This window comes from Cucurbita moschata, unplaced genomic scaffold (genome assembly GCF_002738365.1).
Source record: "Cucurbita moschata cultivar Rifu unplaced genomic scaffold, Cmos_1.0 Cmo_Scf00038, whole genome shotgun sequence".
Lineage (NCBI taxonomy): Eukaryota > Viridiplantae > Streptophyta > Magnoliopsida > Cucurbitales > Cucurbitaceae > Cucurbita > Cucurbita moschata.
The window spans coordinates 48,869-117,817 of NW_019268554.1; the positions used below are offsets into that span (position 1 = coordinate 48,869).

The following is a 68,949-nucleotide window of genomic DNA, read 5'->3' on the forward strand; positions in this document are numbered from 1 at the left end:
GGCGAGCGGAGTAAGAGGAGACGAAGAAGAGGAGAAATTAGATTCCGTACAGCGCGAACAAGATGAACAAGAAATCAAAGTCACCGATGCGTTGCTAGAAGCAATTGGAGAAGGAAGAGAAGGTCTGGAATCTGTGGCGGATTGAAACAGCAAATTCTTTGTAACGTTAAAATTCTCTCTCTCTCTTTCTCTCTCTGTTTCTGTCTGTGATATGAATTGTTATTGTTCGTTCGCCAATGGCGGCTCTGAAAATCACGACGGGTTTAGGGGATGATCTGGTTGCATATTAGGGCAAACTAATTGGAAATATCAAATTCAAATCAAAATCAAGAACGAGTGAATGAATTGTTGTAAAATCATGGAGTATGGATTCAATGTTCTGGTGAAGTGTTCTGGTTTCTTCTTGATTGAATTGCTAAATCGATCATGTTTAAGAGAGTCTGCACGTATGAATGAATTTGAAGAAAGCGTTTCTGGTTGGGAAAGAGTCAGCAACCACTACTTTTGACAGCACACGTGCATTGTTTTTGTTTAATTTCAGTGTCTTTTCTCTAAACACTTTTACTTTATGTATTTGCCAATCAATTGATTCTGGTCCTTTTTGTTCTTCTCTCTATTTCGGATTGTATCCCTTTTTTCTTTTGATCACTAAAATTTTGAAGGTTTGTGGAGAACTATGCTACAAATAAATGGTTTTAAATTCAACTATTTATTTAGGATTTAATAATCATTTATATAAATCTTTTGATGCTTGATAATCATTTAATTTTTTTTTTTTTATAAATTTTTACTATTTTCACAATGATTTTCATCTTATTAATTAAATATTTGATTTGATCTTTAAAATCATAGGTTGTTAGATAATAAAACAAAACAAAAAAAATTTATAGATGAAAATAGTATTTATAAACTAAATTTTCAAAAATTAAAGTCCTAAGTAACTGTTGCCATAACATTAGTAGAATTACTTGCAAGTTGCTTTAAATGCTTATAAATATATTGTTAGGATTCGATTTCCAAAGTTAATGACGAAATAGATGAAGAAAGAAAATAAAATAAAAGTATCAAATACGGAAAGATTTTGTACTATGTACAATTTAAAAGCAACTGCTCCACATTTAAAAACATATTGAAATCCAATACAAGTCGGTGTTGATCGCGTTAATTTTACAAACGAGGAATTGGTTCATGATACAAATTCCAACAAAATATAAAAATACCCGAAATACACAGATAGGACTAATGCCTCGAGACAACCTTCTTTGTTGACCACACACCTCTTAAACGTCCCCCGCCTCGACCAACAATTACAAAGACTTGAAAAAGAAATGTAGAATGGGGTGAGTATAAATATACTCAATAAGTAATCTACATGTATGTTTTCATAGTATCTAATTCTAGTAGGTTACCACGAGTTTTTCTATAGGCGCTAGGAATCTCGGACCTAATTATACATTTATCTGAGCTTTTGGGATGGCCTCAAAGTTTCGAGGGGTTCTCTCAATCCATCACAATCCCTCTGGGTCTAGAGGAGGTTCACCAATTTCTAGCACCACAGATCTACTAGAAGGCATATCTTGACTTGGGGTGAAGTATATTTACTACTCTTTTGACTTAATCAGCTTGCTACGACACTATAGTGAATGACCGACCTTCTACGTTGAGGTACTACCTCTTAAATATATTAGGATAGTATGACATCTATGACTCTAAACATCATTAGAGCATAAGGGACAAACTCTTCCACAGGGCCTTTGAGTCATTCCAAGTCTGAGGGAGTGATCTCGTAAACTTGCTAGCTACTAGGTTACCTGCAGGATCCCACACTATTCAGAAGACCTATTCAGGAGACCTTGGGCCATTTTCCACTTAAAGGCATTTAGTCATATCAACATGCTACATTATCTGACCTAGGCTGCTACTAGCACTAATAACGTATCAAAGGAGATAGGAGGCAAAGGCTCTAGTGAGGCCGTTCACACTACTATTAGGTAGGTTATGCCCATAATTTTCTAAACCTAATTAGGGACGCACCCGTGCATACATAACTCATTACGCGGAAGCTCATCATAAATAACCTTAGAAAACCTTCACTAACTGCATTCAAAAGTTACGAGTCTCGAAGGTGTAATCATAGTGATACGGGTATCGAACAAAGAAGTTGTGACCTGGTTTAAAGGGAGGCTCAATGGTATACTCAATTCGATGGCTCTAGGGAAGGAGTCGTCAAGATCATAAGTTTATAAAAAACCTTACCAGGACTTGACATGCCACAAATTATCTCGAAGGAGAAGGGTGCCTTCAAAATAGTTCCGACCCACACAAAAGGCATAGACGGTTTTATGTGTTTGTTTATATATACATACAAACAAAAGGGTTGAGAGAAAAAACAATGAATGTGAAAGAAAAAAGTTAAGCATTTGCTATGTTGGTTCTTCTTTTTCTTTTTCTCTTTGCATTTTATGGAGAAGAAGATGATAAGATAATACACAAAACAGTGGGAAAATATGCAAGTTTCTGAAGGCCTGCCACCTCTGTGGGCTTTGACCTGAAACTGCATCTGCCTGCAACAACTTTCTTAATCAGACATCATATTTACACACTTTCATTCAACACCCAATGCCTCTTTTCCTTTGCTTTCCTTTCCTCACACTTCTAAGCATCTCTCGACCTCATCGACACGTGCTCATCACAAAACCGCTAGTCTTCTTTCTTAATGTTACATGTAGAATGCGACAATTAGAGACAGTGTGAATCCCCACCGAGTAATCATACACCAATGATGTGCGCTAGCTGCAAAGTCAGTCGAATCAGTCGAAAAAGTTTAGCAATGGAAAATATGGGATTCTTCGATGAAGTGTATGAATCGGTTGGTTACTCACATGGAGATGGAGATGGAGATGGAGATGGAGATGGTACAATGGATGGACTCGTCGTGGATTTTTCGGGGTGGTTGGAGTCACTTTTCGATGGTGGTTGAACATGAGCGTAAATGACACTCGGCAATGGAGTCGATGCCTGAGTTGGAGAGACGTGATGTTGTTGTGATGGCGATGCAGCAGAATGAACAGGAGATATGCTGGGCGACGCAAGCGGGGATAAATGAGGTTGCTTTCCCTCTTTCCTACCAGATTTCCTCTTATATTGACAACCAGGAGGCTTTGCCTCGTAACTTCGCTTAGGCGATGCTGCACTTTTAGGGGCAGACAACCCATATTCCGGTGCACCGGTCTCAGGCGCAGGGGCAGGTGAAATTACAGGAGTTAGAGGAGCATGATGGTGGTGATGGTGGTGAGATGGTGGATGATGGAAGTTATGGGGCTGTGGTGTAGGAGCTGGAGAAGGTGACCTTATGGGGCCTTTCCCATCCATACCATTGAGCGAGTGTTTAAGAATCGAGGAAAGGCGAACTTGCTTCACTTTTCCAAACTCGGTATTATTCAGGCCGAGGTTGCTAGAATTAGAAACAGAGATGGTCTGAGCTAGCTGCTTCAACCGTTGCATCGATGGCGTATTTCCAACTTCTAGAAGAACAGATGACTGGACAATCGTCGGGGCAGTCACAGTCGACCCTTCCGCATTCCACAGTTTAATATACAAAATCTGCATTTAGAACAACACAACTAGATCAAACTCGAGCAGCAAGACATTTGCTAACTTTTACAATAAAAGTAAAAGATAATTCAACACGAAACCTCGTAGGGAGCTAGTCGTAATCCCGCATCCAATTGGCTTGTCAGTTCACTGAAATGTACTTGAATCTGATGAATAGAGAAGTTCAATGTAAAGTTGAAAAGAATTTGCACTTTCTGCAAAAGAAATGCACTCTGAGGCGGGATTATCGTTATTCCTCCGGGGAATTTCAGTACTTCAAACGAAAACGCCTCCCCAAACATGGATTTCGTAATGCGGAGGAACGACTGATTTGTTACTACACTTGCACAGGTCGACCTGATTAAACTCAGATAAGTTGACGGGATTTCGGGATCATCAGTATCTGGATCAATGCCGAATACAACTTTTGTACGGTTTGATCCTGATAACGAGTTTAAAGATAGTATATCCACCTGATTTAGAAGAGCATAGGATCAAAACACATTAAGATATAGAGGCACAATCAGTGAGAATGAAAAGGAGTAGATACTTTGATAGAAGGTATAGGGAACTCTTCAAAAATGTCGGTCCGGAGTCGCTCGATATTGTCTTGCAGCAAAGAAACTGGTCTCTCAACAACGAACGTTGCTACTATATCATGACCTGGAAACAAAAATTAACATGAGAGATACTGTAAAGAGCCATATATGTCGCACTTTCTTCATCGACGATATAAATTTTAGCTGCAACCCATAATATGTCGAGTTTTCGAGATAGAACGATAGAGTTAAGGAACTACTATTTTTCAATTACAGCAGCTCTAAAGAAGTTCACACACTACTTTTGCAACTATTATAGTCAAAACAACAATACGCCAACAAAAACAAGATCGACGAAAAAACACGATCACCTCCCGTTCTAGTTAAGAAACTGTTGCATCGGCGGTTTCCACTGACCTCAAAGTACTCCGTTTGCAACAGTCTAGAACTGTGGAGTCAAAACCTTACTTCGACACATGAATACTGGGTAATATCCAACGCTACGGAGATGGAAATCAAATCACTCCATTTATACGAACCTGCTGAAATAAACTAAAACACTAGTTTACGAACTTAGTCACATAACTCGTACTCAATTTTAAATTGACATGTACAAGTTAACAAGTGGTAGAGATCATTCGAAAAAACCAAAAACACTTGTGAATCGTTATGTACGAAATGATTACAACAAGGCTCTTGAATAACGGCTCTTGAATAACGGAAGTGTTTGGACAAGGAGCTGCAACGAAAAGCTAAGAACTAAATCAAATACAGAACTTCCTTGAACTCAAAACACTCCCAAAATTATCACTATCGAACATCCTTTAAACCCTATCGCTCGACCAACCTAACCATCTATACACAGAGAAGTGAAAAGTCACAAGCAACTCGAAACTTCGGTTCGTAAAATGGATGATCCACTTCAAATTACAAACATTGAGCTTTAAAACTAAACATCTGAGCATTATCCATGAGTAGAGGTGGATAAAAGTACTTGCATCCAATTAGTGAGACATGGGATCGAAATTAAATCGATTTTTTGACCAAATGATGCGATAAAGGTCAATCGATTCGAGTTTTGAACGTTCGATCTTTTCTATCCTAGCAATGAGTTGTCATGAACAACTCAACTAGCAAAATTTAGTTGAAGCAAGCAATCCAGGCCTCTATATTCTTTTGTAAGTAAAATTTATTGCTAATGATGAAGACATGTAATGAACTGAATCAAGAACAACCCTACAGCAACCTTCAATGAGCTACCCAGTGTTTAATAAGGAAAGGTGAAAATCAAAGACTGAAAATCAGGGCTCAATCGCTACTCAAAGCTACAATTAATTTCCCCTCTACCAAAACAAACCAAACGATTCAAATGGCAATACTCTAGCAGCGCACCGAGAGGAGCGCCGTAAAAAACTCATCAAATTCCAGATCAAAATTAGCCCAAATCCATCAAACAAACCAATCTCATTCGCTTAAACAGCCTCATTTTCCTCAATCATCACAGAACGACAAACAATAAGCAAGAAACAAGCCACAAAATTAGAAAAATCAAAGCCAGATTCTCAGAGCAATTCCCAGATCTAGTTACCCATCGACGAACAATCAAAACCCTAAAAGATTTCAGAATCGACGGAGAACCCCACCTCGATACGAGGGATTAAGACCCAGATCCTTCTGATCTGAATAATGGAGAAAAGGGGGCAGCCAAAAAACAGCAGAAACGAACAAGGCAACGGACAAAAGCAGAATGAAGATGCATCTGAAGCCAATGAGCCTTCGAATTGAAACACACCCAGAACAGCATCGGCCTTGGGACGGAGCGGAACCGACGGCGGAGGGCGGTGGGTGTTCTCCGTCGTTTTTCCCCATCGGGAAGAATGGTGGGGAAGTGGGTCAAGGGCCATTCCGGCTCTGCTCCGCTGGGGATGAGTTGGGTGCGCCCATTATTGGGTGTGAGTGAGAACAAGAAGTGGGGAAGTGAAATTTGAATGTGGGTGTGTGTAATAATAAGATTGCGATGAATATGAAAGGTGTTAATGTCAAAAAAAAGGAGAGGAATCGCCACAGAATTGCTTGGGGATTGAAATTTCTACTTTACTTGGGGGTTTCTAACTGGTTTCCTCATGTGGGTCATTGAAATTCAAGTTGAAGATTTAAAAATATATTAGTTTTATGGATGTTTTGTGGGTTAGGGTTTGGATTGAAAATGAGTAACTTGAACAGTAAGAGAACTGCAAATGACAACTCTACGCTTTTTGGGGCCTTTCCGATGGTGGACTGCTCACTTACCACCCATCTCTTTTTAATTCTTTTCAAATTCATTTGTTTTTTCAAATTGAAAGTTGAGAACTTTATGGCTTAGTTTCTTAGTTAGTTGTAACAATATTTTCTAATTTGATTTCTTAACAAAAATGTTACCAACTATACTATTGGTTCGAAAAAGAATCAATACCTATGCATCTCGAAAAGATCAGCATTGGTTTATGATGATAGTTTTCATGGATAACGTGACCATATCTCAGGAAATGTCGGGCCATATGATGATAGTTTCCATGGACAACGTGATCATGTCGCAGGGAACGTCAAGCCATATCAACCCATCTTGAAAAGACTCGCATTGGTTTGTGGTGATAGTTTTCACAGGATAACATAACAACCATGTCACAGGGAATGTCGAACCATATCAACCCATCTTGAAAGGACCTGCATTGGTTTGTGGTGATAGTTTTCACAAGATAACATAACCATGCCACAGGAATGTCGAACCATGTCAACCCATCTTGAAAGGACCTGCATTAGTTTGTGGTGATAGTTTTCACAGGATAATATAACCATGTCACAGGAAATGATTTTTTGTGATAGTTTTCATGGGTAACATAATCATGTCACAAAGAATGTTGAGTCATACCAACACATCTTGAAAGGACCGGCGTTGATTTGTGGTGTCATACCAACTCATCTTGGGGTGATAGTTTGTTATGTTATAGTCTCCTTGACCTAATCTAGAAAATCTTATGAGTTTAGCATAAATTAGAGATCTTAATCAGTGATGTAAATATTTGCCAAAAAGGAATTTCACTGTTATAGAGATCACGGTAAAATTACCCAAATGCTTTCGATTCGTCTGAGCTCAATTTTGATTTTATTGAGCGACTCCAGATGTAACCGGTGTTGGGATCTTAATACATGTATTTTTTTGGTGTGACTGCTTGTGTTAGATGTCACGGTTGTTGTTTCATATTACTTACTAGCTTATAACATTGTTTTTTAACGTTAATTTCAAAACGTTTTCCAAAACTTTAACCAATCTCTTTCTAAAGCTATTTTTCAAAAAACGAGGTGGAGGGTAAATCATAGGCCATTTATGCCACCAACCATCCAAATTTTAGGTGGTTGACTTACTCAAGTGCGAGAGTGAAAGGATATGCCTTTTGAAGCTTCGAGTCACGGATCCACACGTGGACTCACTTATTAGGATTTCCTCGGGGCTCTAGGTGTAACTAACCTTTGATTTCTACTCTCCATGGCCCATCTAAGTCATTGCATTACTTGCATTTAAGTCGGGGTGCCCTTATCTATTATGGGCTCTAGGGTGAATCGAACATGTATGGAAGATTCATCACTCTCTATAGGTATCTCTTAGTCTCCTTAATAAACTTCATTCGTATTTACATCTAAATGTTAGTCGAAAGCTTCATAAGTGATACCTCACAAGCTCTCATCTCCATTCAAGGCTCTTAATAGTGTGAATGTCTAAGTGGGGGTAACACCTAAGTTCCGACAAAAATTCATTTTTCAATTTTTCATTTTAAGTTCAAACTTCTAAAATTTTATTGAGAGTTTTAGAGGCCAAATTTCAAGGAGGGTTTAGGTTTCAAGGGAGAGAAAACATTATTTTGGATCGGAAATAAAAATAAGTTCTAAACAGCCGTTTGAAGTTAGAATTTGACCGGAATTTTTCAATAAGAAATGTTCATATCAAATTTGGGTGTTTGATAGGTTGAAATCCGTCAAGACATGCCATGTCTCACCCATCCAGCACGACTTCTCCTCTCTTGGGCTCATGGTACCACCCATGGGTAGCCTTACAGGCATGTGCGAGTGCATGATGCACGCGTGTAAGTGTGACACCTGAGTAAACGAGAGATGTATAAATGAAATGAGACCACATCAAAATGAAAGAGATCATGAGGATAAGATGACTAAGAAATTAAAAGAATTAAAAGTTACTGCTTATAACAATAAGGTGCAACTTCCTCATGTTGAAAGGATTTCTATTGGTTTGTGTGGATGGTCTTCACTCTTAGAAGTAAGGAGTACGTAATGTGACTACTCTTACAAGTGAGGAGTAAGTAACGTGACCATGTCGGAGGAGATGCAACTTCCATTGTCCCAATTTTGGAACTAACCCTAATTTTACTTTAGGACCTACCACACAAATTTAAAAAATTTTGGAGCTCCTAACATGCAGAAAAACTAGCTCAAGAAGATACGCGTCATCCATGAGAGTAGCCATATGGACTTTAGCCAAGTAATACTTGTAAGGATCGTTAAGACATGCTAGCATGCTAGCATATCTTACCTTAAGTGGTTAGAATATGCACGATTAGGACTTAAATAGGCAAATATGGACAAGAATACAATGTATGTTATGGAAAAAAATATGAAAATGTCCCTATAATGGAATTCATGCATGTTGATTTTTATGCTTTCTGCCGAGCTAGCAAAGAAATATACTTGCTAGAACTCAAACGGGACAATTTGGATGAGTTATGCATGTTATGAATAATTACCAAAAAGTCTATAGATCGATATTTTGAGACTTATGTTGTTCTATATACTTTCCGTTAGAGCCAGAGTAACTTACATGTTAACTTAGGTTAGAAAATTTCCAGTAGATCGAGCACACTAGGATCTTGAGCGATCGATCAGAAGTCTAGACCTAGGTACACCCAGAGAATCAGTAGACTGAACTAGAATGTGAGACGTGACCTCAACCGCTTAGACTGAACTAGAACACTAGGATCTTGAGCGATGATCAGAGTCAAAACACTTACAAGTAATGGTCACTCTATCGTCGTCTAGAGAAAGAAAAGAACAAACACCATGATTATAGGAACCTATCCTCCAATAGATTACCTAGATGACTAAGAGTTGAACTCTAGTTCCACACGCGTTAGGCTAGTAGGAGACTTACCTAGGTAAACATCAGGCGACTCATGAAGGGATTATGTACTCCCAAATAGGCTATATATAACTCAGATGAGTAAAAATGTTCGAAGTGAACCACGTGACAAGGTGTCATGCTATGAAGAAAGGGCCACATGAAAAGGAACTACAAGGCTATCATTAGGGAGACGTAAGAACCACCACAAGGGTCATGGCACGAAAAAGAATAGCATGGTTCGAGTGTGGGGCAAATTGGGTAGACATAGTCCCTTCGTAACTTCAATCATTGAAAATTTGAAAGAACTAGAGGCAAGATCGAGTCGAATGACTTGGCCTCGTGTAGTTGCAAGTCAGTTGGGTCATAAAAGATTGAACGTGCATGTACAGACGAAGTATTTGGTTGAAGAAGATAAACCCGAGCTAAGGTTCAACAAAGCCACAAACGCTTAAAATTTGTTGTGAGCGTGTTAAGATAACGACGTTTCATGGTTGAAAATGCATGACCGTCAGTGAATTTTGTGAGATTTGTGAGAAAAGAGAATGATGAAACTCAATCAACCAAAAACAGATGATTGTTTGAAGCTTTTGTAGGTATGTTGGTCTAAGAATGTCTCTACCTTTTGCATTTATAGTATGAACATTTTGGTTTACATTGGGAACTAATTCAAACAAGATTGTTATGGCAGCTTCACCTTTCAGCAGAGCTAGATCTCTAGCTTGTAGAACAATCGCCATTCTTCAATGCTCTCCATTTGATGCGGATCAAGCGCAGGAAGCGTCGTCTTCTCAACCAGTTTCAAAATGTTCCCCGTTTTCCCAAGAATGTAAGCTGCTTTTCTCACACTCTTCTCTCGTTTTTCAATCGCACTGTTCGAACACTTCGTGGATATCACTTTCTCCAAATTTGTCAGACACGCTCCCATAATGGCACCGATAATGGCTTCGATTTCTGTGAACAATTGCTCACTTGAGTGCCCGTATTTCTTTTCATATTTTAGTAGCATCGATTCACTTATTCTGTACATACAGTTCGCAGCCAGTACCTTGATCGGCCATTTTGAAGGACTTAGCTTCAAGCATAGATGTTGATTTGTCTTCTTCTCTGCCGAGTAGATTTTCTTTGCACAATTTGAAAGCTGTTCGAGAACTTCCTTTGGACTTTCTTTATGATGTGAAATTTTGTGGATGTCTATGTCCAGCCATTTATGGTGTAGATCGATCCCTAGCCAAACGATTTCGGCTGCTTTCTTTAGGTTTATGAAATCCCCTTTGGTGTCGAGGTGATCTTCGATGAGTCGTATGTATTTGAGACCTTCGTTTACTGCGCGTAACAAGTGTTTGATTAATCTACGATTCATGTTTGGAAGAGAAGTTGCTATGACTGTTAATGTCACCACAGGGAGCATCCAGCAATTTTGGGGCTGCTGGGAATCTAGACATGGAACTTGAAGATTGTCAAACTCTGCCACTCCCTTGAAACCTCGTGACATGATAGTTCCTTCCAGCAGGTGAATGAGAATCTTAGGTTTTTTCTTCTGCCCTTTCTGAATCCAGTGATGTGTGGCATGATAATTGTTTGCGATCATGAGATGAACTAGATCATCTTCACCTTCAAGATACAGAACAAAACGACTGAGATCCATCTTTGAATCAGTATCTACCTCTGACCCAGAACTGTTCATAGAAATTGTGTCTTTAAAACTTAACTTGTTTTTCAAACTTTTGAAACAATCACAGAATGAGAAGATTCCTCCGACAAGGAAAATGGATATGAGTCGAATTACTTTGCTTGTGAACACTATGGTTGTTTGTAGGATAATACATCCGTCCAGAAATTTGTTTTTTGCACTATGAACAAGCTTTCTACATCTTCTGTTTTTAACTTTGATGTTTAATGGACACTGCTTCATCTCTACCAGATATTGGATCCAATAGTTTTCTAATGTGAATTCCTTCTTGTAGCCCTCTTTTCCCAGCTTTGGACACCTGAATTTTATGGCTGCAAACCATCTGATTGCTGGGGCAATAGTCCCTACTACCACTGCAACACACTGTATCACGAGGATAAAACTGATTGACCATTTATAATCCGACGGACCATTGCAGAACTTAAAGGATTTCTTCGTTAAGTAAGATGTAAGAATGGCCTCTGCTAAAATTCCAGCACTAAGAAGACAGATTGCCCCAGAAGCAGTACATGTAGCGGACCGACCCATCACAAACTGTGGGCTGCAGGTTTGAGCCATCATCCAATATTTTATCATACCCTCTTTGAGTCTTTCAACTGCTATTTTGCCTTCTTTTTCATTTGCTTTGCACTCTTTTGATGCTAATTCATGTCTTAGGCTATACTTCATTTCCAGGTAGCTTTTTGTTGATGGAACAACTAAAGCAGAAAAGCTCAAGATGCCAAGCAAAACAAGCATCAAGATTAGAATGGAAACCTGTTCTTTCATATAAACATAGATCACTCCAGTTCCCATCTCCATACAGACGTTTATGATGAGGGTAATAACAAGAATCGCCAGAGCCATAATGTTCATAAAGATTTCTTGATTCTCCATAGATCCAAGAGAAGGCATACAATTAGCCATGATAGTGCACATCAACACGGCACTACTTAGCTTTGCAAGCTGATCCTCTCTGCCAGGCATGGAGGTGTTGAGATCCACAGAGAGTTTGATGGCCACAGCTATCAGGGTTAGAGAAGTAGAGTTAAGAGTGAAGAACTTACAAGGGAACCAGAATTTTCTGTGGCGGAAGCCGTGGACAAGATCGGCAGCCATTGCTAAGAGGCAGACCAAAGAGGCTGTGGCTATGTAGATGCCAATCCATGGCATGGGCTCGCTGAACTTGGCATCATTCAGGTATCCATCGTTGCTGCAACCAACCACTCCCATGTTTCTCTCTTTTTGAGCTTCCTTTTCCGCTTGTGTATCTGATCTGATCAATTTTATCCAATTTCTGCTCTTATTGAAGAGGTGGTTTCTGTGTCAATCCTTTATGTCTTTCCATTGTCTGGTTCAGTGCCGGTTATGATGAACATTTTCCCCTTTTATGGATAGTCAACGTGGGCCAATTACAATACTGGCCACTTCATAGCTTTAATAATTGAAGGGAAGTTCGAAGGAGTCTTCTATTTCTTACCCTTTAGTAGCCTGACTTTTAAAAACATTTTGACATTTTAACCATTAAATTCAACATCTTGAGGTAGCTGTTTTGGACTTGTGAAGATTAAAGAATCTGGACATTGGATTCTACAAGCTATTTATCTTATTGATCAAGGCTTATTGGAAGAAGTCAAAGTCCTAGAAAAATCAACATCCCACCTCGGTTGGAGAAGAGAACAAATCATTCCTTATAAGAGTGTGGAAAACCCTCCCTAGTAGACGCGTCTTAAAACTGTGAGGTTGGCGGCGATACGTATTTGCTAGTAGTGAGTTTAGACTATTACAAATGGTATCAGAGTTTGACATCGAGTGATGTGCCAGTAAGTCCCCATCGGTTGGAAAGGGGAACAAAGCATTCCTTATAAGGGTGTAGAAACCTCTCCCTAATAAATACATTTTAAAACCGTGAGGCTGACGGCGATACATAAAGGGTCAAAACAGACAATATATGTGCTAGTGGTGAGTTTGAGTTGTTACAATATTTCTGTTTGGCTGGTTAGTTTCGGGAGTCCAACATACGGATAGGCTTCAGCTAAACTGCCTTGAATTCTTTTGTTTGCTTTTTCCTTTTGGTAGGACAAGATCTTTTTCTTTTTCTGTTCTTTTGAGTGGTAAAAGTTGGGAAAAACCGGTGAAATTTTTTGAATTAGTTTCAGGCGTTGACAGAAGTCTGAAGGAGAACATGCCATTGGAAGAGACCAAACAACTCCTAAAGATAAAATATTGTAAGTGATTCTGAAAGATTTGGGTCGGCTAAAGCTTACGCTTCAGCTTTTTTGTTATTTTGCATACTCTTCTTTTTATAAGTAGAATTGCTTTGACATTTACCTACTTTTCCTAATTATTCCTTTTGAGTTTTATTCATTGCAGGTGGAGCCTTTCTCGTGTAAACTGTAAAAGTTTTCTTGTTGGGTATGGCCTAGCTTTTTCTCGTTTGTGGGAGATTTCAACCTTTTTAGTTCGTTTAGTTTCATATGGCTTGATTTTTTCATGATATACCCATTATAATGGAGGGCCCCTTCTGTACATGATTGATATAGTCACTACATAGTGGGGGTCGGCAAATTGATGTGAAAGAGATAGAGTGCAGTTCAATCTTGTTGTGGCATCTTTCTCATGGATCGGTTCGCCTCCACTCGAGGGAAAGGTCTCCATTTCTACCGCACTTTTGCTATCACGAACTTTGACATGTGTTCTCTTTACGGCCATGAGTAAGGTGTTTGATTTTTTTAAGAATCAATGAAAAATAGTAACGAAATTGGACTTTTTAAAGTTATGGCGGATGGAAATAAAATGATAGAAAAGCTATTTTGTGATGGTGAAAGAATTAAATTATACAGCATTGGTAGATGTGATTGAAAGATTTAGATTTGGGATTGGAGAAAAGAAGCGTAAAACATTTTTCTTGGCTTTGGAATTTTCAACACCCATAATGCTTCCAAATTTGATGATTCAAACAATTTGGCTTCATTCTCAATTTAAATGCTTTTTTTTTAAGGAGAAAACTAAAATAACATCATATCATTTGTTTATTTATTATTTATTATTGTCCTACGATTTGGATCAAGATTTTGAATTTTAATCGATCACATAATAGTTTCTGTAAATCCTTGCATTCCTTGCAACATGGTCAGATTATTCGTTCTTTGTTTCTTAAGAATGAAGACTATGCCCACTGATCAATCTAAGTCATTCCGCGTGTTTTATTCTCACTGAAATGTTCCAACCCACCTCGCTTAACCTTCGAGTTCATATGAATGAGCCACAAAAAGAAAGGTGCATTTTGTTGGTATTGGTAGTAGTTTTCATTTCTTTTTAAGTATTTTTTGGTCATTCTATCCTTAGGATTGCCTTCACTTGAATGTAATCTCGTTTCATTCAAGTACTCCTCATTTTACTTGGTTCATCCCTAAACCACATTTTTTTTAGAGGGATATCACTCTAATACTAACGCCTTTACTTGAGATTTGGATTTTGACCCGAAATGAAATGAGGCGTTTCTAGTTCAAATTTCAAAAAATCTACATCTACAAATAAAGAGATGCATCTAAGGGTTGATTATTGACCGACTATTAGATGGGCTCGGGTTATCAAAGCTCGGACGTCACGAAAAAGACAAAATATGGGATAACTTGAACGGCAAAAAAGTTTTATGAATCTTTTTTTTTTTAACTAACCATTTTTTATTTTTATTATTATTATTATTGATATGATTTTAAATAAAAAATTCCATAGACTATGTTTTTTAACCCAATTTTTATTTTTTTTTTAATATAAACTAATGCTTTTCAACTACTACATCAATTAATAACTTTCTAGGGAACATCATTGTGCATCTTGAAATCTCTAAATAAAGATATGAAATATAATATAATTTTAAATTATAAAAACTATTATGACTAAGAATGATCAAAAGCATATACAATAATTTAATATTTTTATATAATATAAAGTAATTTAATGTTTTAGAAACTATACATTATAAAATGGTATAGTTATATTACGATTATTAATAATAATATTATTATTATTTGTCTTATATGGGTAGAAAATAAATTATTGAAGAGTGTATCTTCCTTGTGTTGTGGGGTCTATGGTTGAATTCCATGGCAGAACTTAATGAAATGCAATTACTTAGACGTATGGTTCAATAATAAATTTTGGTTCATTCAAGACTTATTCATAAGTTTGAAACCAATTAGAAATTTATACTATGCCTTCGAATTAATGTCACCTATTTAATATTGATTTATTATATGACTTAAGGTGGTCCAATCAAATTATGTCACGTGGGGATTAGATTTGAAACTAAATTAGTTAGATATCACTAAAAGTAGACTGAGTCGCCTGCCTAATAGTTAGACCTAAAGTTAATCATATTCCTGTCAAAAGTCGTACAAGGTTCTTCAATGAGATCATTTATGACGACTCTAGATGTGAAAGATCATTTAAAATAATTTACTTCAAACGTTGTCATGTACTTAAATCTTTGCTAATCGAATATCGTTTGTGTAGAATCCAAGCTTGCTCGACCACACACGCTGCCTGTGCGTGCATGTTCAATCGTCTGCGACATAACTGACTTGTCTCTACACTAGGTCAAGTCACTCAGCTTGACCTTACCTTTGCTCGGGGCCAAGGTCTCTCAATGCAATGTCGCATCTCATCTTGTCATCTCAATCCCCATCGACATGGTCCATATGTCTTGACGTCATCTCGAGTCTCGGGATGTCGTCGGCTATCACAATTCGCTCAGTCATGCCATCGAGAACGAGCCCGCGTGTCGCTCATCTCATTGGGAGTTCTTGAACATCCATCCATTTGGGTTCTATCAAGGCATTGGCCCTCCCGTGCCCATGCCGTGTTATTTACGAATACCGTGCCGGATAATGGGTGTATGTAGCAACCTCCAACACGCGGGTTAGGGCGCAATACCAACACACCTGTGTCGCCCAGTACCGTCCTTGAAAAACCCATTTCAAAGGAAGTCGCTCGAGACACTCGTCTCGACACGCTCGCCCACACTGTGACACATGTATGTGCCATAGGGTAGTTCACATAGGTCACAGGGTAGCTCACATAGGCCACAAGGCCTAGAGGTGGTGTTCGTAGATTTATTTCAAATTTAATAGTAGTATCATAAAAATAACATAATTTAAAATCGGGAAAAACAGAAATACAATTGCCTAACCGTAACCTAAGGGCTACCACTGGAGTGCACAAATTTAACTATCCTGACTTAATTTTTATGGTCTCCTTAAGTGATAATATTATCCGTACATGTAAGTTTTACCTTTATCTAGAAAAATAGTAAATGTGGTTTGAGTATTTAAAAATACTTAGCAAGTAGTCCCACAATTGAAGTTCGAAAATGCAATCACATACTGTTATGGTTCATGGTCACACCTATTCGTGACTATTTCTTGGCTCTACTTCTAGGGTTAGATGTGTAGTACTTTTCTACACATGGTTCATGCACAGGCGTATGGATTCACTAGGGGTGCTCATAGGTATATCATGAACATGGTATCATAGCATACATAGTTTGACATACTGAAAATACATGCATCACATAAAGATAATAAACATCACATGATATAAGTAACAACATGCATATCAGCTAAAAAGTATGGGTTTAGGGTTATGTAATATGTTATAGTGTAACATGTTTGACGATGCAAAATATGTTGTGATGTGTTTTATGATATGATACGTGCATGATATGATATGATATGATATGATATGTTAAAGGATATGTTATGTGCATGATACGCCATAAGACCATGTATGTTATGAATTATATGAAATTCAACCCGGATACATGCCTTAAAGACTATGTTGAAAAATGATATGATATGAAGAAAAATGGAAGGGGGTTGTTTTACATGATAATGAACGAAAATGTTGGGACCTCATGCATCATTGTGTATTCATGCATCGGGGAATGTCTCCTTATTATGATGGTACAGACGCATAAGTTACGAGGTAAGAAAACGATCATTATGCTTATCATAATGCTGTAACAATTGCTATACCTAACAAGTATCTGACATTAACAGCTCTGAGAATGCTGGTCTGACCATAAAAAGGGGCTCAGGAGGTGTGCGAACCGACGGGTGGGTCCGTACTCGTACATGTGGACTGTATGTAGAACAGTAAATACACATTCAATTAACCGGTTCAGGATAGTCGCCTAAGAAAATATAAACTGGTATGATAGGTCCCACTCATGATTGTATATGCTTGCATCTAATGTGAACAGTGGAGTTACTGAGTATTTCTTGAAATACTCTCAAGTCATGTGCTATTTCTGGTAAAGTCAAGGCACCCACGAGTGACGACGGCATCCAAGTCGAGACCATGATACATGCATAGGATAGTTGTATTTTTTTTCTTAAACTTAGGTTAGAATAAGGTGGGTTGACGACGACATCCAAGTCGAGACCATGATACATGCATATGATAGTTGTATTTTTTTTCTTAAACTTAGGTTAGAATAGAGTGTTTTTATCTTTAATGTTTATTTATTTTATTTAAAAATTTGTTATGTCATTTTAAAGACGTTGTAAACACATAAGTCCATGATAGTATTTTATGTTGAAGTTTCAAATGATTATTTCTGCACAAATGAGTACGTTATATATACAGTAACGACTTTAGACTATAAGAAATCTAGGGTCGTTAAATTTGTCATAATGGTTATATGTAGGAATAGCTCGACTCCACACATTGTGTGCTAATTCACATCGGTTGGAGTAAAGCCACCAAGTCTCCCATATATGTACCTCGGAGAATTTGACACATTCAATATTTGTCATGATATATGTTGGGGTGGCACCACTCCACCAACTTTGGTATCAATTTTCATTATTATAGTACCTCATGTTCGGGATTTATGTCGAGTGCTTCAACATTTCTTGCAACATGGGCACGTTACTTACTCATCGCTTCTAAGAATGAAAATTATTAGCATAAACCAACACGAGTTCTTCCAGCATGTTTTGTCTTCACTCACATCATCGTATGAAAATTTCTAGGAGTCACCCAACATAGAATTTCTCCTAGCAAAGCAAGTTTAACCTTAGAGTTCTTATAATTGAGCCACAAAAAAAGAACGTATGTGCAGTTTTCTAATATAGGTAGTAACTTTCAATTCTTTTAAGTCCCTTTTAGTCGATCTTCAGTTCATTCATGTACCACTTCTTTACTTGGGTGTTACATACCCACCAACTTTTGTGTTGTTTCATCCTCGAACCTCATCTTAGTGGGAGAGGTACCGTTCCGCTCTGATACTATTTGTAATGACCTATGGTTAGGATTTGAAATTTGAATTTGGTACCTGTGTGTCCAGACATTTCTATGAAGTCTATGACGTGATTAAGAAACCAATTGGTTTCATCATGTTTCATCGTGTTTATGAATTAAACATGTAATTTAATATTTAGTTTATTAGTTAATACCAAAATCCTTATCCGAACTGGGATCCGAACCCGGGACCGAATAAGATCATATAATAAGCCGGAGCTAATTGGGCTTTTAGGGTTTCTTCTGTCGTTAGAAGCTCTCCGTGGTTTTCGCTTCGTCTCGCTGATCTTTTACTCATCTCCAAAGCCATGACTGCTCAGACTCAGGAAGAGCTTCTCGCCGCTCATCTGGAGGAGCAAAAAATTAATGTAATCTCTCTCTCTCTCTCTGTGTCATGTCTTCTCTTTGCTTGAACTGAAAGATTTGCCAGAAGGATCTCGGTTTGGAACTGTTTCTTTTACTCCTCTAGTGTTGGTAGTGATTTGTAGTGGTTTGAATTTTCTTGTTTTAAACTTGTTTTATGACTTGAGCCATTTCCGTAATCGATTCCGATGTTATATATATACCAAATTCCAGTACATAAGAGTAATTTGCATGGTTTGAATTCATTTTCGGTTTTAGTCTTGGAGGAGATTTGGCGTTGGTAACTGAATCTGACCTTGTTTCTGTTTTTTGAAAGCATTTGGAGTGTATTGAATTGGAATGTCAGCATTCTAGAATCATATGGTTGTATTTAATGGTGTAAGTAGTACCATCAATCAAGAAACAAAACCTGGGGTTGAGGATTTGACATTACGTATTCTGCAACTGTTAGTTCTATTATAAGTAAAAGAGTTTGCTCAAATTTTTATTTTTACCTTACAGATCTAATTGGAATCAGAATTAATTTGTATATGGATCCGTAAAATTATATTTTCATGATTTTATTGCAGTCTGATGAACCTGTGATTGAGGTTGAGGATGACGACGATGATGATGAAGAAGATGATGACAAAGACGAGGATGATGCAGAAGGTACGCTAATATTTGAACTATTAACTTTGTATATGAATTTCCTTATTATCTCTTTAAGTTCTCCAATTTTTGCTGCATTGTGCATATAGTAGTAGTGCATTATTGTTCAGAATTTTCCAAATCCTATCTATTCATTTGGTTAACTTTGCTATAATATGTGGAAACTCGGTTATTTTAAACGATTGAGATACATTCATTCAACACCTTTAATACAAGGTGAATGCGACAAGGAGCTTGGAGTTGAGTTATTGTTTCCATTAGCATTTTCTTCACACGGATGCTTTCTAAAGCAATAAATGAGTGTACTTTTGGGATTCTTAATGTAATTTGCTCATTCATTCTGCATGTGGAGCTGCGTAGGGCATGCATATATGTTTGTGTGTGATCATAATATAACTTCTATAAACGAGTTTAATTTTTATTGACAGAAGTGTGATTAGTAAATTTTAGGCTAAATTAGAAATATTATTGAACTTTGCTCTTTGTTTCAAAAGGTTTCTTATTCTTTCAATAGTTGCAATATTTTTGTTGATATTTCATAAATGTTTCAAAACTAGTATTGAAATAAAAATCTATTAGAATGTTAGATGAAAAATGGACATGACAGTAACTTGGAATGGTGTGGTGGTGAGTAGGACATGCTTGGATTAAATTTGAATAAATGACATTGAGACACATTGACTTTTTGTCCAATATTTAAGTGATTTTTTCTACTCCAAAGGTAGTTCTGAAACTTTTATGTAAGGTCTAGAGTAATGTTGGATCTCTTGTAATAAGAAAGGTATTTGTCAAACAAATGACAAAATTTAGAGGTATTTTTGTAATATAGCCTAAATTTTATCAAGCTAAAGCAAATAATTTATGTCCATGTCTGTGAGATCCCACATTAGTTGGGGAGGAGAACGATACATTTTTCATCCAGGTGTGAAAACCTCTCTCTAGCAGATGCGTTTTAAAAACCTTGAGAAGAATTCCGAAAGTGATAGTCCAAAGAGGGTAATATGTGCTAGCAGTGAGTTTGGACATTTACAAATGGTATTAGTGTCAAATATCGGGCGATGTGCCAGCGAGGAGGCTAAGCTCCAAAGAGGGTGGACACGAAGTGGTGTGCCAGTGAGGATGTTGGGTCCAATGGGGGTGGATTGTGAGATCCCACATTGGGGGGAAGAGAACGAAGCATTCTTCATAAGGGTGTGGAAACCTCTCCCTAGCAGGTGCGTTTTAAAAACCTTGAGGGGAAGTCCGAAAGGGAAAGCTCAAAAAGGACAATATTTGCTAGCGGTGGGCTTATGCTGGTACAATTTTCATATAGTTTGAATCTTGCCTTGATCTTTTTCAGTCTCTTAGTCTCTCGTGTTTGTGTGTTGCTGGTGGGTTACTAGATTGGTAATTTGGTATATGTGGTATGGAATTTCTTGTGGCAGGGCATGGAGAGGCCAGTGGCAGGTCTAAGCAAAGCAGAAGTGAAAAAAAAAGTCGCAAAGCAATGCTGAAACTCGGAATGAAGCCGATCCTCGGTGTGAGCCGTGTCACAGTCAAGAAGAGCAAGAATGTTGGTTTTCTCCAAGTCCCAAATCTGATTTCCTAAATTGATTTAACCTAAATACATCTAACATCTATGAAATTTTTCCTGCAGATTCTTTTTGTCATTTCAAAACCAGATGTCTTCAAGAGCCCCAATTCCGACACCTACGTTATTTTCGGGGAAGCAAAGATCGAAGATTTGAGCTCCCAACTACAGACCCAGGCTGCAGAGCAGTTCAAGGCTCCTAATCTGAGTAACTTGACAACAAAGCTTGAGCCAGCAACTGTTGCTGCTCAAGACGACGAAGTAGTCGATGAGACCGGGGTCGAACCCAAGGACGTCGAACTAGTGATGACTCAAGCCGGGGTATCAAGACCAAGGGCCGTGAAAGCACTCAAAGCAGCAGATGGCGATATTGTGTCTGCTATTATGGAACTTACAAATTAATAAGGGCAGTCAGGAGGAGGATGTTTCTATATGGAATGTTGGAATCTTTTTCCCCAAATGTTTCACCTGCTGAATTTGAAGTTGAGAAATTTGAATGTACTGTAAACTTTATGTTAGTTTTTATATGTACCTTATGCCGATCATTAGCCAGACTATGGGGGGGTTCTCAGGTATTCAGAATTGAAGAAAAATGAAGCTATACAAAAATTATTCGACAATGAACTCAATTCAACCCACTTTTAGATTGAATTGGGTTAGTTCGGGTAATTTATTCAAAATTTTATTTTTAACGAACGTAAAATGTAGGAACTTATGAACCAATTGACAGCTCAACCTTATTTCAATTCAATCTAACTCAGATGGTACTTGGATAGTTTAAATTGATTGAGTTTTTAGGTCATTGAATTTTTTGAATTGCCCTAATACGGTGGCTTGAACGCATGACTTTGAATTACATGCATGAATATAGATTGTATGGGTTAGTTTGGATAGTTTAGATGATTGATTGAACCATCCTAATACGGTGGCTTGAACCTACAACCTCGAATCGAATCGATTACATGCATATTAGAGTTAAGTGATACCATATTTTTTAATTCCATGGATTAAATGATACCATATGCATATATTTCCATAGGCTAAGTAATTCAATAACGGCCCACTATCAATTTATGCCCAAAATCTTTTAACCCTAGACCGTGACCGTACCCGGACCCGGACCCGTACCCGAATTTGGTCATTTGGGGGATCCAATATAAACGGTCGGAGATATTTGGGTTTTAGGGTTTCTTTCTTCGTCCGACAAACACTTCACCGTGCTTTGTCTCTTCGTCTCGCTGCTCTTTCTACTCTCATCCCTATCGCCATGACTGCGCAGACCCAGGAAGAGCTTCTCGCTGCTCAGCTCGAGGAGCAGAAGATTAATGTCTCTCTCTCTCTCTCTCATGTTCTTGTTTGTTTGAAATCGATTTCATTTTCTGATGAGTTGGTAGTAGTACTTTTGTGGTAGTTTGATATCAGATGAAAATACGAGTTTTCTTTTCTTTTGAACTCAGTCTAACAGTTTCATTTCGTTTTCGGGTTGTTAGATGTAGATAATTTATTTAGTTCCTATCTTAGAAGCGATTTCTATTGGTTTTAAGTTCTTTCCGTGTGTAGTCTTGGAGGAGATTTGGTTTTCTTGATGGAATCTCTTAATTGCTTGTATTTATGGTTTATAAATAAAATAAGTGGTAGTGGATTTAAATTTAGAATACTGTACAACCTTCAGAAGATGTAGATATTCAACGCCCCATTTACCAAGATTACTTAAGAATCTTGCTCAACATGTTTACTTTTATTGTACCTATTAAGCTGGAATGAAATTCGACCCCGTAAATTTATATTGTTCTACCAACTATCTTGCAGCCTGATGAGCCTGTAGTTGAGGATGATGACGATGACGATGATGATGAAGAAGATGACGACAAAGATGACGATGATGCAGAAGGTATATGCATATTTAAACAAGTAACTAAATATGAGGATCCTCGTATTAATTCTTAAGTTATGCATTTTTTTTCACTTCGGGTGGTACTGTTAAGCATTCAGATTGAATCATTATTTAATTCAGCATTCGGTCTCAAGTAGAAAATTCCTTTCAAGTTGAACGAGACAGCTTGTGGCTTGATTCTTCAGGAGATATGGTTATCATATCACTTCAGTAAATGAGTTTAGAATGTGTTTCCTTACACGTTGCCTTACTCATTCTCCATATTATGTTAGTTTGTGTTGTTGCCTTGATACGTTGATTAGAACATGTTGTGAGTATGGAGTTGTTGGTTGCAGGCCATGGAGAGGCCAGTGGCAGGTCTAAGCAAAGCAGAAGCGAAAAGAAGAGTCGCAAGGCGATGTTGAAACTCGGGATGAAGCCAATCTCTGGTGTGAGCCGTGTCACAGTCAAGAAGAGCAAGAATGTTAGTTTACCCTCATGTCCAATATTTGATTTTCTAAAATATTGTCAGTTCGATAATCTTGCTCACATTTCGGATACATCTGATACCTATCACCATTTCCTCGCAGATTCTTTTCGTCATTTCGAAACCAGATGTTTTCAAGAGTCCCACTTCTGATACCTACATTGTTTTTGGGGAAGCCAAGATTGAAGATTTGAGTTCCCAACTACAAACTCAAGCTGCAGAGCAGTTCAAGGCACCAAATTTGAGTAACTTGACATCAAAGCCTGAGCCATCAGCCGTTGCTCATGAGGATGAAGTGGTCGATGAGAGCGGGGTTGAACCCAAGGACATTGAACTGGTGATGACTCAAGCTGGAGTATCGAGACCAAGGGCTGTGAAAGCACTCAAAGCAGCTGATGGTGATATTGTATCTGCTATAATGGAACTTACAAATTAACAAGTACAAGTAAGATGTTTTTGTATCAGAGTGTTGGTTCCTTCTTTACCCTTGTGTTTTACCTGCAGAATTTGATGTTATGAGATTTTGAATGGTTCTGTAAACTTTCATATTAGTTTTTATATTACCTTGTGCTGATTATTATTCACAATTTTAAAGGCTGCTGGGATTCTAATGTTATGTGCATTATGATCTAAGTTTTTGATTTTATCATTTTGAGGTTTATGGTGGACGAGCCAGTAGTTTAGAATGCACGAGGTATAACCTGACATGACGTTATGGATCTAATTCCTTGTAGATGAAAATCTAGTATTGATTGACTTTATTCCACAATGTCTCTTAGCGGGTCACTTAGTCTTAAAAATAGAACGAGGTCACATCTCACGGATCACGGGTGGACTTATAACATAGACGATAGAAAATAACAATTTTAAGTGTGCTTTAGGATTCTATGTGTAACTTTGATGGTTTAATGTGCTTAGATGAGTCGATGATGATGTATCACTATTAGAGTAGGTCCTATTGAGCCAACCATGAGAAATCATGGAAAACTATCATAGTTGAACAATGATGAGGTATTATGATACTATACGAGCCTCAATTGGGCTAGAACATGATGAATTAAGAGCAACATGTAAGTCATCTAGCTCGACCTTGCCTTTACTCGCAGCCAAAGTCGCTCAAATGCAACATCGTATCCATATTCTCATCTTGGTTTCTAATTGCATGGCCTTCGTTGTCATGATGTCCTCTTAAGCTTCGGGATGTAATTGACTATCTTGCTTACTTGAACATGTCCATCGAGAATGGACCCATATATCATTCATATTATAAGGGCCTCTTGAACATCCATCATCCTGGTTCTATTGAGGCATGGACCCTCCCATTTCCATGCTAAATCATTTATGAAAGCCATACCAGATAGCGGGTGCATATTTCAACTTTCGACACACGGGCATGGACGCAATGTCTGGCACATTCGTGTTGTCCGACACTCATTGAAAGATTCATTTCAATGGAAGTCGTTTGGGGTACTCGTCTCGCAATGCTCGCCCTCACTGTAACACACGTATGTGCCACAGAGTAGCTTGCTTAGGCCACATAGGGGTGGCAGAGAGCTGACACCATGTCTCCTCCTACCGTACATTTTGAAGCATTTCTAATCTTTCTGGAGTAGACATGATTTTGGCGAGTGGCATACGACCTTGTGGAACATCCATCAGGTGTCCAATTGACACGAAATTTGGTGAGCCTTCATCTTTTATGTAGATGGACTTAATTTAAGAGTCGCAGGTTGAAAATCATATCGAAATCTTGACTTCTGAGGTTATGTTCTGGAGGCCTACTCAGCTCTGTTCGAGTTTGTCTTCAACATTCATGTCGCTTTAATGCACTCTTCTTGATGTATTGAATAATACACCATCCTCCTCGGTTGTGTCATGAGACTTGTCTGTCTCGCCACTCACATGGTCGAATGGGCACAATTTGAGAGTCACTACCTTGTCAGTCTACATGTGGAAGTCACAACCTATTGTCTTTATAGCATAGTTGTGACACTCTTCCCCATTTAAACTAGTCAACATCCTCGATGACTAACTCGGAGGCATAATCGCATCGTGGATTGTGACAATTTCTCCCATTTAATCTCGACATCGTCTCGATGACGACTAAAACATAGGATAGGCTGCTAACCTGAGTCACTGAACTTTATCATGCTCCAAAATGAATACGAAAACTTGCGCACTACTTTCGGTCTATCCCACTAACGATATTCTCTCGGTCTTAGAGACTCGCAGCATAATCAAGACAAAACATAACTGTCCATTGTAGGCTTCCCACTAAAGACCTAACTTGCCCTTCTCTCTGCTAGGCATTTTTTCACCTAAATTAGAGGGAGTGCACCCCGAACATGATCACTTTGGCCTCAACCATCATACTCTCGTAGTCACACAGAGATTTGAATCATAACATTTTCTCGTCAGGGCCAGAACCCTTTTTAGTAGCAATGTCTAGAAGCTGTACACAACCTCATGTTGGCACTAGACTTCAACCAACTTCTCATTTGGCCATCAGTATGTGGCGAATGCTACAATGTCACTTCTATGGTCTTACTACAACTTTGTTCTCTACGTTGTTCACGTCCAACCTGATATTATCTTCTCGAGCAGATTCTGGTCTCAACATTCTTGTGAAGCCTCCCACCGTAAGCACTAGGCGATGGCTCAAAGAATACACGTGTGCTTGCTTCTTGGAGCAATTCTACAGGTAAGCAACCCATTTTTTCTCGGTCATCCCTATCTTGTTGATGCTTAGCTATGGGGATGTAACTAGTTGTCAATTTTTCCTACCCAAGTTATATGCTATCAAAATTGTGGTCGATGCTTATTCACTTATAGCCTATAACATTACTTTCTTACAAACTCTTTCTAACGTATTTCCTCACTCACGTTTCATAGAACATTTTCTGCCAAACATGACTCGAGGCTCGATCATACACCAAAATTGTCAACAAACTTCAATTTTCACACAACTGACTTGTACGTCAGGTTCGAACAAGTATCACACTATCGTTGTCTCACTACTGAAAGAGTGTGATTGTGCCAAAGGGCAGAGTAGGGACGAAGACAAGAAATACAATCCCAGTCTCTGGCCTCATTTACCTAACAAGAAAAAATCTCTCTCTATTCCCACCCTTATCCTTCGTTTAAATGAGAATTTCCTACCCCATTCGGGATGGGTTCTCACGGATCCCGGACCCTATAAGATAAAGGAATATCTTTATTGTTGACCACGCCCCTGCCCCTAATTCTAGTGTGACCTACTCGACTGTTGTAGTAGGCATCTAGATAATTGAAAATTTGGTGTAATCGAGTCAAATCTCCACTTCTATCTCGAGGCAACTCACTAGAATTCTAGCAAGCAACCAACAACCTCTATTTGTTTTTTTTTTTTTAAGAAACAATTACAAAATTAACTATCAACTACAAACGAGAGAGCATGCCAAAAAAAAAAAAAAATTAATGGCACCTAGTTCAAGTGTATAAAAAATAGATAAATTAGATTTTTTCTTATCACTTTTAGAACCCGACTTTAAAAAAGATAGCCATATTCTTCTAAAACAAATGATCAATCTCGGTTCATTCGTCTCTACTACCTTTTATGGATTCTTCAACTTTTACTTTATTTTTTTTATATTTTTTTTATGAATTATTCAAATATTCTTAATCTTCCTAACAGTATAAAAAATAGAGTTGGATTGTGAACCCAATCTCGAGTGAATCAGTTGACTCGATAAAAAAAAAATTCAATATACAAATGAAAATAAACTTTTTACGTTTTTTAAAAATTCAACAAATCTAAACCAAAAAAAAAAAAAAAAAATCTTAATTCTTAGAGTTTAGGTTAAATAGTTGGTGGGACCTAATATTTCTATTTTTATTTTTATTATAATTTTAGTGATTCCTACAAATTTCTTCCATTTTTTTCCTATTTTTTTTTTCATTTATTTATATTTAATTAACAATAGTTTATATATATATATATATATATATAATAAATAAGTAAGATTTTTTAAGATATTTCTTAAATTGAAAGAACACATGTTTGGATGGTTTGGAGTTGTCTATTTGTATTTTTTTTATAATATTAATTTCTTAATTTATTTATATTTATTTTAAGTTTTTTTTATAAATATTTTGTATTGTATTTCTTTTTTTCGTAAAAATTTGAAAAGATAAGTAGTCTCTTTCTTCATTGTTGTGTTTTAATTTAATGTATTAATTAATTAAATCAATTTTCATTATAAAATTTTAGAATAATACATATTTTAGATCATTTAAAAAGAGAAATATAAAATAGTTGACGTTTGTAACTAATATTAATGATACGTTGTAATCTGTGAATGTTTGTCTGAGATTTATGAGATTTAATTATTAATGTAACGTATACCGTAGATAATAATAATTTTTAAAATAATAAGAATAAAAAAAATAACATGACAACCAACCAAATCCAACCTAAAAATAGAGGGTAGGGTTGTGAATTTGATGGTAGCTGTGGAGTCACTGGTCCAACCAACTCAAAATTTTGGGTTGGTCCAAAAGATTTTTCCAATTCAGTCCAACCCAACTTGTATACATTAGGGGTGTACATGGTCCGGGTTGAGTTGGGTTTAGAAATTTTTTTGACCCAATCCAACCCTAAAATTTTCACACCCCCAATCTAAGGATTTTGCCCCATAAACCCAAAACTGAACCGAGTTAGTTCAGATTCAGAAAAATGAACCCAAACCAACTCGAAAAGGTAATCCAATTCAGCCCAACCTTTACCGTTCGGGTTGGGTTAGTGGATTGTTGGGTTGAATGTACATGCCTAATCATTGGACTTTTCGATTTAGGGTTCGTTTCCCTAAAAACGGGAAAAGATAAAAGGTGTATGGTCCACTATTGTTAGAGATGAAATTATTAGGGATGCCATATGCTGTGATCCATTGAATTATTACAACCCCACATCTTCTTTTCTGCCCTAATTTGGATTCTTTTGTATGGCTATATACAATTATTCATCTATATTCTTACACTAAATATTTCAAATTGAAGTAAAAAATCATCTTTCACTTCCCGATCGTGATCGAATGCAGAAGCTAACTACAATTCATTGTATAGCTCCACGAAAAATACTATCAATTATTTAGGATTACTTCGTCTTTACCTCAAATTTTTTTGGAGAAGATTGAGTATTTAAAATACCAAGCAAATGACCCGAGTATTGAGATCAGAAAATGCATACAACACATGCAATATTACTATAACTATCATGACCGGTGAGACTTTGGATGTATATTACTTCTATATACATGACTCATGCAGATGCATATGAACCCATTAGGCTAATATCACTATTATACGCCTTAGCCCTAGTGATATGAACCACGACCAAGGAATTTTCATATCTCAAGGTCCAATTACAAGAACGAGAGCCAAGAAGCTACAACAAACCTTATATAGTTATATTCAAGCCATGGTGAGCTCATCAAAGAAAATTCTAGAAGACGTTGGAGACCTCCCTTATATGTTATGCAAAGTTGAGCTTCAAGGCAGAGATGAATTAAATGCACTTGAAGTTGCATTTAATGAACTCCGCTGAATTTATCAAATAGTCCAAGGATGACTAATAAGCACATTTTATTATTTGCATTATTTAATTATAGTTTAACTATTTGTTGTCATATTTAAGCTAGTTTTAAATATAGGAGGGAAGGTTATATTGGTTACTATATTTCACCGTTAACTAACTCATTTAATTTTGGAGTTATATATCACGTAGGTTAAGGTTTGTAAAGGCTATATAAAGCCTTCTTTTCTTTTATTAGACATCAGATTTTGGAATTAAGAATAGAATTTCTATTTTAGCTTTGTTCAAAGCTAAACTTTCTTTGCAAATTCTTGTGTTTAGAACTTGCATGTAGGGTCATTCAAGTAGTATTGATCAAACCTTTGGTGGAGTGATTCGAATCACGAGTTTAGAAACGAGTTTTCTTTACTCTTAATCTTGATCATCAAGGTAATCCGTTCCAAACTTTCCCTTGAGTTGATTTCCATATCACCTAGCTACGGGTCTATGTATGCTTGCATAGTTGGAACAAACATAAAAAAGAGAATACAAGATAAAGTTTCGTAACTGTATGCATATGACCACAACATGAATGAGGTCTCACGATATAAAAACAATAGTTCATTGATATGGTACAACATATCATATTTTTATATAGAAAGCAATACTCACAACTGACGTGACCGACATGCTATCGAACAACACTTAATCAATAGGACTATTAGTCTCAATAACTCGTGTCTAATCCTCGCAGTAGCACATGCTAATCATATAACAATTAATTCATTCAACCAAATCCTAATTGCTTATGATGAGAAAATTTCCGACGAGACAATTGTAGTAAAGGTGTTGAGAAGTTGAACTCCAAAGTTTGACCATGTGGTGGCTACTATAGAAGAAGCTAAGGATCTATTAGTACGTTATGTTGATGAACTAATGGTCTCTTTTCAAATTCATGAGTTATCAATAGATCGTAAGAAAAGAATAAAGAAATGACACTTCAAGTGAAGAACGACCGCCACCAACAAAGGGAAAAATGCTCATTCTGACCTGTAGAGGTCGTAGAAGAGGAGGATTTTGTGACAACCTTGGTCATGGTAGCATGGATATAGGGAGAAATAGTTGACAAAGACAGTTCAATGAGCAAAATAACTTAAGGAGTGATATTCAATGTCACAATTGCAGAGATGCTAGTCTTAACAAAGAGATGCTAGTTAAGGAAAAGGAAATTAATTATGGTAAGATAAGACTGTGTCGTGTTCAATTTGTGCCTGATTTAGGGTATAATTTATTGGTGTGAGGTAATTGATGACGAGAGGACATTCCATTCTATTTCATGACAACACGTGTCATTACAAATAAGAAATCCAGCCAGAAAGTTTAAATTCTCACCGACTTCAAATAAGATATTTCCATTGGATGCTTCTAACGTGTGGAATTTTGCTCTTGATATAGGTATATTCGTATAAAGGACAGGTATGAGTTTTAGGGTTACCAAAAATTGATTCATCTAGAAGCATGCATTTATGGCAAGCAGACTAGAAAGCTAAAACAACTTTAAATTGTCCAGAATTAATTCATGTTAATTTACGTAAGTCAATGCAAACCAGTCTTTTCGTGGAGTGTTTATTTTTCATTATTTACTGATGAGTACAGTTGCATGAGTTGCATGAGTTGCGTTTACTTCCCACAACATAAGTTATAAACCTTTGACAAGTTCCAAAATTTTGAGGTTATGATGGAGAACCAAGGTGTCTGCCACATCGTTAAAATTTTTCACACAAATAAAGGTGACGAGCACATGTCTATTGTATTCAATCTTTTGTGCGAAGAAAATGGCATCGAAACGGAGTTAACAACTCCTTACACTCTATAAAAAATAGAATCATGGAACGAAAAAATCGAATTGTTGTGGAGATGACAAGAAGTATGTTACAAGTAAGAAAACTTTCAAACCAATTTCCAATTTTGTGGAGATGATTTTCATCTGTGTAGTTTAAAATGTGTTGTGATTTAGTTTAAAATGAAAATCATAAACGAAATTTTACTTGTACGACAAGCTACTTCAAACTATATCAAGTTGACTTTTACTTTTAAGGTTTATTTTCGACCCTTCAAATAGTTATTCAAGCTGTTGACTTAGTACGAAGATTTTAAATATTAAAATGAAAGTTGCATGTTATGTTTCTTCTTATGTTTAGATTTGCATGCAAAAGAGTCATTCAAGTAATCTTGATCGAGCTATCTTGGGAAGTGATTCGAGTTTTGAGTTTATAAAAATTAACTAAAACGACTCAAAAAAATGCAATAATATAAAAATTTATATTTTTTTAAAACTTTTAATTATATATTTCAAAAAGGGTATTATGGACAAACCACATGTAATAAAATTTTGCTAAATCCAACCAATTAGAATAAAATAAGAATAAAATTAGAATTAAAATAACGACCAATTAAATAAATAGATAAATAGATTAATAAATAAATAAAATGGAAATGGAAACAAAAGGTCACGTCGGTCCTCTCTCCACCTCGTAGCCCAAAGCCTGGGTTAACCCATCATCCACTCTGTCTTCTTCGTCTTCTCTCTTTCTTTCTCTCTCTTCTTTCTCTCTCTTCTCTGTGGCTGTTCAGTTCGAGAAAAAACGGGAATTCGGTGGATCCACTTTTCTCTTTCGTCTTCCTAAAGGTTAAATTCTGTATCTCATTTTCTAGGGTTACTTTTTCTCCCCTTTTTCTGTTAATTCATTCAATTCCAATCAATGCCTCTGTAACACTGCTTTCTGTTTTAGAAGTTTCTTGAGTCTTTGCTGTTTTCTATCTTTGGAGGATTTTTGGTAATTTGCACGTAGGGGTGCTGTTTGATGAATCCTTGATTTGTTTCTGTGACCTATTTAGAATTGAAATTTGAGTGGGGATTTTGAAGTGTTGTTAATTGTTTTTACTTGTATCAACTTTGGAATATGTGTTTTAGCTTTCTTTTCCTGCTCTGTGTTTGTTTTTTTTTTTTTTTATAATGAATTTGTGCTTGTTCTGTACTGTTGTGGCTTGAATTCAGTTTGTGGGATTTGTACGTTTATCCGTCTTTATGATGTTGGGCGTTTTATTGGATGAATTTGGAGTGATTGGTTTGTTCAACTTCATTGGATTCTGATACTTTATTAGCTTTACCACTTCTTTGATTTTGTAAATTTTGATCAATTTGATGCTAAATATTAAAATTTGTCTTTATGTTTCATTCATTTACCTCAAAATTTAGCTCAATCTCAATATTGATCTTGATGTATTTAGTGTCAGCTCGTTGCTCAAAGTCCTAGAAGCATCACTTCTCTATATTGGTGTAAAAATTTGGTTCTTGTTTATAGTTATGGGTTAAATTCTCTCATATCTACTGGAGGAATCTTTTGTGATCTCTTTGGATGGGTATCACCTTTTGTATCATATCAATGAAATTGTTTCCTATACAAAATTATAAAATCATTGATATGTATGAGCTATAGGGTTATGTTCGTGCCAAGGAAGATCACGAAAAGATAAAAAAAGACTAGTTAGTAGTTAAGAGTGGAGCAGATGAAAATATGAAGTGTTTGATCTCTGGATTTTCTGTTGTGATTGTCATTTATGCATAAACTATAGAACTTGTTGATGGTTATATTTGGGTGGTAGGTATGGGTTCTTGACCGATAGTTATATTCGAGTTTTATGAACTTATTATGTAACAGTCCAAGCCCATTGCTAGCAAATATTGTCTTCTTTGAGCTTTCCTTCCTGGGCTTCCCCTCAAGGTTTTACAACGTATCTACTAGGGAGAGGTTTTCACACCCTTATAAGGAATGTTTTGTTCCCCTCTCCAACCGATGTGGGATCTCACAATCCACCCCCGTTGAGGGCCCAATGTCCTTGCTGGGACACTTCCTGGTGTCTAGCTCTGATATCATTTGTAACGGCCCAAGCCCACCGCTAGCAGATATTGTCCACTTTGGGCTTTCCCTTGTAGGCTCCCCCTCAAGGTTTTAAAACGCGTCTATTAGGGAGAGATTTTCACACTCTTATAAGGAATGTTTCGTTCCCTTCTCCAACTGATGTGGGATCTCACACATTAGTTTACTTAAGCTTGGCTTATGATGTATGGTTTGGTTCTTTCTAATGCTTTTTCATGTTGTATCAGTTGCTTCTGATGACTACACATCTTATTCACTCGTTGAAGTTGATTTAGTCTTATATATATATTGCAAAAGTTAGACATTATGCTGAGATAGCATTTTGGTGCTTGAGGAGTTTCAGGGATAAGTCTCAGCTTTCTTCTGCTAATATACTTCTATAGAGAGTAGGAGAAGAGAGGATGTCGAGTGGGCAGAACACCCATTGGTGTTATAGATGCAGAAGGTCGATACGTCTTTGTGGTCGAGATGCAGTTTGCCCCAACTGTAATGGAGGATTCATTCAAGAACTCGACGACATGGTGCCTGGAAACCCGTTTGATTTCTTTGGTCTGGATCATGACGAAGACCGTGATCATGGGCTGGGAGCGTTCTCTGCTTTTATGAGACAACGGTTAGCTGAAAGAAACGACATGAGGGGAAGAGCAGAGTCACTTTTCGAGCGTAACCCAGGATTTGGCCCTCTATTAATATTTGGTGGTCAAATTCCTTTGAGAAACCGTAGGCTAGAAGCTCTCTTCAATGGGGCTCCTGGCATTGGAATTACACGGGGTGATGGTGGTGACTACTTCATAGGCCCTGGACTGGAGGAGCTATTCGAACAGCTTTCGGAAAATGGTCATCGTGGTCCTCCACCGGCATCTAGATCATTGATTGACGCTATGCCAACGGTTAAGATCACGCAGCGACATCTTCGCTCAGATTCACATTGTCCAGTTTGCAAAGAAAAATTTGAACTGGGATCAGAAGCAAGGCAGATGGCCTGTAATCACATGTACCACTCAGATTGTATAGTTCCATGGCTGGTTCAGCACAACTCTTGCCCTGTCTGCCGCCAGGAACTGCCACCACAGGTAATGGGGGGCGCGGGCCATAACACCAACAGTCAAAACCGAAACAACAGCTACAACAACAATGGCAATGGCTCCTCCAGGGTTAATCCAGGAAGGCGGAATCCATTCTCTTATCTGTGGCCATTTCGGTCATCGAATTCTAGCTCCAACCATGGCGGAGCAGGGAGCAGTGAATCGAGGAACCACCAGATGGGGTATTCGGGATAATCGATACACTAGCTTTTCACCATGAATTGAGATTTGAAGATTGTTTGTAGTAAAAATGGATGAATTTTGTCTCTTAAATACATGGAGGCTCCAGCTTTGTTTGAAGAAGATACACAGGGTATTGTATTTTTTGTGAAAAATTTCCTTTGTAAATGACCTTTAATTTGTAGCTGCTTATTGCTTATGTTGTTTTTCCTTCATTTTTCCAAGTTGAAAAGAAGACGCATAAATTAATATCAAATGGGGGAAAGTGTTTCACTGCCTCGTGTTGGAGTGCTTTACATTTATATATTTTTTAGATTTTTTTCCCCTTCTTTACTGTCTTGTCTCATAAGCACTCTTGACACACTCACAAAATTTTCTTTTCTCGAGTTCTTTGTTGACTTGGACACACAAAGTGTGACTCTCATATCAATTGTCATGATCGTACTTCTTCAATCGTGCGGCGTCGTGGTCTTGACACGCTCACGACAAAGTCGTAAGGGGAACGAAAGTCATCTGGCTCGACCTTGCCTCTACTCTAAGCCAAGGTCTCTCGTAAACAACGTCGCATCTCATCTTCATCTTGGTTCTTAACAACACGACCTCATGCACCATAATGCCATTCCATGTCTCGAGACAGCTCGGACTTCTTGGCTTGCTTGGACACATCCGACGGAGACTGACCATGCATTAAAAGACATTTTTCAAAGGAAGATGTCCAAGATGCTTATCATGCAACGCTCGCCCACACTTCGATACACGTATGTGCCACAAGGTAGCTCGCTTAGGTCACAGAGCCTAGGGGCGCTGGAGAGCTAACACCATGTCTCACTCTACAGTACATTTTGAGGCATTTTCAATCCTCCTCAAGTAGACGACATTTTCGTGAGCGGTCATACGGACTCGTGCATTATCCTTCAAGTATTCGATTGACACCAAATTTTTTCATGTTTCATATTGATAGACTTAACTTCAGAGCTACATGCCGAAACTCATATCGAAACCCTGATTTCTGATGTTATTGCCCGAGGCCCTACCTTGCCCTCTTCAAGTTTGTCTTCGACATTTGTATCACTTCATTCTCACAAATCTTGCATATGCCTCGACTTAGCTTGAATGCACACCCTTAGTGTGTTAGATGATACACCGTCTTTCTTGGCTGCATCATGACACTTCTCAATCTTAATCCTCACGTGGCTGGATGGGTCTCACGTAAGGGTTGCCCCTTGTCTCTCTGGTGTGTGGGGGTCACAACCTACTTTCTCTCAATGAGGTTGTGACACTAGGCACCTGGTGGTGGGTTGGCGATTGATTGGGACACACTGGCTAGGTTGAGCATTCGCGTGGGCTAGGTGTCAACCAGAGGTGGAACATTCAAGTGGGCATCCAAAGCTGTGACAAGTTCAAACGACTGGGGTCTAGAGGTTAAGGTTCAGATTCTCGTCCGAATTCTAAGCTTGAGATCTAGATTAGAAGCTAGTTTTGACCGGATTTAGTCTCCTTGTTCCTCTTATGTGATTTTCTCTCTTCTTGCTTCTCTTTGCCATTGACTTTGACCACTTTTAATCGATTCTCGACCCTTATTGAGGACGAATCCATGACGGAATTCCTAAAACACAAATCAATTTCGGTATTATTTTCCTAATGCCAAATTGGGAGAATTGTAAAGGGATCGAGATAGATCGATATCGATGTCAACAGAAAAGTTTGAAAATCGATTTACCATAATGGCCTCTAATTGGATCTATGTAACGCCAGGGGCTTTTATAAAGGCAATTGGATCGACTTCGACGTTTTGAGAGAAAAATTCTTACTATAGATGGGGTTCTAGGAGGAATCAATTGAGGATTTGGGAGGAGGCGTGTCACGGATCGCCAAATCCGCTGCCAAGAAACGGCTATCGTGAGTGACAAAGGCACATCTTAAATGAAATTGGCATACTCTAATTACCACAAATGTATGAATTCTTCTACCACTAATAATTAATCAATGTGATTAATATATTTGCTAATTTTTTTGTTTTGCTTCTTTCTTCTCACTTCGCGGCTACTCTGTCCGGCTTTGCTGTGGCTGCAAACTCCGTCTCGTCCTCCTCCCGTCACCGTCTCCTCCGGCGTACTCTCCGGTGTTTCACCAGCTCACTCACTCATGGGTGGCGATCTACGCTTTGAAATCTCACAAAATGCCTACATAAAGCTCGTTCTCCACGCCCTAAAGCACCGGACCTCCGCCGTCAACGGAGTCCTCCTAGGTCGCATCTCCGGCTCCAATGATGTCATCGAAATTGCCGAATCTGTCCCCCTCTTCCATTCCAGCATCGGCCTCCTCCCCCAGCTTGAAATCTCTCTCCTTCTGGTACTCATTTTCATCACTTCTGCGGGGAATTTCTTGTTTAGGTTTGAGTGAACTAGTTGCTCATGCGAGAATTTGTTGTGTTTGATGCCGTTTTTACTGCCTTTTCACTTGCGTGTTTGAGATCTATAATTGATGAAGTCGTGGCATGATTGATTTGGAATCAGATTGAAGAATATTATGCGGCTAAGGGATTGAGTATCGTGGGGTATTTTCATGCTAACGAGCGTTTTGATGATTATGATGTTGTTGGTGTCGCGAAGAATATTGCTGATCATATTTCTCGATCCTTTCCTCATGCTGCTCTTCTTTTGGTAAGATATGTCTTATTGTACTTTAACTGTAGTGATTTGTATATTTTGTTGCTTGATTCTTGCTTCTCTGCAGTTAGATCACAGAAAACTTGAAGCTTTGCCGAAGAGAAAGGATAGAAGCCCTGTAGTGGAGGTCAGTATGTCGCTATAGAATTCTTATCATGGTTTTGTTAATTGTATTTGCGTGCTTCCTTAGAATTTCCTTATTGAATGTCCGCCATAGTTTCCTCTTTTTAGTCTGTTTCAAACTGATTCAGGTGAGTGATGTTAAATGGCCAAAATGAAAATTCTGAAGTGAGATTGATGCTGATATAGCACATTGTTCTCTGGGACCAACAGCTTTGTTCAGTTTTTGTAGGGCAGTGGAACATCGTAAAAATAACTCTCTTACATCATGGATAATTCTTTCATTTACTGGGGGGAGGTTCTTATAGTTTTCCCAATTAATTGATCTAATACGACGAAAATGTCGCAAGAAATGTATGAGTCTTTAGACAATTTCTGTAACAGCCCAAGTTCACCGCTAGTAGATATTATCCTATTTGAGCTTTCCCTTCTGAGTTTTCTCTCAAGGTTTTAAAATGCGTCTACTAGAGAGAGGTTTCCACACCCTTATAAGGAATGCTTTGTTCCCCTCTCCAACCGACATGGGATCTCACAATTTCTTAGTTACTTTCCATTGGTGGAGACTTGATATCATTATCTCTGCTTATGCTATTTGAAATATAAAAAGAAATGTATGTTGGAGCCCTTCTCTGATTTTCTGTCCTGTTTATCTTTAAATTCCAGCAAGTAACTACCCGTGAATTTATTGAACTTTCTTACCCCTTTTTAATGTTGTTTGAAAATTTGGTTAGCTTGTATGTTTTCTGCATTGGAATGGATAAAGTATGTGGGGTTTGTTTTAAGGAGGTGAGAGTTTGATAGAGTCAATTGGAGGGCAATCTTCAATTTTCCTTAATGTCGGAGCTGCTCCAGTTTTAGATGTAGAATTGAACATAAGATGCTCTGCTTGGAATTTCAGGATGGATCTTGGAGAAACATCATTTGATCATTAGAAATTTTTTGCCCAATTAAATAGTGACCCATTACACTCCTTTATTTAGTTTGCCCCTCAGCCACCAGAGTTTATGCATAACGTTTTATATCAAGGGAGAATCTTAGGTCCTATATTGTAGGAGGCACATTTGTGATGAGGAGGCAGCGGGATATGTTTCTTTTTTCTTTATCTCTTGATTTTTGGGGGCTTCTTGGACCCTAAATAAATGATCAGAAAGTGGTTGCTTGAAGCTATGGGGGGTTTTCTATTGTAGATCTTTTTATAATTTTTTTGAGAAAGGGTCCAAATCTTACCCATCAATAAGATTGACTTAATTTTGAAGTTAAAGATCTCAAAGAAGTTCATTGTGCAAACAGTGATTGATAGAGTGCTGTAATGGAAGCAAATACAATATCCATATGTATTGTGAACCAGTTAAAAACACCTGGATGTTCTCCTTTAATTCTTTTTCCTTTTCAACCCTTAATATGAAACTCTAGCCCATTGGATCTAAGAACCCTTGTGGATGTGCAAACCCCTAGATCACAAATGCTAAAACCCTAATTAAGATAATTTCATCCCAAATGATGGTATTTCTTGAGAATTCAATCTAACAACCTTTAAATCTAAAATATTCAAGAACCCCAAAACGATAAGGAATCACCCCAAGGAAAAATAAGATTTAGAATACCTTGTTGATCAAATATCTCATAGAAAAAAAAAAATTGTTTGAGATTCGAATCACTCCACAAGCATGATTAGATAAATCATGTTAAACTTGAATGATTTTAAGCATGCACCTAAAATGAAACTTTTGCCCTTAGAATGATTCTAGCCAATTGAAACTAAATAGAATTGCGAAGATATTTAGCTCTAGGTTAAAAGAAAGCACAAATGTTTTTTGTACTGTATTTTCAAAGTCAATTTTGCAAAGACAACATACATGGTTTTATATAGTCTCAAAATGAAACTTTTGTCATTCCATATGGCATTTCAAGAGTTGTAAACTTCCTGCATATGACCGTAATCAGTCACTAGATAACGTAGATAACGGTAACCTAAAAAATAAATAAAAAATCTTAAAACTGAAAATATATTAATGAAACACCATAAATCTAGATTTCAATCATTCATCAAGAATCTGTAACCGTCTAAGAATAAATAAATTCCCACTTGAAGTATTTTGAAGCTCTCGTTGCATAAATGGAGCTCGATTCTTCTTAATGTGACATCAATTCTTACTTGAGTTCAACTTTAATGAAAGTTGACTTCACTTAGTTTGACTTGAATTTATCTTGTGGTAATCTGAACAATATTCTTCACAACTTCCTTGAAGTTCATATTGTATGATTGAGATCTCTAGGTTTATACCACTCCTAGTTGCCACTTTTGGTTCTAAATGGTAGCCAACCCTCGTAAATGGAAGCTTAGGGTCTTTTGAATGATTTAGTCATTCCCTTTTAAAATATATATATGTATATATATATATATATATATATATATATGTATATATATATATATATATATATATATATATATATATAATATACTTTGGCTAGTTGGAGGTCCTTGTATTGGTTATTATCTCGTAAACCATGGTTCAGGTTGGATGTTAGACCATCAATTTGCCCTCTCCCAACGTACATGTTTCCTTATTGGTTGATATTTGGCCTCAGAAGTGCGGAAGATCACTTGTTGAACCTTTTTTCTTTTTCAAAGGTATGCGTTAGTTGGAGGAGGTAACTATTATATGTTATCTTATTGGTCAAAAGTATTAATTTTGAGTTGAACTCCAGCGTTCATAGTAATCTGGATGTGTGGCACAATCTCACCATAATTAAGACATACATCCTTCACCAAAAGTAAGTGGTTTGAGTTTTCGACACCACATGTGGTTGAACTCAACAGATAAATCTAAATATGTTAGTCAGCTCAAACCCTGGTAGTTGTTTAACATAAAAGATAAAAAGATCTCAACGTAGTCAAATTCGTTACTAAAATTATGATGGTAAGTGTTGTTGTCAGTGGAAATTTACTTATTCTGGGATTTTGAGTGTTTTGTTTGCCAGCATCGATCCTGGTTGCTTCGTGTTCCAGTCGCTTTCCTTTTTTTTTTTTTTTTTTTTTAATATCTCCCAAGCAATTATTATTTGTTCTATCTAATGTCAAACTTGAGGTCTAAAATTACTGAGTTGTGTTGTATAAAACTTCTCTAGTATTTAGATAGTATCAAGATATTATTTCATTTTTCAAATGACTGTAGTTTCTGATGAACGATTATTCATTATCTTGGCTATCTTTTGCTGCCACTCTGTCACCTTAGGAACCCTTTTAAACTATAGGCCTTGTCTATATTGCTAGTTTCACCATGAAATAAAGTAGACCTTAAGCATGAGGAGATTGCTGCAAAATGCGTTTCTTCACCATTTCGTTTGTTTCGTCTCCGATCAGCTATACACAAGGGAAACCTCCAAGAATTGGAAGTTGGCAGGATCAGATGGAAGTAGCCAGCTAACAATGAAGGAACCGTCAGCAAACGTGGTCATGTTGGATTTCATATCATCTGAAAAATGGCAAGATGTGGTGGATTTCGACGATCACCTCGACGACATTAGCAAGTACGATACACAATGTTCCTTCTCTTTTTGAATATTCCATCAATCATGAATGAGCAACAGTTAAACTTTTTTGTCTTAAACCTTGAAAATTTGCAGGGATTGGTTGAACCCAAACCTGTTCAAGTAGAAGATCTTTTCCCGTAGTTGCAAGGCGTGATTGCTCTAGAAAGGATTAGTTGGAAACTGGAGGCTTGTGCTTTTCAAGGTTTGAGCATGTTAATGGTTGAATTTTATTTTGTTAGACTTGAATTACTTGTCGTTGATTCGAATAAAAGCTCAGTCTTGAAATTGAAATTGAAGTCCTGTTTCTTTTAGTGTTTTAAATTGGGGGCGGATATTTAAGGAATTGTTTGGATGTATGCTAACATATTGCCATTTTTGGTTGAATTCTAGGTAACTTTTATCTTAATAAAGGTAAATTTCTCTATTTTTTAAATTAGGGTTCAATTTGTAGGCAAAAGAAAAAGTAAAAAGTGGCACTTGTAATAATGTTGATACCTACGAAGGTAATGAACCACAAAAAGTAAAAAAGTTAAATGTTATCAGCTCATCATATCCGTTGTCTGCTGTACATGATTTTGCGATTTCCCTCCAACTTCCTTGACCAAGTCGAGTCGCCGCATCTACTACCATCCACCATTCATGTTCGCCAAATTGTCACGATTGTTGAAGCCACGGTCAGCCTATTTAGGGTCAATTGGTGGAGCTTGGGTGATATGACAACTAAGACCAAGGATTTTTCATACCTCAAGGTCCAGTTACATGGATGAGAGTGAGAGTCGAGAAGTCACAACGAGCTTTAGTCACTTGTATTCAGGTTATGATGAACTCGTGAAAAGAAAGTCTTAAAAATGTTAAAGTTCTTCCTTACATGCTTTGCATATTTGAGCTATGATTAACTCCAATTCGTTCTTACGTCGCCTATGGCCAAACGATGTAAGCTTGAGCCTCTGGCCCCGGTTCAAGAAGAAAGTTTTAGAAAACGGGAGTAGAGAGATTTCGAAAGAAAGTTTTGAAAGTAAGATTTGAAAGATTGAAATTGGTGTTATATGTGATACAAGCAAAAAGGCAACAACAACGGCTTACAACATATAACTATCGCGTAGGAAGAAGTTGACAATCTTTTATTTCATTGAAGACATCACATTTTGAATCGAAAAGAAAAGAGTTTATGCTTTAATTGTGTTGAAAGCTAGGTTTTTTTTTTTACTTTGCAAAGCTTTGCGTTTAGAACTTGTATGCTAGAGTTGTTCAAATGGTTGATCAAATGTTTTATGGAATTATTCGAATCGCAAGTTTCAAAAAAAATTTCTTTACTCTTGATCTTGATCATTAATGTAATCCGTTTCAAAACTTTTTCTTGAGTTGATTCTTATCGTTTCTAGGTTCATGGGTAATTTAGATCTAAATATCTTGTTATTCAACAATGTTTTTAGATCAAATTTCAAGAGTTTCATAACACTTGAATATGGTTCAAGGCATTTTAGGTCAATTTTTACGAGGTCTTCTTACTGTTGGGGGAGTTGATTCTTGAATCTTTTAAGTTCAATTCATATATAAGGTTGCAGGTAAAAATGGATTCCGCTAGGGTTGCGTCTAAGTGACAGTTAGCTAACGGTAACATAGGATCATTGGATTAAGCTCATTGAAGTAAGTAAACTTACGGTTGGACGTCTATAGATTTGGTTGGATAAATTTTTTGATGTATGAATAACACATACCATTATATTTTAAAATTCGAGCTATTGAATTGGAGGATAATGCGATGAATGAATGTTCATGTATGATTAGTCACGATTATTTTTATTATTTTATGGTTAATAGTCTCACGAGATATTAGCATTATGCTATGCATGGATATGTTTATTATTGTACCATATCACCCAATGATGATTTAAATAGTGAAACCTTATACTTGTGTTGGTGTTCATCTAGGCATGGATTACTTTTACAGTGATGCACCGTATGGACGTATACATTTACAATATTTTATTTGAACCAAACATAAATTTTTCATCAAACTTATGGGTAATCTTATTTAGAAGGTCTGGAACAAATTTGAAGTCAAATGGTGGACTATGTCTCTCGAATTTGAAAGAAATCTGAGTAAAAAATTCAAAATCTCAAAGGTTATAACTTGTGATTGAAGGCTTGACTACGCTCGATTGTTACTCCAAATGAAAGCCCCTATTTCAGACTTTATAGAGGGAGCTTAAACTGACATTAAAATTTCTAAAATCGTTGTGATTTGGAGTTTGAGTTTTCTAGAACTTCCATCGGAAATGTTCTCTCCTATCAGCAAGAAACCAACCTCCATTTTGAATTCTGGTCGTTGGATTTGACGACGAATGTCTTCTCTATAACATACTCGGATTTGGTGAAGATCCAACGGTTGAAAATGAAGGTATGGTGGATTTTCTGCGGATCCTCATTGTCTCTGATCTAATTTTTGATATGTGACATTTTCGTAATTTGTCAAAGTTCAAGGGTATTTTGGTAATTTGTTATTTTTTAAATATTTTTTTTTAAAAAATATTTATCCTTTGTTGGTAAATTTTCATTTGTTGAACACCTTAAAATTCTTTGCAGATAAAGAATTAAAAATCTAGGAAATTTCTTAAAAATTAAAAAATGTCATTTTTGCCCTTCATGCTTGTCTTTTCCGTTCGGATCCTTTTCCAAGGGCCTTAAATCCCTATAGTTATGTTGAAATGACTTGCTTAAGCCCATTGTCCTTGCTTGAATACTTTAATTCCTTTCTTTGGATCCTTTATGCCTTACGTAAGCCGCTTAATCTTATTTGAGTTACTTTAACCTTACTTCGGGTATTACAATAGTTGTCAACTAAAACACAGCATCACCCCAGACTTGACAAACATTGAGTGATATGTGTTCGAATTTTCAGAAAATCTATACATTGTTGTTCCTCCCCACATGTTGTGGTTGGAACCAACTCATATTAGGTCAAAGTCGGTCTTTGGTGTATAGGAAAAGATATGACATATTTATACCGTCCAAATTCAAGTCTTATAATGCATATTGTATGTGTATTGATTATGTGTGCACGCATGTCTAACCCCGTTAGAGATTTGATAAATAATCAACATTTTTCAAGCAACGACAAGAACGTACGAAACGTGTGACAAGATGTTCACTAATCGGGTCATGGAGTTCAGGTCAACACGAATTTTTTTTCTTTATTGTAGGTGTCGAGTTCGATTTGGATTGAAGTTGGATTTTCATGATTGGAGTAATTTTTCCAAAAAAAAGTGGTAGAAGTCAAGTGGTTATACAATAAGCTTGCATCATTCATTTAAATTAAGAAGGGTAAAAATGACATTTTGTAAAGAGAAAAAGGCAAAATTTGATAAATAGACCAAAATAGAGCTTATCCAAAGTATGCGAGGGGCTGCCGGAGAAAACACCATGGCTTTTCTTCTCTTCTCCAATCCCGTCTCCACCTCTCTCCATTCATCTCTATTTCCGCCGTCGCCGTCATGTTTTCCGATGACCTCCGCCGCCCAAAGTATGCGTATCTTTCTCTTCCCCTCCCGGATTTCCCTTCCCGCCTCTTTGTTCGATGCGATCGAACGAATGCTTTTGTCTAATTCTGCATCTTCATTTCTCTTTATACTTCATTTTTTTTCTGCGTGTTAATGCAAATGACGAGTTTCGTTTTCACGAACACGAAGACTTGTTTTATGTACTTGAAGGAATTGTTTGTAGTCATTTGTTTGTCAGGCATTTTGTCAAGCAGTTAGTATCTGTGTTAAAGGCTTTTGATTTTACGCTATTTAGTTGATGTGCACTGAATTTCTATTTCCTGAATGTGTTTTTATTTTCTGTAACTTGTGTTTTAAATTCTGAATGCTCTGCTTCTTGTTCATCGCAATCAATTTTATGTGATTACGGTTGAGGATTGTTCGAAGTGAGTCCCATGTCGGCTAATTAAGGGAATGATCATGGATTTATAAGTAGAGAATACACCTCCATTGGTATGACACTTTTTGAGGAAACCCAAAGTAAATCCCTCAAAGTGGACAATATCATACCATTGTGGAGACTAGTAATTTCTAACATGGTATCGGGATCATTTTCTTAACTTAACCATGTCAATAGAATCCTCAAATGTCGAACAAAGAAGTTGAGACCCTCAAAAGTGTAGTCAAAGTGACTCAACTGTCGAACAAATGGTGTATTTTGTTCGAGGACTTCAGAGAAGGGAGTTGAGCCTTAATTAAGGGGAGACTGTTCGAGGGCTCTATAGGTCTCAGAAGAGACTCTATGGCGTTTTGGAAAAGTCTAAAGCGAAACCATGAAACTTTATGTTTAAAGTAGACAATATCATACCATTGCGGAGAGTCGTGATTTTTATAATACTCCAAATTATTAATTTTATGTTTCTGATTCTTCTTTGAACTTTAAAGCTATATCATATACCAAAAGAAAAAATTAGATACAAAATTCAATATCACCTCAATCTTTGGCTTTAATTTGAATGACTGTTCCCCTCCTTTTTTATAATGTATCTTGGCTCAATTTCCTCTACTTTGCTGTTTAAATTTCAGGTTCCATGTTGCTCATGAAGCCTAATGTGTTTCAGCCAAAATATTTCAATGGATTTGGTCTTCGAAACCCCTCCTTTGTTGAAAATAGATCGTCATTGATTGTGAAAGCTGCGTCTGAGATTGATGCTACGGTAGAAACAGACAGTAGTGAACCACAGCCCCCTGCAGTTCCCGTTGACAAACTTCCATTAGAATCAAAGCTGCAAGAGAGGGAGGAGCAGAAGGCAAGGATGAAGCTAGCAAAGAAGATAAGGCTTCGGAGGAAGCGGCTTGTTCAGAAGCGCCATTTGAGGAAGAAGGGACGATGGCCTCCTTCAAAGATGAAGAAATTGAAGAATGTTTGATAACCAGGCTCCTTCGGCTATTGCAGGTTTAGAGCTTTACCCACTTCTCATTGCTTCTAATATGTTCGTTCTTGCTGATAGATGAACACGACTCTCCACAATGGTATGTTCGTTCTTGCTGATAGATGAACACGACTCTCCACAATGGTATGATATTGTCCAATTTGAGTATAAGCTCTCATGGTTTTGCTTTGGGCTTCCCCAAAGAGCCTCAAATCAATGAAGATAGTATTTTTTTTTATGATAAACCCATGATCATTCCTTAAATTAGTCGATGTGGGACTTTCATCCAACACTCGCCTTCTTTTTATATCGGAAAGAATTGAGTGAGTGATAGGAATTCAAAATGTTGAGTTGCAAGATATTCTGTACAGTTTTCAATAGACAAAGCCAATTTCTTAGGAATTTAGACACATGAAATTGGTTCAGAAGACTGTTTTAGTCCTTTGTTTCTCAGTTCTTTTTCAAATAGAATGATGAGGCAGGTCGAGTCAATTCCCCATCAAAGAAAAGAGTTTGAGCTCGGCGTGCCTATTTTGACGTGTGGCTTACACGTTGAATAGAGGTGAAAGTTGGGTGGACACCTAAGTAAACATAGAGTTTTGGTTTTGATGCCAAATCTTAGTTTAAATCCTTAACATATTCTAATGGCATTGTAACTTTGTATAATCCATTTAAATTATGACATAAGCGCCCTTATCAAATTTCATGTCATTTAGAAGTCACTTGGGTCATAAGTCCGTGGTATGTAATTATAGGGACATTTCAGTCATGTTAAGAAATCCAACATTAAATTACTCCAACATTTAGTTCATAGTGCACTATTGAAATATATTCGTGTACGGGTATCATAAAAATTAACATGGAACTTCTAATTGGTTTATAAACAATTTTTACATTTTTAATTATCGTGAATTCTCCCTCAAACCAATTTTAAATCATGGTTTCCTAAAATTTAAGATATCTCGAAAATCTCATATTGCACTTCTATCTCTATAAATACCGGTAAAACATTGACCACGATCGTAATGCCTCATCTAAACTGTGTCTCGTTACTTTTAAATCACTTCATAACTTTAATACTTGCGATTGTTCTCAAAATCGCTTTAAAACTTTCCAATAAAATTTAAGGCAACGAGGTTTTCTACAGCTCATAGCTTCCGTTCAATGCACTTATGTCGTTCATAAATTAGTTTAAATGTGTAGTGTTTCAACTTTTATGGTATTATCTCATAAATTTTTTTGTTGATATCGATATTTTAATTTCATATTTACATATTTTGTAGTGAAGAAATTTTCTCTCGACACTATCACTTTTAATATCTATAGCAGACTATAAGATATTGTTGTCCATCAAGCTTCGTGGGTCATTTTCATTTGAAACTACTTATTTGTCAATATACATTGGTACATTCCTTTTCATCTCTATGGTTATAACACTACGTATTTTAACTATGCTTGAGACGTATAACTGAAACATCGAACCTTCCTTAGGAAAATCATTTTCATGCATATATAGTGTTTAGCAGCTTACTAAGCTATAACTCCCCATTCACGTTACAAACTTTGCTAAATCTAAACATCATCAATGCACCAATTAACATTCACACGGACACATAACATAACGAAACACCATCGTTTATTATATTTTGTAAGGTATACCTAACAGAAATGGAGCATAAGTGGTGGAACCATGGAACGACTGAATCTACTTCATAGGCTAGTCTACAGAATATATAACCTAGAGCTCTGATAATGTTCTATATTAACCTAGCTTTTAGGTGTTCATTCAATTATGTAATAGTTTAAAGGGATTATACAAAGTTATAAAGGCATTGGTACAGGTTAAGAATTTAAACCAAGATTTGAGGTGATAAATGACCAAAATACCCCTATGAGATTCCTAAGAAGTTTTCAAAATCCTAGCAGACTCAAAATACTACGGAAATTTATACGTGACTCATTTATGATATTGAGCGCAAGTATGCAACATCTTAACGGGATTAGAACAACTTTAGGATATGAACCAAGAGGAAAAGTACAAAACTACCCCTCAAGACATTTTATAAGAAATCAAATTATTTTATGAATACCAAGTGCCAAGACGCTTATGAAAGATTTATGCATGTGAATAAATATTTATGACTCATATGGATTAGGATGTACTTGTTAGGAATTTTGTCTTAGTTGTGCTTCAAGACGTAACAAAAAAAAACTCTTAGAACTAGAACCCGAGATATCCTAAAGACCTCCCGATGTATAGTGCAACATGGTCCTATGACACAGACTACGTCCCAAGGAACGCATGAAGCCCTGGGCATGGGTACTTAGACTATGTCGCAGGGAATGCATGAAGCCCTAGACATAGGTCCGCAGATTGTATCGTAGGGAACACATGAAGCATTGGATGCAAGTATTAGACTATGTCGTGGGACCACATGAAGCCTCGAACATAGGTCAGGATTGAGTTGTTCATTGAGCATAGAACTCCACAGATCTCTTAAGGGGGAGTGTCTAAGGGATAAGAATTCAAAACTCCTTACCAAGGCCCTCGTTACAAAACTAGGTACCAAAAGGGATTAACCCTAAAAAAATGTTAAAAGAAGGGAACAAGTCACCTTGAGGGAAGTGGGAAAGTTGAGAATTAAGGTTGAATCGAGCATTTAAGGTTTTCCAGCATTAGTATTGACACTCTCGTTTTCTATTGAATGCATTAGTTTTGATTGTAAGAGGATATGATCCGGTCATGTGACTATTTATTGAATATAAGGAATTGATCAAGGTAGCAACGAACAAGATGTACACTTTTAGAAACAAAGGTTATCTCAAGTATACGAGCCAAGAAAGACAATTTTTCAAAGATTTCTTTTAAGTTTCAATGCGGTAGTTATGAGTGATTTTGAGGTCTTTTATGATTTATGACATTATGTTTACCGTGATGTATTGATGACCCTTTCCATTCGTGGTGTTCGGCAATGAGCTCGTTAGCAGTGTTGGTCCGATAAGTCTAGGTCAAAGGGGAGCGCGAGCCTACCTAATGGATCCATGCTCACACACGTGGGTCTTGTGTAGAGAAGTACTGCACATTCAACCTTGCTTAGATGAGAAAGTTGCCTAAGGTCATGATATGCTATGATAAAAGGATAGGTCTCGTTGCATGTGCATGCAGTCCCTAACCTCAATAGTGATGATTGTGACGCTACGTTGACTTTATGTTTGAGTCATAGTCATAAAGACTTTATAAAGAAGATTCAACCATAAGAAGAGTTGGAGCAAATAGATTAAAGATCCGTAAGAATATCCTCGATATTATTTCAATGCAAGCTTGTTTAACATTTAATTTTAGTTAATTCTATATAAAATCAAAGTCGATTCTAATATTATTTGCGTGAATGAAACGTTCATTCTTAATAATTCGATTATTCATATAGATGTTCTCTCTGATTCTATTTATAATCCTCAACAATATAGCTATTACAAGATCTAAACTAAATTGAGAAAATGAATATGAATTTATAATCTATGTTCAATTAAAAAAAATATATATAATAATTATAATCGATTTTTATAGTTATAAATATTAGAATTACATCCCCTATTTAATGAAATTTTTATAAATAATCTCTATTATACAAACTATTTATACAATTTGGTCGATGGTCATACAAATTAAATTTATCGACAAAATTTTGTAGTTAAATCTAGTATGTTAAAAATGAAATTCGGACTTAATTCTAATCACTACGGCATCATTTTTAGTCACAATTGTTGGATGATGGAAGTCCACCGCTAATTTAGGGAATGATCATGGGTTTACAAGTGAGGAATACTAAGGCCTCCATTGGTTTGAGGCCTTTTGGGAAAGCCCAAAGCAAAGCCTTATGCTCAAAGTGGACAATATCATACCTACCATTGTGGAGAGTCGTGTTCGTGTAACAACAATATAATCGGAAGGGTCATATTCCAAAAATAATGATATGTTTATAGATAAATGACAGATTTTGGAGTTTATTTATTATTTTTTTTTTTAAAGAATTTGGCAAGAAATTTATAGAATATGCCATGAACTCGTTAAAAAGGATTAAATTTGCAGTTGAAGGCTCCATTAAGTTTTGACGAAGGAATTTAAACCTATTTGTTGAGTACACAGTAAACCGATCGTGTAATCCTTCCAAGTTTTTTTTTTTCTTTTTCTTTTGGCGGATTATTATACTGTTTCGTTTTGAAGCGCTTTTGTGGTGGCTGCTATGTTTGATTGCTATCAACGGCATGTCAAGTTCTTCCCTGTTTTGCGTCTACCTTCAGTATCATTGAACTGTTTGTTTCTTTAGCTTGTTATTCAGAATTTGAATTCTTGATTTCTTCCATCTGGGTATTCGATGTCCTCTGGATTAATGTTTTTCCGTCTAGTGCTGAATCGTTTCTACTGTTCAGTGGTTGGAATTTCATCCAATTCTCTTATTGCTCGGTATTCTCGACTGGGTCAAATCGAGAAAGCTCGGGCTGTGTTCGATGAAATGCGTGACAAAAGCATTGTGTCATGGAACTCCATTGTTGCTGGGTACTTTCACAACAATCGGCCTCAGGAAGCCCAGAACATGTTTGATAAAATGTCTGAGAGAAATACTGTATCTTGGAACAGCTTGATTTCTGGGTATATTAAGAATGGGATGATCAATGAAGCTCGGAAAGTGTTTGATAAAATGCCTGAGAGGAATGTTGTTTCTTGGACTGCAATGGTTAGGGGGTATGCGAAGGAGGGTATGATTTCTGAGGCAGAGGCACTTTTTTGGCAAATGCCTGAAAGGAATGTAGTGTCTTGGACGGTGATGTTGGAGGGGCTTATTCAAGAAGGTCGGATTGATGAGGCTTGTAGGCTTTTTGATATGATGCCGGAGAAGGATGTGGTGGCTAGAACTAGTATGATTGGAGGGTATTGCCAAGCAGGACGTTTAGCTGAAGCTCGTAGGCTTTTCGATGAGATGCCTCGTCGGAATGTTGTGTCATGGACTATGATGATCACTGGATATGTACATAACCAGCAAGTGGATATTGCTAGAAAGCTGTTTGAAGTTATGCCTGAGAAAAATGAAGTGTCATGGACTGCTATGCTGATGGGCTACACCAATTGTGGGCGGCTTGATGAGGCTTCAGAGCTTTTTAATTCAATGCCAATTAAGCCTCTTGTTGCTTGTAATGCAATGATTCTTGGTTTTGGGCAGAATGGGGAAGTTCCAAGAGCAAGACAAGTGTTTGATCAAATGAGAGAAAAGAATGAAGGAACATGGAGTGCTATGATTAAAGTGTATGAAAGGAAAGGCCTTGAGTTAGAAGCACTACAGTTGTTTTGTATGATGCAAAGAGAAGGAATAAGGCCAAACTTTCCTTCTTTGATCAGTGTTCTTTCAGTTTGTGCTAGCTTAGCCACTCTCGATCATGGTCGAGAGATACACGCACAGCTGGTGAGATCCCAGTTTGACCTCGACGTCTATGTTGCCTCCGTTCTTCTCACGATGTATGTAAAATGTGGCAATCTGGTGAAGGCAAAACAAATATTTGATAAGTTTGCAACTAAGGATGTTGTCATGTGGAACTCTATTATTACAGGATATGCCCAACATGGTCTAGGGGAGGAAGCATTACAAGTTTTCCATGATATGCATTTTTCACGTGTCGTGCCCGACGATATCACATTTATAGGAGTTCTTTCAGCATGTAGTTACACTGGCAATGTGAAAAAGGGCTTAGAAATTTTCAACTCCATGGAAATGAAGTATCAAGTGGAACAAAAAATTGAACACTATGCATGCATGGTTGATTTGCTTGGTCGAGCGGGTAAGCTAAACGAGGCGATGGATTTAATTGAAAACATGCCGATGGAAGCGGATGCTATTATTTGGGGGTCTTTATTAGGTGCTTGTAGAACCCACATGAGATTGGATTTGGCTGAAGTTGCAGCCAAGAAGCTTCTACAGCTTGAGCCTAAGAATGCAGGGCCTTACATTTTGTTGTCAAATATTTATGCATCTCAAGGTCGATGGAACGATGTTGCCAAGTTGCGAAGAACTATGAGAGATAGAAGTGTGAGCAAGTCCCCAGGCTGTAGCTGGATTGATGTGGATAAGAAAGTACACATGTTTACAGGAGGTGAGAGCTCTGGACATCCTGAGCATTCAGAGATCATGAGAACATTAGAGTGGTTATCTGGATTGCTAAGAGAGGAAGGATATTACCCGGATCGAAGTTTCGTGCTACACGACGTCGATGAAGAAGAGAAAGTGCAAAGCTTGGGATATCATAGTGAGAAACTGGCTGTGGCTTATGGACTTCTTAAACTACCAAAAGGGATGCCGATTCGTGTAATGAAGAATCTTCGTGTTTGTGGGGATTGCCACACTGCTATTAAACTTATTGCAAAGGTTACAGGAAGAGAGATCATCTTGAGAGATGCCAATCGGTTCCATCATTTTAAGGATGGCTCGTGTTCGTGTCGGGATTATTGGTGATATCGAATGTGTTATTGTATCGAGTTTGAATTTATGCATCCAAATTTTCCCATGAGTTCGAGATTGAAGTTCAGTAAATGACTAATGGCCAACGTCATATACCTATATATCTTGTTGATTTGGGAACCGCAATCATTTCTGCTGGGGAAAAATGGAAATCAACGATCATTTTGGAACAAGTTGTCTGATTCATCATCCAAGTGAGTAAACTTCAACTACTTCATTTCATTGTTATAAAAGTTGAAGAAGTGGTATGTAACAACCAAAACCTAAAATCTAAATCCACTACTAGTAGATATTGTTCTCTTCGGACTTTCCCTCAAGATTTTTTTGAAACGTATCTGCTAGGGAGAGGTTTCCGCATCCTTATAAAGGATGCTTCGTTCTCCTCCCCAACCGATATGGGCTCTCACAATCCACTCCCTTCGGGGCCCAGCGTCCTCGTTGGCACTCGTTTCCTTCTCCAATCGATGTGAGAACTCCCAATCCACCTCCTTTAGGGCCAATGTCCTTGTTGGCACATCGTCTCGTGTCCACCTCCTTCGGGGCTCAGCCTCCTCGTTGGCACATCGCCCGATGTCTGGCTCTGTACCATTTGTAACAGTCCAAGCCCACCGCCAGTAGATATTATTCTCTTTAGGCTTTCCCTCAAGATTTTTTTTAAAAACACGTCTACTAAGGAGAGGTTTCCACACCCTTATAAAGGATGCTTCGTTCTCCTCCCCAACCGATGTGCGATCTCACATGCTCTCTTTCAGTGATATTAATATTTTATAGGGTGCAGCAATTATAAACGAACGAACAGCTTCTACCGTAGAATGTCAAACGTTTGTTGCAACTAGTCATCAAGCCAACAATACAATTTAAGACTGAGACTTTACGGAGAAATTCTAGTTTAAGGGGAACTAACATCCCTCTTTATATCTATCAATAGGCTAAGTTACAACCTGACTTGTATTAAATCCCCCATTGATATGAGATAATTGTGGATTGGGGTACTAGACGTCTTCCAAAACGCAATGCTATTACATTGAAACCATCTTATTTCAATTCTTCTCCACATTCATACCAAATGATCTTAAGCAAATTGTAGTTAAATGGTGTTGCCCATCTGAATGAAACCTTCAAATACTTTCTTTATTCTTCTGCTCGATCCAGTACGTGACGTTTTCTTCTTTTGGCCCTGTTTCTTGCCTTCTGGATTTTCAGTCCTCAGCTTCAGTTTCGGCCAGAAGACGTTTCGAGTCCATTTTTGTAGGTGGTCATTACTGTAAGCAGAATTGAATCCATGGAGATCCTCCTTGGACAGCCACATTGTGATATGAGCACAGTATATGCGTTGGTTGTTCTGTATCGTCTCTGAAAGAACATTTCTACATGTGCCAACAACTTGTGTAAGCCTATAAACATCCTCGTTTCATTATGGTGTTCTTGAATGTCCTCTTTTAATCCTTAAACTTTCATCTCAAATATTTGTACTACTTTTATCTCTTGGTTGTGCCTAAGCATTTGTTTTTGTCTCAAATTTCATGCTTTCAGGTTAGCTGGAGTGAGACAAGACACAAAATTTGGAGAATCCCTTGTTTGCAATGGAGACGAGGACGTGATAATTGCAGTTCTTCTCTTCTAGATTCATACCAATCATGGTCGTAAGCATTCTTATGTAAAAATATTTCTCAATCTTGAGGTCTTCTCGAGAGAGATTCCAAAATTTGGTCACAAATTATTTTAGTCCTCGAACTTTCATGAAAGTAACAATTTAATTATTGAACTTTAGAATATATCAATTTAGTCGTTATACCCTAGTCCGGACATTTTCATCCCAATTAAATTTTTATGTTTATTTTGCATAATCTAAGTTTTATATATTTATATATTCCTATTCTTTCATTTTTCATGTTTGATATATGGTACAATTTTGAATAAGCTTTAATTATCTCTAAATGGGGGGCATTTTAGTCTTTTGGTAAAATTTGATTAATACTTGAATATTCTTTGACCATTCATTCACTAACAAAGTCAATAGGACCATTCACTCCTCTGATGCCTAGCAGTGGTTGTGTTGCTTGTGCAGCCATGGTATCTTTATTAGGTCCTCTCTCTTATCTTGCTTGCTCCTATTCTTGATATTCTATCGATGCATATCTACCAGGTTTAGAGCGGTAGCATGGTCACTTAAAGTGTGGGCCACTACTGACCTCAACGCAATTTAGTGATGCGTTGTTCAAAAGAAAGTTTTATCTTAGTAAACTGATACAAGAAATTGTTCTGCCCATTGCTTTGATACCTAGGATCGCACAACAACGTACACATTCGATCTAGATGAACACAAAGAATAAGAGAATGCACACACTTTGAACACAAAGAACAAGAGAGAGAAAATGCAACGTCTTTGTTGATGACTTGAGGAGAGATAATACAAATTTAACCAATATTCTCCCTCGTATTTTCTTTCTCCTATTATTTGTGTTCTATTTAAATCGAGTGTGTTGTTGTACAATCCGAATAAAGTACTCGTACTCGAATATGTGTAATATTGTTTGATTGAAACTAGTTTTGGAAGGGTAGTTAATTGATTGGTGTAAATTTGTGCAAAAATAAGATGATTGGATGGCTACCCATACGTCTTCTGAATCCTCCATTTGTTGTGTCTCACATGCATTATTGTATTCTACAAAAAAAAAATAATAATAATAATAAATTAATTAATTAATGTTGATATTAAAAATAAAAGTTGCATATCTGGTTTAATTTAAATGTTTTTTTTAGTAAAGAAAGTTTTGTACATAATATTACGTCTTTAAATGGTTTCCAATAATAATTTAAAGTTAAAAGTTTCAACCCAAGATCAAAAAGTAAGATTTCAATTCTGTAGTCGGTATTGTCTTCTTTAGGCTTTATTCCTTTCGATCTTTCCTCAAAGTTTCTAAAATGCGTCTACTAATCCTTTCGGTCTTTCCTTAATTTCTAAAACGCATCTACTAGGAAGAGGTTTCCACACATTTATAAAAAAATGTTTCGTTCTCCTCGCCAACCGACGTGGAATCTCACAATATTTGCTTACGGTGGACATGGACCATTACAAATGGTATTAGAGCCAGACGCGAAGAGATGTGCTAGTGAAGAGGCTGAGTTTTGAAGTGGGGTGGACACGAGACAATGTGCTAACAAGAATACTGGCCTCAAATGAGGTGAAATTTAAGATTTTAAGTAGAGAGAAGAAAAAAACATTTTTTAGAAGAGTATGAAAATCTCTCCTTGTCTACCAAATCTTGAGCAGAAACCAATAAAGAAAAATTAAAAGAGAACACCCAAACGTCTTAAACATTTTTATTTAAACAATAAGGAATTGGATATATTCCAATCCATAGCACAAGATTTGTAAAAGAAAAGGAATGTCGACCATAAAATCCCAAGAAAAGAAAACAATCTGACTGATTCAAGGTGATATCACAAACGGATGATCATTCAATCGGTGAATCGAGCGCAGCCGGTGATGGCAGTGCAGCCACGGCGATAAGGGTTGATCCTCCTTCGCTTCCTGCAGTCATAGTAAGAGCTGCCACGACGGCCGCACGGTATATTGTTAAACGTAAGCGCCTCATAGCTTAAATACCTTCTACGATACATCTTGTTTGTCCTGTCGTATCCGTATTGGAAAAGTAGCCGTCGACCATCTTCTGTCAACTGTGCTGGTGCATATCCGCCGAAGAAGGCATAGTCAGGGGCGGCGTAGGAATATGGAGGGGCGGCGGCGACAACCATGAGGAGGAGACATAGGCAGAGCTTCATGAATCCCATTTTGGTTTGTGAAAATGCGTGGAAAAACTCGGGTTTTTATTTTGGTTTTGGCGTAGTTAGGCAAATATTTTAAAACTGTGCGAGTATGGTAATGGATTAGGCTACTTTAGAGAGTAAAAATTATCCTCACAAATCGATCGGAGTTTTTTTTAGCTTCACCCGCCAGTTCGATAGAAAAATTTTCAAACGATCACCCAAAATATGATTGCTTCATGCCAAGTACGCTTAATTTTAAAGTTCTTACAATTGAGCCATTAAGAAGAAAAATACACTTGATCGATATCAGTAGTTATTACCAATTCTTCTAAAACATTTCTTAATCATGCAAATCCATCTCATTCTCTAATGTTTTGGAACTAAACCTCCCAGTGAATCTCTACTTCAAACCCAAATAACTTATCGACCTCAACTTCATAACCATTCCTTGTCGAGCAGTATCAAACAAACATCGATTCAAAACATTCATTGACTTATGTTTAGGCCAACAAGATAATTGATCTTATCGTTAGAACACTTTCGAGTTAGGTTGGATGAATTGTATGTTGTATAAATAACACATTTTGGGTGGCTTATCTATGTGTTATTAATTGTATAATGTAATTTTTATGATCTTCCTCTTATGCATGTACTTCTAGTATGTCAATTCATCAGGTATGTTATGATATCATGTTTGTTTTATGTCTTATTCAATACTTGATAATTCATGTATGATGAACAATGAATTATATGTCATGAACATGTATGTATGTCTTATAGGAAGGTTATGTCATGAAAAGTATGTAAGTTTGATGTGCATCATAACAACGTACCATGATTTGAAAGTGCAAGACCTTGTACATGTTGTATATCATGAGCAAGAGATACTTCTCTAATATATTTTGTACGAACCCTTGCTCCAGGATATGCTACGTGCTCCATTCTTTTTGTTGGTTTCCAATAGTGCGAGCATGTGGTACCCCTTTGTCAAGCCTATGGAGTATGTATACGAGTCTACCTAGTAGGCTCATGGAAGCAAAGTTACAACTTGGGAAAGATGTTGAAGGAAGTTACGAGTCTTCCTATGAGGTCGAGTTCATGGCAGCAATTGCAACATCGTGTCAAACATTATGGCTGAGAAATTTGTTGAGCGAAGTGACCAGAAGTGAGCTACAGCTGGTAACCCCCTACGTCGGTGACAAATTTGTGATTGCATTGAAGAAGAATTTGGTATTTTACGGACGTAGCAAACAAATTAACACTTGCTTCCACTTCATTCGTGAGTGTGACGAGAAGAGACAGATGGTTGTGGAGTTCTTATGAACCAAAGAGGAACGTGCGGATATTCTCATGGTGGCAAGGGTTGAGTTTATAGAGATGCAGGAGTAGTTACTGAGAGTGAAGAATCTCGAACAAAATAAAGCTTCTAACCCCGAGACTGTGAACCAATAACTTTGACTCAGTAAAAGAAATTACTTAGGGAGCAATTTTAGGAGTGTTGGGATTTATGACCTAAACCTAGTACATAATTATTTAGTTTTTAACGATATCTTTATTATTTTATTTGTAATTTAATTGTTATCTATGGTATGAAAATCCAAGATTATTAATGTAATCTTGAACGGTATATAGTCGACATACATGAGGATTATGTTCAATTAATAACCTAAAGAGTCTATAGTATATGGATAAAGTTGGGTGTCTGGTAACACTGTTGGTACGGCCCACTTTGTAATGGTTATAAATGATTTGATCCAAATTTTTCATGTGGAAACCGGTAAGCGGGGGTATCCAATACTATGAGTTTGTATAAGACTGGACCAAGAAATATTTAATCTTTTTTATTAATCCGTTAATTGAGAAGATTAATATTTTACATGATGATCATATGCGACTCGATCTTAATTCTGAGTGAGTTATGAACTCGTACCTTTGAGGACATGTCCTTTAATTTAAGTGGGTGAGAATGACTCTTCTTTAGCCAATTCAATATGCCTACCATTTGGAAACTTCACCAAATAGGGAATTAGGAACATAATATCAGTAGATGGAATTCACTTATTTCCATATAAGAAAAGTAGATGAGTTGTTCTTTTAAGTACTGATTTCGGGACTTGAACAATGGGCCCCACCCTCTCATTGGCCCGAGAGGGACTTAGTTTATGATTGGATCATAAACAAATTGTTCATTAGAGAATCAGTGAAATTAAGGTGAAAGATGTAATTACAGGGGTAAAACAGATTTTTGACCCAGTTGCAATTATGAACAACTCGTGAAGGATTGACTTCCTTGTAATGGTTATATCAAAAGACATAACTTATCCTACCGTGCGCAAGAGTGCAACTCTAGATCCATAGTGGAGTGGCTTATAGTTAATGAATGAAAATGGATTAATTAAATAGATTAATTAATTAATTTTATATCATTGGAACTTATAATCTATAGGATCCCCTTGCTAACTCGCACTGACACTAAAACGTTTAATTTTCTGAATTTATTTGAAAAAAATGTAAAAACTTGAAATGTCAAATTAATATTTAATATATTATATATACTAAATAAATAGACAAAATATATTTAATTTGAACGTTCAATTTTCAGAATTTATTTGAAAAAAATGTAAAAACTTGAAATTAATATTTAATATATTATATATATTAAATAAATAGAGAAAATATATTTAATTTGAAAAGTTCAGATTAATATTTAATATATTAAAGAAGTTAAATATAAATGGAGAAAAATATATTAATTTGAAAGGATCCATTAATATTTAATATATTTAATATATTAAAAAATATATATTTATTGTATTTACAATTAAATATTAAATCAATTAATGTAGTTGATACATTTAATAAAAATATATTTGAAATTTGAATGATATTCAAATTAATTAAATATACATTAGGATATCTTACAATATCTAAATATGATTGGTATAAGATATTATATTCTAATATATTAAATATCACAGTATGTTACTTGACAAAAATTCTTTAAGAGTCCCTATAAATAGGATCTTTAGGTTGAACCAAAGACATACCAATCTCTTCCACTTTCCGTGGAGAATGAAATTACATCTCCAGAGAATTCTCGAAACTATTTGTCTAATCCCTTTGGGATTTTCTTTCAAAAGCCTCCAACAAGCCTTGACCTTGTGTTCGAGTCATAACAAGGAAGATCTCGTGAAATGTTGAAGAACTCTTGCATGGTTGAATACTTCAAACAGTCATGCAAATTAGGGCGAATTTATTGTTTTTCTTTTTTCTAATTCTTTAATAAAATCAAAACAATTCCCAAAGCTCCGGATAGGTGGATGAAAAAGTTCATTCCCTTCAAAGAGAATTATTAGTAGTTCCCAAATTGTGGAATCGGTTTAGCGATTTATTAAAGAGAATTGTTAGTATTTTTGAAGCTTTAAATGTTAAAGTTTTCTCCAATGTAAATACTCACAAGATGTATGTTCCATTTACAACAACAAAGAGAATTGAAGACATAGTCTTTAAAGTTGTTCGGTTCAAAGGATCTCTTCCATCAAGTTATTCTTTCTACTTTATTCGATTGTTTCAGTATATTATGATCGTGGGTCAAAATGAACTGAATACGTCAAATAAGTCAAGCTGAAGTCATCGAGCCAACTGCAAGTTAAGTGGAGTCGAGATGCGAACCACAACTGGGGTCAGCTAGGTTGGGGCGCATGCATTGGAGGCAGCTGGGGTCAGTGTTACGTGTAATAGCTTAAAATAAAATAATAAATAAAAAAAAATTAAAAAAAATTAGCACGTCACAATGGAAACTTTTACTAGTTCACCTGGTCAACCGAACAAAAGTTAATGAGTTATCAAAGTTTGGACGGCCGTTTGACTTGGGTACAAAGGACAAAAATCAAACTTTTATTAGAGATAAATTGGTGACATCAACCTAAGTTAATTAGGTAAGTGGACTTACTATCGACATGATTATATTTTATGTTGACATGTGTCCCATGGTTCTGTATGTGTCATATATATTGATATGTGTGAATTGTTTATGAATCAATATGATTATGATATGATGTGTATATGTTATGATATGTGAATTGTATGATAACACTTACGATACGATGTATTATATGATAATTTTGAGATAGGATACGAGAAGGATGCGATAAACGTTATGTAATGATAGGACTAAGATTTGTTCATAAAATGTTATGGTTAGGTTATGTATCGAAATGATATGGTTATAATAGATTGGCAAAACAATACGATAAGGTTATGTATAGAAAATACTATGGTTATGATAGATTGATAAAACGATACGATAAGGTTATGTATAGAAAACGATATGTTATGATAGATTGACAAGACGATACGATAAGGTTATGTATAGAAAACACTATGATTATGATAGATTGATAAAACGATACGATGTGATTATGTATAGAAAACGTTATGGTTATGACAGTTTGAATAAATGAAAAAAGATAGGATTATGATAGACTAGTGAGATGATATTGTTAGAATAAGTTTAGGAAACGATATGACCAGGATATGTATATGGAACGATATATGTATATATACATATCGTAATATAATATGAGAATGATATGATATATGTTATGGTACGATATATTTAATGAATTGATATAATTACGATAATATATGTTGAAGACACGTCTGGGATATACTATGTGATTGTTATGATTTAGGGTTTATTATGATATGTGCATGATGTGGATTGTTATGTCCGAGAACATGTAAATGTTATGATATGATATATGTTGACACGAATGATATGATAGACATGCGAAATGACAAACTAGCATGAAATACAACCCCAACCTACGCATGAGAATTATGATAAATGTTATGAGAAATATTATGACAAAATGACATGATATGAAGGAAGACGCTAGCGGGGTTGTATTAAATGATAATGAAAATTTTAAGAAAAAAAATGTTGGGACCTCAGGCATAATTTCGTTCTTTTACTGAAATTTATGCCGATATACTTGAATAAGAATTGGATCCCAACGATCTAGTGTTGCTCATGGTCGAGGAGCTGAAAACTTACTATGAGACATCAACTGAGACAATGTGGTAGGAGACCGTGCAAAAAGAGTTTGAAGTAACTGAGAAGAAAAAGACGTGTGCACTAACTAACTTATTGCCGAGACACAATCCCATCGATTTGAAGTAGGTGTTTAAGTTGAAGAAGAATAGCGAAGGATGTCATCACGTATAAAGCAAGACTCATGGCAAAAGGATTCGTGCAACGACAAGGAGTTGATTTTGAGGAGGTTTCATGCATGTGGCTAGACTGAACACTGTAAGGTGGATTCTTGCCCTCACAGCTCAATACAGGTGGAAGGTCCATCACTTGGACGTCAAATCAGCATTCCTAATTGATGACCTCCAAGAAGAAATGTATGTTGTCCAACTAGAAGGGTTCGTCACCATAATCGAAGAGCACAAAGTGTACAAGTTTTCAAAGATTCTTTCCGGTTTATGGCAAGTACCAAGGGCATGGAACATACATCTGGACAAGAGCTTAAAGAATCTAAACTTCATGAAGTGCTCGCAAGAACAAGCACTCATAGTTGACGTATACGTTGATGACCTGATCGTCACTAGTACAAGTATGGAAGGTCTCAAAGAGTTCAAGCAGCAAATGATGAAAGAATTTGAGATGACTGATCTCGGGTTACTCACTTGCTACCTCGATACTGAAGTGGACCAAAGGAAAGATTACATCACGCTAAAGCAATTGGCCTTGCTAAGAAGTTGTTGCAACAATTTCACATGGTATTTTGCAACCCGACCAAGTATCCCATGGAAGCGAAGTTACAACTTGAGAAACGTGCTGAAGGAAGCTTGATAAATTCCACTAAGTATCAGTGCGTCATCGAAAGTCTGAGGTACTTAACTGATACTCGTTTGGACCTTTCATATGTTGTTGGAATGGTGAGTAAAAAAGCCAAATACGATGTATCATCAAGCGATTAAATACATTCTCCACTATGTGAAGGAAACCACAAGCTACAAGCTGAAATATCAAAAAGGGCGAAGTCCTGAAGAACTAGTCTGTTTTACCGATAGTGATTTAGCTAGAGACATTGATAATAGAAAAGACACCGTAGGAATGGTAGTTTATCTCAGTGAAAATTTGATCTCTTGGCAATCTTAGAAGCAGTGAACTGTAACACTATCTTCTTGTGAGGCCGAGTACATGACAACAACTGTAGCATCGTGTCAAGCATTGTGCTGAGAAATTTGTTGAGCTAATTGACTAGAAGTGAACTAAAGCCGGTAACTCTCTACGTCGACAAAAAATCTACTATTGCACTGATAAAGAATCTAGTATTTCACAGACGCAGCAAACACATTGACACTCACTTTCACTTCATCCCTGAATGTGTCGAGAAAAGACAAATTGTTGTGGATTTCGTATGCAATAGAGAGCAACGTGCAGATATTCTAACCAAGGCCCAAACAAGAGTTAAGTTTACAGAGATGCAAGAGTTGCTCGGAATTAAGAATCTCGAACACAATCAAGTTTACAGGAGAGATTGTGAGCTATTAAACTTGACTTAGTAGAATAAATTACTAACTTGTGAACGAACTTTAATAGAATTGTTAGTTTAGTGCTTTGATTACGGAGAAAAGCTCATTGCTCGCTCCCTTTGGTAGAATAGCAAAACAAGTAAAAGTGTGACAATAATGAATCTAGAGGTGAAGCATGTGCAATATCAAAGGATTGTTTGGAAGGCTTACTTATTTGAAGCCAATTTGTGTATGGACTTGGATGCCTGCCCAGACGTCTTTTGAATCCTCCATAGGGTCTCACATGCATTGTCGTACCAAAAATTTCGATATTAAAAATAAAAGTTTTTCAATTTAAACATAGCTCAATTGGTTGATAAAAATAATTCAAAGTTAAAAGCTTCAAACCCATGATCAAAAGTAAGATTTAGAGTGTATGTATTCGACTGGAGATCAAGAGTTTGAAAAAAGAATTGAATCTCTTCTCCTAAAGATGAACGATTTATACTCCATGTCAATTCTTGCAAATTCGATCAAATATATTTGATGTGACCTATGATCAAAATATGTGGAAAGAAGTGACTGATCATAGATCATTTAAATAGAAGAAGCTTAAGCACTTATGTTTTTTAATTCTCTTTGTTGATGTGAAAAGACATGCAACTTCTTTTAAAGTTGCTCCATAACTTTGTAACTTCTTCGACTAATTGTATTAAAATTTATAAAATTGGAATTAATTTAGAATTTGCAATGATTTTATTTAAACATTAAGGAACTGGATAATTCCAATCCGTAGCACAGGATTTGTAAAAGAAAACAATCAGCCCAACCCATTCAAGGACATATCACGAACGGATCATCATTCAATCGGAGATTCGAGGGCAGCCGGTGATGGCAGCGCAGCCACGGGGATAAGGCTTCACCTTCTTCCTTCGCATCCTGCGTTCATAGTAAGAGCTGTCGCGATGCGCTTTGTAGTTTAAATGCTTTCTACGAGACAACTTCCAGTCGTATTTGTATTGGAAAAGTAGCCGTCGATCATCTTCCGTCAACTCTGCTGGTGTGTATCCGCCGAAGAAGGCGGAGGAATGTGGGGCGGCGGCCGCGGCGGCGACAACCATGAGGAGGAGACATAGGCAGAGCTTCATGAATCCCATTTTGGTTTGTGAAATGGCGTGGGAAATTTGGGGTTTTTATTTTGGTTTTGGTGTAGTTACCCAAATAATTCATTTAATGGATTAGGCTACGTTCGAGAATGAAAATTATCCTCACAAACCAATAGGAATTTTTTTTAGCCTGCTTTATCTTCACCTGCAGGTTCGGTAGAAAATTTTTCAAAAGATCACTCAACATACGATTGCTCCATGCCAAGTACGCTTAATTTTAAAGTTGTTACAATTGAGCCATGAAGAAAAAAGGTATCCCTTGTCTTAGTAAGCTCGTTAAATTAGTTAGTGCTTTTTACACTATAAATACTCATTACATGTATGATCTTTTCGCAACAACACAGAGAATTAAAAAACACCCGTGCTAAAGGTTCTTCTATTCAAAACATCTCTCCCTTCAAGATGTTTTCTCTGATTCAGCTATTTGTTTCGACATATTTCGATCGTGAGTCATATTTAATATCGTCCATGTTTAGGAGAAGAGAAGAGATTCTATTTGCAAAACTCTTGATCTCCAATAGAATGCACACACTCGAAACCTTTTTAACTTTAAATTACTTTTTTCAAGAATATATATCTTAACGCGTTATTAAACTATGTTCAAACTGCCTAAAATTTTCATATGATAATAAAATATATGATCTTGAAACTTAAACAGAATTATTTGGACAGTATATAATATTATTTACAAAACTTTCCTTACTAGAATGATCTAAATCAAACAAGATAAGAAAGGTTTATTTTTAATATCAAAATTTTAGGTAGAATATGACCATGCATGTGATACACAACAAATGGAGGCTTCTAAAAAGGAATGGGCAGCCCATACAAGGTGTTCACAATCGCTTTTTCTTGGCAGCGATTTGGCGATGGTGGAATTCACTCTCGGCACTGAGTGAGTCAAGCCAACTTCGGATCACGTTGTCTACGATCGAGCAACGTGTATTCAAACCTCGGACTTTGATTTGAATAGAAGATAAAACGGGAGAGAGGTTTTGGAAAAAGAGTTCTGAAAGCAAGAATGAGAGAGATAAGCAATTCAATGAGCAAAGTAATATAAGGAATGTCATACATTGTTACCATTACAAGAGGTATCGGCACATAAAAGTTGATTGTTAGCACAAAGATCAACAAATGAATTTTGCAGCAGAAAATGAGGAAAAAGAAAAAGATATTAATCTAAAAATGAGTGATTTATGGTTTGTTGATAGCCGATCAAAGCATATGACAGGCTCCAAATCTTTATTCCAAGAGCTTGATGGGACGTTAAGGTGTAACTTGGAAATACAAGAGAGATGCAAGTTGAGGGAAAAGGGACAAGTGAAAGTCGAAACCAGTCATGATAAGATAAAATTGTTAGATCATGTTCAACTTGTGGCTGATTTAGGGTAAAATTTATTGAATATTGGACAAGATAATCAGAGGACATTTCATTCTATTTGATGACAGCACATGGGTCATTACAAATAAGAAATCAGACCATAAAGTTCAAATTGTCATGACGCATCCTAACATGGAGGGCTTTGAAAATACTCAGAATTAAAATATGATTTTCGGATTAACAAGAATTGATTCAATTAGTTTATACGAAGGATGCATTTATGGCAAGCAAACTAAGAAGTCCTTTCCCGTTGGAAAAGCTAAAAGAACTCCCGTCTAGAACTAATTTATGTTGGTTTATATGGGCCAATGCAAACTAAATCCTTAAGTGAGAATATATACTTTTTACTATTTATTGATAACTATAGCGGCATGAACTGTGTTTACTCCCTATAAACATAAAAGAAACTTTTCAAAAGTTGACTGTCATATTAACTTTCTTCGCACGAGGTGGTGAGTTCATATCTAAAGAGTTCAATCTTAAGGGAGTTAACAGCTCCTTACACTTCAGAACAAAATAAAATCGAACTATTGTGGGGATGATAAGGAGTATATTACAATCAAGGAGACTTTCAAACCAATTTTAGGCAAAAGCTGTAGCAACATCTATTTATCTATTAAATCTCTCACCAACAAAGGTTGTTATGATCTTAACTTCTTATGGAGCATGACATGGGAGGAAACTATCGGTAAGTCATTTACGGGTCTTTGATTGTGTTAATAGGAAAATGCATTTTCATTGGCTATTGTACTCCATCAAAGACATATAAATTATAAATCCCTGTTAATGAAAAGATTTGAGTTAAAAAGGATGTAATATTTGATGAAAATATGTGTTGGGATTGGAGCAAAGTAGAGGAGCATCAAGATATTAGAGTTGAAGTTTCTTTAGACGAAGAGACAAGAGTCAACTCCAGTGCATCTTGTCTCTACTGCAACACAAAATTTGTCAAATTTATCATCTTTAGTATCACTGAACAACAACTCTTCTCTCGAAGAATTTTCGGATAAGATACCCCCCAGAAAGTACATTGATATAGATTCAATCGAACTGTTGAGGTTACCCATCTACTACCTCAAGAAAACCGATGGCTCCTACATTCATCTTCAATTCCTGCTCCGATCGTCTTGATCTTTCATCCATTCTCGTGATATAGGATTCTATTCATGTTGAGTTCTTTCACCAAATTTCAAGTATTAATCCAAACGAACATAATGATACCAACTTCAAACTAGAGGGAAATGAAAGGTTAAAAATTTTGGGATCCAAAAACTAACCCACTCGTGACTGAGGCTCTTTAGCAAAGTGAAAAACATAAAAGAAAATAATGAAAAATTAGAAAAATGGTCCAAGTCAATCTCGAGGAGCAAAATGGTCATTTCGACCCACTTTTTCTAAAGAGTGATCTATAAGGAATAACACCAGAGAGACGAGGGAGAAGACAGGAAAAGAAGAAAACAAAAAGGTTTGGAGATGGAAATTAATCGAGGAATCTTCTAAAAAATACTTGCTCAATGGACATTAGAGGACCGATCTAAGAGCTTGAATCACTCAAATCCATCAAGAATGAGGAAGAACCGGATATATGAACTTTGAGATTTTTTGCGTCGATTTTTCTTTAGACCTGATAAATTTTAATATTATCTGAAGGGAAGATTTTGCATACTTTTTATAACGGAACCTTAAGTCAAATCGAACCGGAAGTCGAAGTTTTGACGATCGTCAAGAAACTATAAGTTCGTCTTTTGAACCAAATTTAGACTTATTTATTTTTCCATGTAGTGATCGGAATAAGGTGAAAATACTTTTGTGGGAAAGATGGATTTAAACTCTACAACTCTAGTGAATGAATTAAGTTGAATCGAACTTCGAAAAGACAAAAAAAAAAAAAAAAAAATTAAGAAATTAGAAAATAATCAAAAAGAACTTAAGGGAGACAGACAGGAAAGAAGAGACACTCGTCGAACTACGAGGCGGAGAGCACGACTGGTTGTGTGGTGGACAAATGTCACACGTAGAGAGGAGCAAGGCGTCAGGCACCGAGTGGGGACACACATTGTCTGATCCGACCTAACCCGAATGCTTGTGTCTGACCTGAACCGCTACCCGCATCCGTTGAACCGACCCGACCCGCGACTACCTTTCCCCTGATAAGAAGCTCTGAAAATAGAGTTGTTTTAGTTCTGGAAAATGCTTGAAAATGAAACACAAAGTAGGAAGCTTCATGAAGAGTGGACTACCATGCCATTTTCTGGCCTCACAAATGGAGCCACATTCAACCAATTCTACAAACTTACAATAGAGCCTTTGCTAAATTCTCTCTCAACATGTTAGAACAACAGGGTTTTTAGAGAGAGAATTAATATGTCTAAATCAAACTACAACATTTCCACTGACATCAAAATTATCAAAACTCTCTGCCTGCAAAAGCCTGATTCAATTCATCTCCAGTCTCTTATCAGGCACAAACAAGATTCTTACTATACTCAAAATTGGATGGTGGTGTAGAGGAATTACGTTTTAAGATGACTCCGTATTGGATCTTTCATAATTCTCACTTGAATCATGTTCTTCTGATGGTGCTGCTGCTTCGGCTGGCTTTTCGGGTCCGGGACCAGCCGATACTTTCACCATGGATGGACGCAAGAGTCTGTCACCGAGCAAGAATCCTTTACGAAACTCGTCGAGTATGATACCTTCCTCAAACTCTGTGGAATCCTCCCTCATAATTGCTTCATGAAGCTGTAAGAAGAAATTGATTAAAGAAGTTTCAATTAACCAAACTTGGTCCCCAAAAGGAGAGGAGAGATTAAACAGCAGATCCCTGATTAATTCCATGGTCGATCATGTCATGCAGTTTAGAATGCATATTAACAATAAATCAAAAAAGAAAAACAAACATATCAGCTCAGAATTCAATGGTTTGAAGATAATCCAAAATTACACAGAAACATAGAAATAGAAATAATAGCCTTGTGAGGGCAACCAAAATATGTTTTGCAAAAGGCACTATTATCAAGGAAAATATGATTTACTCTCTCACATTATAATGCAAAAAAGATCACAGTTCTTAGTGAGGGCAACCAAAATGAGTTGGCTTTCACATAGGCAAAAAGTCACAATCATAGTTTTCATAGGGTCAAAATCTACACGAATACATGTATCCTCAAGGGTGATGCCTTAAAACTATATCCACGTTTGACATTCATCAAAAAAACAGACGGGAGGATTATTGGGAAGGAGTCCCACATTGGCCAATTTAGAGAATGATCATGGGCTTATAAGTAAGGAATACATCTCCATTGGTCTGAGGCCTTTTGGAGAAACCCAAAGCAAAGCCACGAGAGCTTATGCTCAAAATGGACAAGATCATACTATTGTGGAGATCCGTAATTCCTAACACTAACCAGAGGAAGTTCATCAAGTTATGATCATTAGATTTGCAAGGAAAGGTCCTATAGCTCCACTAGTTTCCAGAGTTTGATCACCAATCTCACTGAAATAAATGGCATTAAATCTATACAACCATTTTACTCCACCATGTCAGATACTCTAAGAACCTGAACAATTTAAACAATTTGATAGCGAAAAAGGATGGTCATTTTTTAACTAAAAGATATTAGAAGTCACATACTGATTAATAGTGACTTTACTTGATGAATAAAGGCAGGCAGATGAGATTTTGAAATTTTAATAAGTGGACTGGAAGCAAAAACTCACCAGTGGATCAAAAGGTTTTCCAACTGTCTCGACAGGAACTACACCCAATGAGCCCAAAATCTCGTTGAACTGCTTATAAATGCTCTGGTAACTTTGATTTATCTTCTCTTCTCCCTCTGTCTCCACCTTGATCTGTGCCCTGGCTCTCTCAAAATTATCCAGCACACCCAATAAAGTCTCTACTACTTCCCCTTGGGCATTTTTTACCAAGGAAAGACGTTCCCTCTCTGTTCTCTTCCGAAAATTTTCGAAGTCAGCACTGATCCTCAAAATTCGATCCTTCTCTACAGAAAGGTCTTCAGTTAAGGATTTCAATTTCCTTTCGGCTGCAAGCTTTTCATCTTCAATTGATTTCAGAAAAGATTCTATTTCAGCTATTTGAGATTCATTGTTATCAGCTAAAGCCTGCTTATAAGATTGAAGTGCTGCTAGGATGACTGATTGAGGTGAATCCTCAGCATTAACTTCTGCACCATCATTTATGTCACTATCACTTGCAGCGTCTTCCACACCAGTATAACTAACAGAAGAGTCCTGTTACATAAATATATGAGCAACAAGAAAATGCAAGGCATGATTTATGCATAAACTTAATTAAAACAATCTAAATCCATGCCGTGAGAAACTATTTTTCATTGTCAGAAGTTATTACACTTCCTAAGCA

General features: G+C 36.7%; 10 protein-coding genes across 16 annotated transcripts in view; 6 read left to right on the forward strand and 4 right to left on the reverse strand.

The window, feature by feature from the left end:
- Nucleotides 1-2,225: 2,225 nt before the first annotated feature.
- On the reverse strand, nucleotides 2,226-6,277 carry LOC111432513. 4 transcript variants are annotated; one of them, XM_023069433.1, is made up of 5 exons: nucleotides 5,776-6,277; nucleotides 4,145-4,253; nucleotides 3,696-4,067; nucleotides 2,883-3,603; nucleotides 2,226-2,793 (listed from the first exon to the last, which is right to left on the reverse strand). In XM_023069433.1, exons 1-5 carry the CDS (start codon nucleotides 6,000-6,002, stop codon nucleotides 2,720-2,722), a joined length of 1,503 nt encoding a protein of 500 aa, XP_022925201.1. In that variant the 5' UTR covers nucleotides 6,003-6,277; the 3' UTR covers nucleotides 2,226-2,719. The 4 variants fall into 4 exon arrangements, with proteins under 4 accessions (XP_022925201.1, XP_022925200.1, XP_022925203.1 ...); XM_023069432.1 differs by having other exon boundaries at nucleotides 4,145-4,257; nucleotides 5,777-6,276; XM_023069435.1 differs by having other exon boundaries at nucleotides 2,901-3,603; nucleotides 4,145-4,257; nucleotides 5,777-6,275.
- Nucleotides 6,278-9,896: 3,619 nt separating this feature from the next.
- LOC111432343 lies at nucleotides 9,897-12,628 on the reverse strand. Its single transcript, XM_023069185.1, has one exon. It carries the CDS (start codon nucleotides 12,200-12,202, stop codon nucleotides 10,007-10,009), a length of 2,196 nt encoding a protein of 731 aa, XP_022924953.1. The 5' UTR covers nucleotides 12,203-12,628; the 3' UTR covers nucleotides 9,897-10,006.
- Nucleotides 12,629-18,494: 5,866 nt separating this feature from the next.
- LOC111432346 (nascent polypeptide-associated complex subunit alpha-like protein 1) lies at nucleotides 18,495-21,485 on the forward strand. The gene is made up of 4 exons (XM_023069188.1): nucleotides 18,495-18,645; nucleotides 19,210-19,291; nucleotides 20,716-20,843; nucleotides 20,928-21,485. Exons 1-4 carry the CDS (start codon nucleotides 18,586-18,588, stop codon nucleotides 21,261-21,263), a joined length of 606 nt encoding a protein of 201 aa, XP_022924956.1. The 5' UTR covers nucleotides 18,495-18,585; the 3' UTR covers nucleotides 21,264-21,485.
- Nucleotides 21,486-22,024: 539 nt separating this feature from the next.
- LOC111432347 (nascent polypeptide-associated complex subunit alpha-like protein 1) lies at nucleotides 22,025-23,832 on the forward strand. Its single transcript, XM_023069189.1, has 4 exons — nucleotides 22,025-22,188; nucleotides 22,671-22,752; nucleotides 23,091-23,218; nucleotides 23,325-23,832. The coding sequence occupies exons 1-4, from the start codon at nucleotides 22,129-22,131 to the stop codon at nucleotides 23,655-23,657; spliced, it is 603 nt and encodes a 200-aa protein (XP_022924957.1). The 5' UTR covers nucleotides 22,025-22,128; the 3' UTR covers nucleotides 23,658-23,832.
- A 7,447-nt stretch (nucleotides 23,833-31,279) lies between these two features.
- LOC111432344 (probable E3 ubiquitin-protein ligase RHC1A) lies at nucleotides 31,280-34,277 on the forward strand. 2 transcript variants are annotated; one of them, XM_023069187.1, is made up of 2 exons: nucleotides 31,280-31,458; nucleotides 33,094-34,277. In XM_023069187.1, the coding sequence occupies exon 2, from the start codon at nucleotides 33,112-33,114 to the stop codon at nucleotides 33,988-33,990; it is 879 nt and encodes a 292-aa protein (XP_022924955.1). In that variant the 5' UTR covers nucleotides 31,280-31,458; nucleotides 33,094-33,111; the 3' UTR covers nucleotides 33,991-34,277. The 2 variants fall into 2 exon arrangements, with proteins under 2 accessions (XP_022924955.1, XP_022924954.1); XM_023069186.1 differs by having other exon boundaries at nucleotides 31,283-31,458; nucleotides 33,054-34,277.
- A 1,649-nt stretch (nucleotides 34,278-35,926) lies between these two features.
- LOC111432510 (ER membrane protein complex subunit 8/9 homolog) lies at nucleotides 35,927-40,641 on the forward strand. The gene is made up of 5 exons (XM_023069427.1): nucleotides 35,927-36,327; nucleotides 36,492-36,638; nucleotides 36,712-36,771; nucleotides 40,129-40,295; nucleotides 40,392-40,641. The coding sequence occupies exons 1-5, from the start codon at nucleotides 36,121-36,123 to the stop codon at nucleotides 40,420-40,422; spliced, it is 612 nt and encodes a 203-aa protein (XP_022925195.1). The 5' UTR covers nucleotides 35,927-36,120; the 3' UTR covers nucleotides 40,423-40,641.
- A 3,052-nt stretch (nucleotides 40,642-43,693) lies between these two features.
- Nucleotides 43,694-45,378, forward strand: LOC111432511 (50S ribosomal protein 5, chloroplastic-like). The gene is made up of 2 exons (XM_023069428.1): nucleotides 43,694-43,821; nucleotides 44,864-45,378. Exons 1-2 carry the CDS (start codon nucleotides 43,695-43,697, stop codon nucleotides 45,205-45,207), a joined length of 471 nt encoding a protein of 156 aa, XP_022925196.1. The 5' UTR covers nucleotide 43,694; the 3' UTR covers nucleotides 45,208-45,378.
- A 3,896-nt stretch (nucleotides 45,379-49,274) lies between these two features.
- LOC111432351 (pentatricopeptide repeat-containing protein At1g56690, mitochondrial-like) lies at nucleotides 49,275-53,511 on the forward strand. Of its 2 annotated transcripts, XM_023069195.1 has the most exons (3): nucleotides 49,275-51,913; nucleotides 52,923-53,107; nucleotides 53,253-53,511. In XM_023069195.1, the coding sequence occupies exon 1, from the start codon at nucleotides 49,587-49,589 to the stop codon at nucleotides 51,711-51,713; it is 2,127 nt and encodes a 708-aa protein (XP_022924963.1). In that variant the 5' UTR covers nucleotides 49,275-49,586; the 3' UTR covers nucleotides 51,714-51,913; nucleotides 52,923-53,107; nucleotides 53,253-53,511. The 2 variants fall into 2 exon arrangements, with proteins under 2 accessions (XP_022924963.1, XP_022924964.1); XM_023069196.1 differs by lacking the exon at nucleotides 52,923-53,107.
- A 1,607-nt stretch (nucleotides 53,512-55,118) lies between these two features.
- Nucleotides 55,119-55,514, reverse strand: LOC111432544 (protein RALF-like 31). Its single transcript, XM_023069476.1, has one exon. It carries the CDS (start codon nucleotides 55,512-55,514, stop codon nucleotides 55,182-55,184), a length of 333 nt encoding a protein of 110 aa, XP_022925244.1. The 3' UTR covers nucleotides 55,119-55,181.
- A 10,842-nt stretch (nucleotides 55,515-66,356) lies between these two features.
- LOC111432550 (protein GrpE-like) overlaps nucleotides 66,357-68,949 on the reverse strand; it is a 4,064-nt gene continuing 1,471 nt past the window's right edge. The window contains exons 2-4 of one of the 2 annotated variants that reach the window (XM_023069490.1): nucleotides 68,286-68,819; nucleotides 67,083-67,307; nucleotides 66,357-66,725 (exon numbers count right to left, since the gene is read on the reverse strand). In XM_023069490.1, the coding sequence (XP_022925258.1) occupies nucleotides 67,086-67,307; nucleotides 68,286-68,819 (756 nt within the window). In that variant the 3' untranslated portion in view covers nucleotides 66,357-66,725; nucleotides 67,083-67,085. Of the gene's footprint in view, nucleotides 66,726-66,766; nucleotides 67,308-68,285; nucleotides 68,820-68,949 lie in introns of those variants that run through there. The other variant, XM_023069489.1, reaches the window with a different exon arrangement.

What these genes read in the sequence shown, in the direction of transcription:
- LOC111432343 (XM_023069185.1), bottom strand. Translation starts at nt 12,202, where the DNA reads ATGGGAGTGGTTGGTTGCAGCAACGATGGATACCTGAATGATGCCAAG.
- LOC111432346 (XM_023069188.1), top strand. Translation starts at nt 18,586, where the DNA reads ATGACTGCTCAGACTCAGGAAGAGCTTCTCGCCGCTCATCTGGAGGAG. An exon ending in TGGAGGAGCAAAAAATTAAT is followed by an intron (nt 18,646 to 19,209) that starts GTAATCTCTCTC and finishes ATTTTATTGCAG; the next exon opens with TCTGATGAACCTGTGATTGA. An exon ending in CAGTCAAGAAGAGCAAGAAT is followed by an intron (nt 20,844 to 20,927) that starts GTTGGTTTTCTC and finishes TTTTTCCTGCAG; the next exon opens with ATTCTTTTTGTCATTTCAAA.
- LOC111432544 (XM_023069476.1), bottom strand. Translation starts at nt 55,514, where the DNA reads ATGGGATTCATGAAGCTCTGCCTATGTCTCCTCCTCATGGTTGTCGCC.
- LOC111432351 (XM_023069195.1), top strand. Translation starts at nt 49,587, where the DNA reads ATGTCCTCTGGATTAATGTTTTTCCGTCTAGTGCTGAATCGTTTCTAC.
- LOC111432344 (XM_023069187.1), top strand. Translation starts at nt 33,112, where the DNA reads ATGTCGAGTGGGCAGAACACCCATTGGTGTTATAGATGCAGAAGGTCG.
- LOC111432511 (XM_023069428.1), top strand. Translation starts at nt 43,695, where the DNA reads ATGCGAGGGGCTGCCGGAGAAAACACCATGGCTTTTCTTCTCTTCTCC. An exon ending in GATGACCTCCGCCGCCCAAA is followed by an intron (nt 43,822 to 44,863) that starts GTATGCGTATCT and finishes TTTAAATTTCAG; the next exon opens with GTTCCATGTTGCTCATGAAG.
- LOC111432513 (XM_023069432.1), bottom strand. Translation starts at nt 6,002, where the DNA reads ATGGGGAAAAACGACGGAGAACACCCACCGCCCTCCGCCGTCGGTTCC. An exon ending in TCTTAATCCCTCGTATCGAG is followed by an intron (nt 4,258 to 5,776) that starts GTGGGGTTCTCC and finishes TTTTGTTTCCAG; the next exon opens with GTCATGATATAGTAGCAACG. An exon ending in TACGACTAGCTCCCTACGAG is followed by an intron (nt 3,604 to 3,695) that starts GTTTCGTGTTGA and finishes TTCTAAATGCAG; the next exon opens with ATTTTGTATATTAAACTGTG.
- LOC111432510 (XM_023069427.1), top strand. Translation starts at nt 36,121, where the DNA reads ATGGGTGGCGATCTACGCTTTGAAATCTCACAAAATGCCTACATAAAG. An exon ending in TTGAAATCTCTCTCCTTCTG is followed by an intron (nt 36,328 to 36,491) that starts GTACTCATTTTC and finishes ATTTGGAATCAG; the next exon opens with ATTGAAGAATATTATGCGGC. An exon ending in CACCTCGACGACATTAGCAA is followed by an intron (nt 40,296 to 40,391) that starts GTACGATACACA and finishes GAAAATTTGCAG; the next exon opens with GGATTGGTTGAACCCAAACC.
- LOC111432347 (XM_023069189.1), top strand. Translation starts at nt 22,129, where the DNA reads ATGACTGCGCAGACCCAGGAAGAGCTTCTCGCTGCTCAGCTCGAGGAG. An exon ending in AGATGACGATGATGCAGAAG is followed by an intron (nt 22,753 to 23,090) that starts GTATATGCATAT and finishes TGTTGGTTGCAG; the next exon opens with GCCATGGAGAGGCCAGTGGC. An exon ending in CAGTCAAGAAGAGCAAGAAT is followed by an intron (nt 23,219 to 23,324) that starts GTTAGTTTACCC and finishes ATTTCCTCGCAG; the next exon opens with ATTCTTTTCGTCATTTCGAA.